This window comes from Mesoplodon densirostris, unplaced genomic scaffold (genome assembly GCF_025265405.1).
Source record: "Mesoplodon densirostris isolate mMesDen1 unplaced genomic scaffold, mMesDen1 primary haplotype scaffold_46, whole genome shotgun sequence".
Lineage (NCBI taxonomy): Eukaryota > Metazoa > Chordata > Mammalia > Artiodactyla > Ziphiidae > Mesoplodon > Mesoplodon densirostris.
The window spans coordinates 617855-689943 of record NW_026778200.1 but is presented as its reverse complement, the minus strand read 5'-3'; positions in this window follow the sequence as shown (position 1 = coordinate 689943).

Sequence of the window (72089 nt, the reverse complement as noted above, 5' to 3'; positions counted from 1 at the left end):
TTTCAAAAGCAAAACGAAAAAACAGGGAAATTCTTTACAATTCCTTCAGGGTGTCTGAGGAAACCTGGAAAGACCCTATCTACAATGACAGCTGGATGTGGCATAAGGCTGGACACTTGGGACTGAGAGGATTGGTGAGATTGGGTGAGCAAATGCAGACCCTTTCAAGCAATAATGCATGGCCCCCATTCCATGGGTCCCAACTCTCCAGGTTCAAGGGAATATTACTACAGCTATAACATGTACAGGAAACCTAGAGAATGGACACACTGTGAATACGAAAGGTTTCTAAAACTCAACGAATAGTCCCTCTCCTGGTGCTCCAGTTTGACTTTCCAACTGCCTTACTATCAATCTCCCAACTTGGAGAGACAGGCCCTTTAACCTCCTGGTTTGCACAGGTTCCCAATTTGGCAGAGGATGGAAGGGACGAGGGAGAACCCATGAGAGAGTAGCTGTTAGGCATTTGGACGGGCACATGTCACTCTAATTTCCCGGCAGGAAGAAGAATTAACCAAAGTCTCAGGACCCAACGGGAACCAGTATAGGACATGATCCAAAATTTTGGACTTGCGTTCAGCTCACAAAAAACGAGTTGAGAAATGGAGCTCAGGGGCACAGCAATTCACAAACTGGCAGAGTGATAAAGGACAACTATCGTCCAAAAATCTGTTGAGGGAAGTCAACGAGGCGGACTTGAAAGTGAGGCAAAATAGCAGGAAACAGATTTCAAGAGGTACCTTGGAATCGCCTGTAAAGCACAGGAAAAGGGGCACAACTTGGACAATGGTGCACTTGGCCAAAAAGGGCGTATGCGTTTTCTCCTGAATATATTCAGGAGAAAACGCATACGCCCTTTTTGGCCAAGCAAGCAAGCGGGCAATGCAAATCTGCACTACAAAGAAGTATCACTTCCCACCGGTCAAAAGGGACATCCACAAAATGTGTAAAAACCAGAAAGGCAAGACAGGCCCTGGAGAACAGGGAGCCTTGTTATGCTGATGGGCGGGATGTAAATTGCCAACTGCCTCACTGGAGGAGTGCATTGTGTTCCCTAAAACAAGTAAACAACAGAGCTACAGAGCCAAGGCCACTTCCAGTCTAGGGAATATACCTGGGGAAAACTGAAAATCAATAAGAAAGAGCCACCTCCAAATTTAGGGCTGCACTGGCTACAAGAACCTCAACTTGGGTACACCTTAAATATCCCAGGAAATATAAAAATGGTTCAAAACATTGTGGTACTTACGTACGATGGAATATCCCTCAGCCATGAAATCAATGTCATAAGACCAGTAGCAGCAAAGTGAGTGGATTCAGGTACGATGATTCTAAGTGAAATAAGTCACACAGAAAAAGAAACTTATCATAAGATATCACTTAGGAAGATCCTGTAAACATGGCTACACATGAACTGAGTTAGGAAAGAGAACAGAGTCTCACATTTAGAAAACACTCTTATGCCTGCATAAAGGGGAAGGAGAGGTGGGGTGATGCATAAAACCAGAGTTTGATATAAGCACAGGGACCGTTCCAAAAACCAACTTTGGAATAGACAAGACCTACACCTTCCTCAGTGAAAGAGACTCAAAACCCCATATTTCCCGCAGAGGAATATATCTGACTAGTAAGAATCTTAAAACCTATGTATTGATATGACTCCATAAGGGAATCAAGTGTGTCTAGAGTGGCATAAACATGGCAGCGAGAATCAGCTCAAACCCACTATAAAAAGGAATTTCAAAAGTAAAACCAAAAAACAGGGAAATTCTTTACAATTCCTTCAGGGTGTCTGAGGAAACCAGGAAAGACCCTATCTACAATGACAGCTGGATGTGGCATAAGGCTGGACACTTGGGACTGAGAGGATTGGTGAGATTGGGTGAGCAAATGCAGACCCTTTCAAGCAATAATGCATGGCCCCCATTCCATGGGTCCCAACTCTCCAGGTTCAAGGGAATATTACTACAGCTATAACATGTACAGGAAACCTAGAGAATGGACACACTGTGAATACGAAAGGTTTCTAAAACTCAACGAATAGTCCCTCTCCTGGTGCTCCAGTTTGACTTTCCAACTGCCTTACTATCAATCTCCCAACTTGGAGAGACAGGCCCTTTAACCTCCTGGTTTGCACAGGTTCCCAATTTGGCAGAGGATGGAAGGGACGAGGGAGAACCCATGAGAGAGTAGCTGTTAGGCATTTGGACGGGCACATGTCACTCTAATTTCCCGGCAGGAAGAAGAATTAACCAAAGTCTCAGCCACCCACCGGGAACCAGTATAGGACATGATCCAAAATTTTGGACTTGCGTTCAGCTCACAAAAAACGAGTTGAGAAATGGAGCTCAGGGGCACAGCAATTCACAAACTGGCAGAGTGATAAAGGACAACTATCGTCCAAAAATCTGTTGAGGGAAGTCAACGAGGCGGACTTGAAAGCGAGGCAAAATAGCAGGAAACAGATTTCAAGAGGTACCTTGGAATCGCCTGTAAAGCACAGGAAGAGGGGCACAACTTGGACAATGGTGGACTTGGCCAAAAAGGGCGTATGCGTTTTCTCCTGAATATATTCAGGAGAAAACGCATACGCCCTTTTTGGCCAAGCAAGCAAGCGGGCAATGCAAATCTGCACTACAAAGAAGTATCACTTCCCACCGGTCAAAAGGGACATCCACAAAATGTGTAAAAACCAGAAAGGCAAGACAGGCCCTGGAGAACAGGGAGCCTTGTTATGCTGATGGGCGGGATGTAAATTGCCAACTGCCTCACTGGAGGAGTGCATTGTGTTCCCTAAAACAAGGAAACAACAGAGCTACAGAGCCAAGGCCACTTCCAGTCTAGGGAATATACCTGGGGAAAACTGAAAATCAATAAGAAAGAGCCACCTCCAAATTTAGGGCTGCACTGGCTACAAGAACCTCAACTTGGGTACACCTTAAATATCCCAGGAAATATAAAAATGGTTCAAAACATTGTGGTACTTACGTACGATGGAATATCCCTCAGCCATGAAATCAATGTCATAAGACCAGTAGCAGCAAAGTGAGTGGATTCAGGTACGATGATTCTAAGTGAAATAAGTCACACAGAAAAAGAAACTTATCATAAGATATCACTTATGAAGATCCTGTAAACATGGCTACACGTGAACTGAGTTAGGAAAGAGAACAGAGTCTCACATTTAGAAAACACTCTTATGCCTGCATAAAGGGGAAGGAGAGGTGGGGTGATGCATAAAACCAGAGTTTGATATAAGCACAGGGACCGTTCCAAAAACCAACTTTGGAATAGACAAGACCGACACCTTCCTCAGTGAAAGAGACTCAAAACCCCATATTTCCCGCAGAGGAATATATCTGACTAGTAAGAATCTTAAAACCTATGTATTGATATGACTCCATAAGGGAATCAAGTGTGTCTAGAGTGGCATAAACATGGCAGCGAGAATCAGCTCAAACACACTATAAAAAGGAATTTCAAAAGCAAAACAAAAAAACAGGGAAGTTCTTTACAATTCCTTCAGGGTGTCTGAGGAAACCAGGAAAGACCCTATCTACAATGACAGCTGGATGTGGCATAAGGCTGGACACTTGGGACTGAGAGGATTGGTGAGATTGGGTGAGCAAATGCAGACCCTTTCAAGCAATAATGCATGGCCCCCATTCCATGGGTCCCAACTCTCCAGGTTCAAGGGAATATTACTACAGCTATAACATGTACAGGAAACCTAGAGAATGGACACACTGTGAATACGAAAGGTTTCTAAAACTCAACGAATAGTCCCTCTCCTGGTGCTCCAGTTTGACTTTCCAACTGCCTTACTATCAATCTCCCAACTTGGAGAGACAGGCCCTTTAACCTCCTGGTTTGCACAGGTTCCCAATTTGCCAGAGGATGGAAGGGACGAGGGAGAACCCATGAGAGAGTAGCTGGTAGGCATTTGGACGGGCACATGTCACTCTAATTTCCCGGCAGGAAGAAGAATTAACCAAAGTCTCAGCCACCCACTGGGAACCAGTATAGGACAGGATCCAAAATTTTGGACTTGCGTTCAGCTCACAAAAAACGAGTTGAGAAATGGAGCTCAGGGGCACAGCAATTCACAAACTGGCAGAGTGATAAAGGACAACTATCGTCCAAAAATCTGTTGAGGGAAGTCAACGAGGCGGACTTGAAAGTGAGGCAAAATAGCAGGAAACAGATTTCAAGAGGTACGTTGGAATCGCCTGTAAAGCACAGGAAGAGGGACACAACTTGGACAATGGTGCACTTGGCCAAAAAGGGCGTATGCGTTTTCTCCTGAATATATTCAGGAGAAAACGCATACGCCCTTTTTGGCCAAGCAAGCAAGCGGGCAATGCAAATCTGCACTACAAAGAAGTATCACTTCCCACCGGTCAAAAGGGACATCCACAAAATGTGTAAAAACCAGAAAGGCAAGACAGGCCCTGGAGAACAGGGAGCCTTGTTATGCTGATGGGCGGGATGTAAATTGCCAACTGCCTCACTGGAGGAGTGCATTGTGTTCCCTAAAACAAGTAAACAACAGAGCTACAGAGCCAAGGCCACTTCCAGTCTAGGGAATATACCTGGGGAAAACTGAAAATCAATAAGAAAGAGCCACCTCCAAATTTAGGGCTGCATTGGCTACAAGAACCTCAACTTGGGTACACCTTAAATATCCCAGGAAATATAAAAATGGTTCAAAACATTGTGGTACTTACGTACGATGGAATATCCCTCAGCCATGAAATCAATGTCATAAGACCAGTAGCAGCAAAGTGAGTGGATTCAGGTACGATGATTCTAAGTGAAATAAGTCACACAGAAAAAGAAACTTCTCATAAGATATCACTTATGAAGATCCTGTAAACATGGCTACACGTGAACTGAGTTAGGAAAGAGAACAGAGTCTCACATTTAGAAAACACTCTTATGCCTGCATAAAGGGGAAGGAGAGGTGGGGTGATGCATAAAACAAGAGTTTGATATAAGCACAGGGACCGTTCCAAAAACCAACTTTGGAATAGACAAGACCTACACCTTCCTCAGTGAAAGAGACTCAAAACCCCATATTTCCCGCAGAGGAATATATCTGACTAGTAAGAATCTTAAAACCTATGTATTGATATGACTCCATAAGGGAATCAAGTGTGTCTAGAGTGGCATAAACATGGCAGCGAGTATCAGCTCAAACCCACTATAAAAAGGAATTTCAAAAGCAAAACCAAAAAACAGGGAAATTCTTTACAATTCCTTCAGGGTGTCTGAGGAAACCAGGAAAGACCCTATCTACAATTACAGCTGGATGTGGCATAAGGCTGGACACTTGGGACTGAGAGGATTGGTGAGATTGGGTGAGCAAATGCAGACCCTTTCAAGCAATAATGCATGGCCCCCATTCCATGGGTCCCAACTCTCCAGGTTCAAGGGAATATTACTACAGCTATAACATGTACAGGAAACCGAGAGAATGGACACACTGTGAATACGAAAGGTTTCTAAAACTCAATGAATAGTCCCTCTCCTGGTGCTCCAGTTTGACTTTCCAACTGCCTTACTATCAATCTCCCAACTTGGAGAGACAGGCCCTTTAACCTCCTGGTTTGCACAGGTTCCCAATTTGGCAGAGGATGGAAGGGACGAGGGAGAACCCATGAGAGAGTAGCTGTTAGGCATTTGGACGGGCACATGTCACTCTAATTTCCCGGCAGGAAGAAGAATTAACCAAAGTCTCAGCCACCCACCGGGAACCAGTATAGGACATGATCCAAAATTTTGGACTTGCGTTCAGCTCACAAAAAACGAGTTGAGAAATGGAGCTCAGGGGCACAGCAATTCACAAACTGGCAGAGTGATAAAGGACAACTATCGTCCAAAAATCTGTTGAGGGAAGTCAACGAGGCGGACTTGAAAGCGAGGCAAAATAGCAGGAAACAGATTTCAAGAGGTACCTTGGAATCGCCTGTAAAGCACAGGAAGAGGGGCACAACTTGGACAATGGTGCACTTGGCCAAAAAGGGCGTATGCGTTTTCTCCTGAATATATTCAGGAGAAAACGCATACGCCCTTTTTGGCCAAGTAAGCAAGCGGGCAATGCAAATCTGCACTACAAAGAAGTATCACTTCCCACTGGTCAAAAGGGACATCCACAAAATGTGTAAAAACCAGAAAGGCAAGACAGGCCCTGGAGGACAGGGAGCCTTGTTATGCTGATGGGCGGGATGTAAATTGCCAACTGCCTCACTGGAGGAGTGCATTGTGTTCCCTAAAACAAGTAAACAACAGAGCTACAGAGCCAAGGCCACTTCCAGTCTAGGGAATATACCTGGGGAAAACTGAAAATCAATAAGAAAGAGCCACCTCCAAATTTAGGGCTGCACTGGCTACAAGAACCTCAACTTGGGTACACCTTAAATATCCCAGGAAATATAAAAATGGTTCAAAACATTGTGGTACTTACGTACGATGGAATATCCCTCAGCCATGAAATCAATGTCATAAGACCAGTAGCAGCAAAGTGAGTGGATTCAGGTACGATGATTCTAAGTGAAATAAGTCACACAGAAAAAGAAACTTATCATAAGATATCACTTAGGAAGATCCTGTAAACATGGCTACACGTGAACTGAGTTAGGAAAGAGAACAGAGTCTCACATTTAGAAAACACACTTATGCCTGCATAAAGGGGAAGGAGAGGTGGGGTGATGCATAAAACCAGAGTTTGATATAAGCACAGGGACCGTTCCAAAAACCAACTATGGAATTGACAAGACCGACACCTTCCTCAGTGAAAGAGACTCAAAACCCCATATTTCCGGCAGAGGAATATATCTGACTAGTAAGAATCTTAAAACTTATGTATTGATATGTCTCCATAAGGGAATCAAGTGTGTCTAGAGTGGCATAAACATGGCAGCGAGAATCAGCTCAAACCCACTATAAAAAGGAATTTCAAAAGCAAAACCAAAAAACAGGGAAATTCTTTACAATTCCTTCAGGGTGTCTGAGGAAACCTGGAAAGACCCTATCTACAATGACAGCTGGATGTGGCATAAGGCTGGACACTTGGGACGGAGAGGATTGGTGAGATTGGGTGAGCAAATGCAGACCCTTTCAAGCAGTAATGCATGGCCCCCATTCCATGGGTCCCAACTCTCCAGGTTCAAGGGAATATTACTACAGCTATAACATGTAGAGGAAACCTAGAGAATGGACACACTGTGAATACGAAAGGTTTCTAAAACTCAACGAATAGTCCCTCTCCTGGTGCTCCAGTTTGACTTTCCAACTGCCTTACTATCAATCTCCCAACTTGGAGAGACAGGCCCTTTAACCTCCTGGTTTGCACAGGTTCCCAATTTGCCAGAGGATGGAAGGGACGAGGGAGAACCCATGAGAGAGTAGCTGTTAGGCATTTGGACGGGCACATGTCACTCTAATTTCCCGGCAGGAAGAAGAATTAACCAAAGTCTCAGCCACCCACCGGGAACCAGTATAGGACATGATCCAAAATTTTGGACTTGCGTTCAGCTCACAAAAAACGAGTTGAGAAATGGAGCTCAGGGGCACAGCAATTCACAAACTGGCAGAGTGATAAAGGACAACTATCGTCCAAAAATCTGTTGAGGGAAGTCAACGAGGCGGACTTGAAAGTGAGGCAAAATAGCAGGAAACAGATTTCAAGAGGTACGTTGGAATCGCCTGTAAAGCACAGGAAGAGGGGCACAACTTGGACAATGGTGCACTTGGCCAAAAAGGGCGTATGCGTTTTCTCCTGAATATATTCAGGAGAAAACGCATACGCCCTTTTTGGCCAAGCAAGCAAGCGGGCAATGCAAATCTGCACTACAAAGAAGTATCACTTCCCACCGTTCAAAAGGGACATCCACAAAATGTGTAAAAACCAGAAAGGCAAGACAGGCCCTGGAGAACAGGGAGCCTTGTTATGCTGATGGGCGGGATGTAAATTGCCAACTGCCTCACTGGAGGAGTGCATTGTGTTCCCTAAAACAAGGAAACAACAGAGCTACAGAGCCAAGGCCACTTCCAGTCTAGGGAATATACCTGGGGAAAACTGAAAATCAATAAGAAAGAGCCACCTCCAAATTTAGGGCTGCACTCGCTACAAGAACCTCAACTTGGGTACACCTTAAATATCCCAGGAAATATAAAAATGGTTCAAAACATTGTGGTACTTACGTACGATGGAATATCCCTCAGCCATGAAATCAATGTCATAAGACCAGTAGCAGCAAAGTGAGTGGATTCAGGTACGATGATTCTAAGTGAAATAAGTCACACAGAAAAAGAAACTTATCATAAGATATCACTTATGAAGATCCTGTAAACATGGCTACACGTGAACTGAGTTAGGAAAGAGAACAGAGTCTCACATTTAGAAAACACTCTTATGCCTGCATAAAGGGGAAGGAGAGGTGGGGTGATGCATAAAACCAGAGTTTGATATAAGCACAGGGACCGTTCCAAAAACCAACTTTGGAATAGACAAGACCGACACCTTCCTCAGTGAAAGAGACTCAAAACCCCATATTTCCCGCAGAGGAATATATCTGACTAGTAAGAATCTTAAAACCTATGTATTGATATGACTCCATAAGGGAATCAAGTGTGTCTAGAGTGGCATAAACATGGCAGCGAGAATCAGCTCAAACACACTATAAAAAGGAATTTCAAAAGCAAAACAAAAAAACAGGGAAGTTCTTTACAATTCCTTCAGGGTGTCTGAGGAAACCAGGAAAGACCCTATCTACAATGACAGCTGGATGTGGCATAAGGCTGGACACTTGGGACTGAGAGGATTGGTGAGATTGGGTGAGCAAATGCAGACCCTTTCAAGCAGTAATGCATGGCCCCCATTCCATGGGTCCCAACTCTCCAGGTTCAAGGGAATATTACTACAGCTATAACATGTACAGGAAACCTAGAGAATGGACACACTGTGAATACGAAAGGTTTCTAAAACTCAACGAATAGTCCCTCTCCTGGTGCTCCAGTTTGACTTTCCAACTGCCTTACTATCAATCTCCCAACTTGGAGAGACAGGCCCTTTAACCTCCTGGTTTGCACAGGTTCCCAATTTGCCAGAGGATGGAAGGGACGAGGGAGAACCCATGAGAGAGTAGCTGTTAGGCATTTGGACGGGCACATGTCACTCTAATTTCCCGGCAGGAAGAAGAATTAACCAAAGTCTCAGCCACCCACCGGGAACCAGTATAGGACATGATCCAAAATTTTGGACTTGCGTTCAGCTCACAAAAAACGAGTTGAGAAATGGAGCTCAGGGGCACAGCAATTCACAAACTGGCAGAGTGATAAAGGACAACTATCGTCCAAAAATCTGTTGAGGGAAGTCAACGAGGCGGACTTGAAAGTGAGGCAAAATAGCAGGAAACAGATTTCAAGAGGTACGTTGGAATCGCCTGTAAAGCACAGGAAGAGGGGCACAACTTGGACAATGGTGCACTTGGCCAAAAAGGGCGTATGTGTTTTCTCCTGAATATATTCAGGAGAAAACGCATACGCCCTTTTTGGCCAAGCAAGCAAGCGGGCAATGCAAATCTGCACTACAAAGAAGTATCACTTCCCACCGGTCAAAAGGGACATCCACAAAATGTGTAAAAACCAGAAAGGCAAGACAGGCCCTGGAGAACAGGGAGCCTTGTTATGCTGATGGGCGGGATGTAAATTGCCAACTGCCTCACTGGAGGAGTGCATTGTGTTCCCTAAAACAAGGAAACAACAGAGCTACAGAGCCAAGGCCACTTCCAGTCTAGGGAATATACCTGGGGAAAACTGAAAATCAATAAGAAAGAGCCACCTCCAAATTTAGGGCTGCACTCGCTACAAGAACCTCAACTTGGGTACACCTTAAATATCCCAGGAAATATAAAAATGGTTCAAAACATTGTGGTACTTACGTACGATGGAATATCCCTCAGCCATGAAATCAATGTCATAAGACCAGTAGCAGCAAAGTGAGTGGATTCAGGTACGATGATTCTAAGTGAAATAAGTCACACAGAAAAAGAAACTTATCATAAGATATCACTTATGAAGATCCTGTAAACATGGCTACACGTGAACTGAGTTAGGAAAGAGAACAGAGTCTCACATTTAGAAAACACTCTTATGCCTGCATAAAGGGGAAGGAGAGGTGGGGTGATGCATAAAACCAGAGTTTGATATAAGCACAGGGACCGTTCCAAAAACCAACTTTGGAATAGACAAGACCGACACCTTCCTCAGTGAAAGAGACTCAAAACCCCATATTTCCCGCAGAGGAATATATCTGACTAGTAAGAATCTTAAAACCTATGTATTGATATGACTCCATAAGGGAATCAAGTGTGTCTAGAGTGGCATAAACATGGCAGCGAGAATCAGCTCAAACACACTATAAAAAGGAATTTCAAAAGCAAAACAAAAAAACAGGGAAGTTCTTTACAATTCCTTCAGGGTGTCTGAGGAAACCAGGAAAGACCCTATCTACAATGACAGCTGGATGTGGCATAAGGCTGGACACTTGGGACTGAGAGGATTGGTGAGATTGGGTGAGCAAATGCAGACCCTTTCAAGCAATAATGCATGGCCCCCATTCCATGGGTCCCAACTCTCCAGGTTCAAGGGAATATTACTACAGCTATAACATGTACAGGAAACCTAGAGAATGGACACACTGTGAATACGAAAGGTTTCTAAAACTCAACGAATAGTCCCTCTCCTGGTGCTCCAGTTTGACTTTCCAACTGCCTTACTATCAATCTCCCAACTTGGAGAGACAGGCCCTTTAACCTCCTGGTTTGCACAGGTTCCCAATTTGCCAGAGGATGGAAGGGACGAGGGAGAACCCATGAGAGAGTAGCTGGTAGGCATTTGGACGGGCACATGTCACTCTAATTTCCCGGCAGGAAGAAGAATTAACCAAAGTCTCAGCCACCCACCGGGAACCAGTATAGGACAGGATCCAAAATTTTGGACTTGCGTTCAGCTCACAAAAAACGAGTTGAGAAATGGAGCTCAGGGGCACAGCAATTCACAAACTGGCAGAGTGATAAAGGACAACTATCGTCCAAAAATCTGTTGAGGGAAGTCAACGAGGCGGACTTGAAAGTGAGGCAAAATAGCAGGAAACAGATTTCAAGAGGTACGTTGGAATCGCCTGTAAAGCACAGGAAGAGGGACACAACTTGGACAATGGTGCACTTGGCCAAAAAGGGCGTATGCGTTTTCTCCTGAATATATTCAGGAGAAAACGCATACGCCCTTTTTGGCCAAGCAAGCAAGCGGGCAATGCAAATCTGCACTACAAAGAAGTATCACTTCCCACCGGTCAAAAGGGACATCCACAAAATGTGTAAAAACCAGAAAGGCAAGACAGGCCCTGGAGAACAGGGAGCCTTGTTATGCTGATGGGCGGGATGTAAATTGCCAACTGCCTCACTGGAGGAGTGCATTGTGTTCCCTAAAACAAGTAAACAACAGAGCTACAGAGCCAAGGCCACTTCCAGTCTAGGGAATATACCTGGGGAAAACTGAAAATCAATAAGAAAGAGCCACCTCCAAATTTAGGGCTGCACTGGCTACAAGAACCTCAACTTGGGTACACCTTAAATATCCCAGGAAATATAAAAATGGTTCAAAACATTGTGGTACTTACGTACGATGGAATATCCCTCAGCCATGAAATCAATGTCATAAGACCAGTAGCAGCAAAGTGAGTGGATTCAGGTACGATGATTCTAAGTGAAATAAGTCACACAGAAAAAGAAACTTCTCATAAGATATCACTTATGAAGATCCTGTAAACATGGCTACACGTGAACTGAGTTAGGAAAGAGAACAGAGTCTCACATTTAGAAAACACTCTTATGCCTGCATAAAGGGGAAGGAGAGGTGGGGTGATGCATAAAACAAGAGTTTGATATAAGCACAGGGACCGTTCCAAAAACCAACTTTGGAATAGACAAGACCTACACCTTCCTCAGTGAAAGAGACTCAAAACCCCATATTTCCCGCAGAGGAATATATCTGACTAGTAAGAATCTTAAAACCTATGTATTGATATGACTCCATAAGGGAATCAAGTGTGTCTAGAGTGGCATAAACATGGCAGCGAGTATCAGCTCAAACCCACTATAAAAAGGAATTTCAAAAGCAAAACCAAAAAACAGGGAAATTCTTTACAATTCCTTCAGGGTGTCTGAGGAAACCAGGAAAGACCCTATCTACAATTACAGCTGGATGTGGCATAAGGCTGGACACTTGGGACTGAGAGGATTGGTGAGATTGGGTGAGCAAATGCAGACCCTTTCAAGCAATAATGCATGGCCCCCATTCCATGGGTCCCAACTCTCCAGGTTCAAGGGAATATTACTACAGCTATAACATGTACAGGAAACCGAGAGAATGGACACACTGTGAATACGAAAGGTTTCTAAAACTCAATGAATAGTCCCTCTCCTGGTGCTCCAGTTTGACTTTCCAACTGCCTTACTATCAATCTCCCAACTTGGAGAGACAGGCCCTTTAACCTCCTGGTTTGCACAGGTTCCCAATTTGGCAGAGGATGGAAGGGACGAGGGAGAACCCATGAGAGAGTAGCTGTTAGGCATTTGGACGGGCACATGTCACTCTAATTTCCCGGCAGGAAGAAGAATTAACCAAAGTCTCAGCCACCCACCGGGAACCAGTATAGGACATGATCCAAAATTTTGGACTTGCGTTCAGCTCACAAAAAACGAGTTGAGAAATGGAGCTCAGGGGCACAGCAATTCACAAACTGGCAGAGTGATAAAGGACAACTATCGTCCAAAAATCTGTTGAGGGAAGTCAACGAGGCGGACTTGAAAGCGAGGCAAAATAGCAGGAAACAGATTTCAAGAGGTACCTTGGAATCGCCTGTAAAGCACAGGAAGAGGGGCACAACTTGGACAATGGTGCACTTGGCCAAAAAGGGCGTATGCGTTTTCTCCTGAATATATTCAGGAGAAAACGCATACGCCCTTTTTGGCCAAGTAAGCAAGCGGGCAATGCAAATCTGCACTACAAAGAAGTATCACTTCCCACTGGTCAAAAGGGACATCCACAAAATGTGTAAAAACCAGAAAGGCAAGACAGGCCCTGGAGGACAGGGAGCCTTGTTATGCTGATGGGCGGGATGTAAATTGCCAACTGCCTCACTGGAGGAGTGCATTGTGTTCCCTAAAACAAGTAAACAACAGAGCTACAGAGCCAAGGCCACTTCCAGTCTAGGGAATATACCTGGGGAAAACTGAAAATCAATAAGAAAGAGCCACCTCCAAATTTAGGGCTGCACTGGCTACAAGAACCTCAACTTGGGTACACCTTAAATATCCCAGGAAATATAAAAATGGTTCAAAACATTGTGGTACTTACGTACGATGGAATATCCCTCAGCCATGAAATCAATGTCATAAGACCAGTAGCAGCAAAGTGAGTGGATTCAGGTACGATGATTCTAAGTGAAATAAGTCACACAGAAAAAGAAACTTATCATAAGATATCACTTAGGAAAATCCTGTAAACATGGCTACACGTGAACTGAGTTAGGAAAGAGAACAGAGTCTCACATTTAGAAAACACACTTATGCCTGCATAAAGGGGAAGGAGAGGTGGGGTGATGCATAAAACCAGAGTTTGATATAAGCACAGGGACCGTTCCAAAAACCAACTATGGAATTGACAAGACCGACACCTTCCTCAGTGAAAGAGACTCAAAACCCCATATTTCCGGCAGAGGAATATATCTGACTAGTAAGAATCTTAAAACTTATGTATTGATATGTCTCCATAAGGGAATCAAGTGTGTCTAGAGTGGCATAAACATGGCAGCGAGAATCAGCTCAAACCCACTATAAAAAGGAATTTCAAAAGCAAAACCAAAAAACAGGGAAATTCTTTACAATTCCTTCAGGGTGTCTGAGGAAACCTGGAAAGACCCTATCTACAATGACAGCTGGATGTGGCATAAGGCTGGACACTTGGGACTGAGAGGATTGGTGAGATTGGGTGAGCAAATGCAGACCCTTTCAAGCAGTAATGCATGGCCCCCATTCCATGGGTCCCAACTCTCCAGGTTCAAGGGAATATTACTACAGCTATAACATGTACAGGAAACCTAGAGAATGGACACACTGTGAATACGAAAGGTTTCTAAAACTCAACGAATAGTCCCTCTCCTGGTGCTCCAGTTTGACTTTCCAACTGCCTTACTATCAATCTCCCAACTTGGAGAGACAGGCCCTTTAACCTCCTGGTTTGCACAGGTTCCCAATTTGCCAGAGGATGGAAGGGACGAGGGAGAACCCATGAGAGAGTAGCTGTTAGGCATTTGGACGGGCACATGTCACTCTAATTTCCCGGCAGGAAGAAGAATTAACCAAAGTCTCAGCCACCCACCGGGAACCAGTATAGGACATGATCCAAAATTTTGGACTTGCGTTCAGCTCACAAAAAACGAGTTGAGAAATGGAGCTCAGGGGCACAGCAATTCACAAACTGGCAGAGTGATAAAGGACAACTATCGTCCAAAAATCTGTTGAGGGAAGTCAACGAGGCGGACTTGAAAGTGAGGCAAAATAGCAGGAAACAGATTTCAAGAGGTACGTTGGAATCGCCTGTAAAGCACAGGAAGAGGGGCACAACTTGGACAATGGTGCACTTGGCCAAAAAGGGCGTATGCGTTTTCTCCTGAATATATTCAGGAGAAAACGCATACGCCCTTTTTGGCCAAGCAAGCAAGCGGGCAATGCAAATCTGCACTACAAAGAAGTATCACTTCCCACCGGTCAAAAGGGACATCCACAAAATGTGTAAAAACCAGAAAGGCAAGACAGGCCCTGGAGAACAGGGAGCCTTGTTATGCTGATGGGTGGGATGTAAATTGCCAACTGCCTCACTGGAGGAGTGCATTGTGTTCCCTAAAACAAGTAAACAACAGAGCTACAGAGCCAAGGCCACTTCCAGTCTAGGCAATATACCAGGGGAAAACTGATAATCAATAAGAAAGAACCACCTCCAAATTTAGGGATGCACTGGCTACAAGAACCTCAACTTGGGTACACCTTAAATATCCCAGGAAATATAAAAATGGTTCAAAACATTGTGGTACTTACGTACGATGGAATATCCCTCAGCCCTGAGATCAATGTCATAAGACCAGTAGCAGCAAAGTGAGTGGATTCAGGTACGATGATTCTAAGTGAAATAAGTCACACAGAAAAAGAAACTTATCATAAGATATCACTTATGAAGATCCTGTAAACATGGCTACACGTGAACTGAGTTAGGAAAGAGAACAGAGTCTCACATTTAGAAAACACTCTTATGCCTGCATAAAGGGGAAGGAGAGGTGGGGTGATGCATAAAACCAGAGTTTGATATAAGCACAGGGACCGTTCCAAAAACCAACTATGGAATAGACAAGACCTACACCTTCCTCAGTGAAAGAGACTCAAAACCCCATATTTCCCGCAGAGGAATATATCTGACTAGTAAGAATCTTAAAACCTATGTATTGATATGACTCCATAAGGGAATCAAGTGTGTCTAGAGTGGCATAAACATGGCAGCGAGAATCAGCTCAAACCCACTATAAAAAGGAATTTCAAAAGCAAAACCAAAAAACAGGGAAATTCTTTACAATTCCTTCAGGGTGTCTGAGGAAACCTGGAAAGACCCTATCTACAATGACAGCTGGATGTAGCATAAGGCTGGACACTTGGGACTGAGAGGATTGGTGAGATTGGGTGAGCAAATGCAGACCGTTTCAAGCAATAATGCATGGCCCCCATTCCATGGGTCCCAACTCTCCAGGTTCAAGGGAATATTACTACAGCTATAACATGTACAGGAAACCTAGAGAATGGACACACTGTGAATACGAAAGGTTTCTAAAACTCAACGAATAGTCCCTCTCCTGGTGCTCCAGTTTGACTTTCCAACTGCCTTACTATCAATCTCCCAACTTGGAGAGACAGGCCCTTTAACCTCCTGGTTTGCACAGGTTCCCAATTTGGCAGAGGATGGAAGGGACGAGGGAGAACCCATGAGAGAGTAGCTGTTAGGCATTTGGACGGGCACATGTCACTCTAATTTCCTGGCAGGAAGAAGAATTAACCAAAGTCTCAGCCACCCACCGGGAACCAGTATAGGACATGATCCAAAATTTTGGACTTGCGTTCAGCTCACAAAAAACGAGTTGAGAAATGGAGCTCAGGGGCACAGCAATTCACAAACTGGCAGAGTGATAAAGGACAACTATCGTCCAAAAATCTGTTGAGGGAAGTCAACGAGGCGGACTTGAAAGCGAGGCAAAATAGCAGGAAACAGATTTCAAGAGGTACCTTGGAATCACCTGTAAAGCACAGGAAGAGGGGCACAACTTGGACAATGGTGCACTTGGCCAAAAAGGGCGTATGCGTTTTCTCCTGAATATATTCAGGAGAAAACGCATACGCCCTTTTTGGCCAAGCAAGCAAGCGGGCAATGCAAATCTGCACTACAAAGAAGTATCACTTCCCACCGGTCAAAAGGGACATCCACAAAATGTGTAAAAACCAGAAAGGCAAGACAGGCCCTGGAGAACTGGGAGCCTTGTTATGCTGATGGGCGGGATGTAAATTGCCAACTGCCTCACTGGAGGAGTGAATTTTGTTCCCTAAAACAAGTAAACAACAGAGCTACAGAGCCAAGGCCACTTCCAGTCTAGGGAATATACCTTGGGAAAACTGAAAATCAATAAGAAAGAGCCACCTCCAAATTTAGGGCTGCACTGACTACAAGAACCTCAACTTGGGTACACCTTAAATATCCCAGGAAATATAAAAATGGTTCAAAACATTGTGGTAATAACGTACGATGGAATATCCCTCAGCCATGAAATCAATGTCATAAGACCAGTAGCAGCAAAGTGAGTGGATTCAGGTACGATGATTCTAAGTGAAATAAGTCACACAGAAAAAGAAACTTATCATAAGATATCACTTAAGAAGATCCTGTAAACATGGCTACACGTGAACTGAGTTGGGAAAGAGAACAGAGTCTCACATTTAGAAAACACTCTTATGCCTGCATAAAGGGGAAGGAGAGGTGGGGTGATGCATAAAACCAGAGTTTGATATAAGCACAGGGACCGTTTCAAAAACCAACTTTGGAATTGACAAAACCGACACCTTCCTCAGTGAAAGAGACTCAAAACCCCATATTTCCCACAGAGGAATATATCTGACTAGTAAGAATCTTAAAACCTATGTATTGATATGTCTCCATAAGGGAATCAAGTGTGTCTAGAGTGGCATAAACATGGCAGCGAGAATCAGCTCAAACCCACTATAAAAAGGAATTTCAAAAGCAACACCAAAAAACAGGGAAATTCTTTACAATTCCTTCAGGGTGTCTGAGGAAACCTGGAAAGACCCTATCTACAATGACAGCTGGATGTGGCATAAGGCTGGACACTTGGGACTGAGAGGATTGGTGAGATTGGGTGAGCAAATGCAGACCCTTTCAAGCAATAATGCATGGCCCCCATTCCATGGGTCCCAACTCTCCAGGTTCAAGGGAATATTACTACAGCTATAACATGTACAGGAAACCTAGAGAATGGACACACTGTGAATACGAAAGGTTTCTAAAACTCAACGAATAGTCCCTCTCCTGGTGCTCCAGTTTGACTTTCCAACTGCCTTACTATCAATCTCCCAACTTGGAGAGACAGGCCCTTTAACCTCCTGGTTTGCACAGGTTCCCAATTTGGCAGAGGATGGAAGGGACGAGGGAGAACCCATGAGAGAGTAGCTGTTAGGCATTTGGACGGGCACATGTCACTCTAATTTCCCGGCAGGAAGAAGAATTAACCAAAGTCTCAGCCACCCACCGGGAACCAGTATAGGACATGATCCAAAATTTTGGACTTGCGTTCAGCTCACAAAAAACGAGTTGAGAAATGGAGCTCAGGGGCACAGCAATTCACAAACTGGCAGAGTGATAAAGGACAACTATCGTCCAAAAATCTGTTGAGGGAAGTCAACGAGGCAGACTTGAAAGTGAGGCAAAATAGCAGGAAACTGATTTCAAGAGGTACCTTGGAATCGCCTGTAAAGCACAGGAAGAGGGGCACAACTTGGACAATGGTGCACTTGGCCAAAAAGGGCGTATGCGTTTTCTCCTGAATATATTCAGGAGAAAACGCATACGCCCTTTTTGGCCAAGCAAGCAAGCGGGCAATGCAAATCTGCACTACAAAGAAGTATCACTTCCCACCGGTCAAAAGGGACATCCACAAAATGTGTAAAAACCAGAAAGGCAAGACAGGCCCTGGAGAACTGGGAGCCTTGTTATGCTGATGGGTGGGATGTAAATTGCCAACTGCCTCACTGGAGGAGTGCATTGTGTTCCCTAAAACAAGTAAACAACAGAGCTACAGAGCCAAGGCCACTTCCAGTCTAGGGAATATACCTGGGGAAAACTGAAAATCAATAAGAAAGAGCCACCTCCAAATTTAGGGCTGCACTGACTACAAGAACCTCAACTTGGGTACACCTTAAATATCCCAGGAAATATAAAAATGGTTCAAAACATTGTGGTACTTACGTACGATGGAATATCCCTCAGCCATGAAATCAATGTCATAAGACCAGTAGCAGCAAAGTGAGTGGATTCAGGTACGATGATTCTAAGTGAAATAAGTCACACAGAAAAAGAAACTTATCATAAGATATCACTTAGGAAGATCCTGTAAACATGGCTACACGTGAACTGAGTTAGGAAAGAGAACAGAGTCTCACATTTAGAAAACACTCTTATGCCTGCATAAAGGGGAAGGAGAGGTGGGGTGATGCATAAAACCAGAGTTTGATATAAGCACAGGGACCGTTCCAAAAACCAACTTTGGAATAGACAAGACCTACACCTTCCTCAGTGAAAGAGACTCAAAACCCCATATTTCCCGCAGAGGAATATATCTGACTAGTAAGAATCTTAAAACCTATGTATTGATATGACTCCATAACGGAATCAAGTGTGTCTAGAGTGGCATAAACATGGCAGCGAGAATCAGCTCAAACCCACTATAAAAAGGAATTTCAAAAGCAAAACCAAAAAACAGGGAAATTCTTTACAATTCCTTCAGGGTGTCTGAGGAAACCTGGAAAGACCCTATCTACAATGACAGCTGGATGTAGCATAAGGCTGGACACTTGGGACTGAGAGGATTGGTGAGATTGGGTGAGCAAATGCAGACCCTTTCAAGCAATAATGCATGGCCCCCATTCCATGGGTCCCAACTCTCCAGGTTCAAGGGAATATTACTACAGCTATAACATGTACAGGAAACCTAGAGAATGGACACACTGTGAATACGAAAGGTTTCTAAAACTCAACGAATAGTCCCTCTCCTGGTGCTCCAGTTTGACTTTCCAACTGCCTTACTATCAATCTCCCAACTTGGAGAGACAGGCCCTTTAACCTCCTGGTTTGCACAGGTTCCCAATTTGGCAGAGGATGGAAGGGACGAGGGAGAACCCATGAGAGAGTAGCTGTTAGGCATTTGGACGGGCACATGTCACTCTAATTTCCTGGCAGGAAGAAGAATTAACCAAAGTCTCAGCCACCCACCGGGAACCAGTATAGGACATGATCCAAAATTTTGGACTTGCGTTCAGCTCACAAAAAACGAGTTGAGAAATGGAGCTCAGGGGCACAGCAATTCACAAACTGGCAGAGTGATAAAGGACAACTATCGTCCAAAAATCTGTTGAGGGAAGTCAACGAGGCGGACTTGAAAGCGAGGCAAAATAGCAGGAAACAGATTTCAAGAGGTACCTTGGAATCACCTGTAAAGCACAGGAAGAGGGGCACAACTTGGACAATGGTGCACTTGGCCAAAAAGGGCGTATGCGTTTTCTCCTGAATATATTCAGGAGAAAACGCATACGCCCTTTTTGGCCAAGCAAGCAAGCGGGCAATGCAAATCTGCACTACAAAGAAGTATCACTTCCCACCGGTCAAAAGGGACATCCACAAAATGTGTAAAAACCAGAAAGGCAAGACAGGCCCTGGAGAACTGGGAGCCTTGTTATGCTGATGGGCGGGATGTAAATTGCCAACTGCCTCACTGGAGGAGTGCATTGTGTTCCCTAAAACAAGTAAACAACAGAGCTACAGAGCCAAGGCCACTTCCAGTCTAGGGAATATACCTTGGGAAAACTGAAAATCAATAAGAAAGAGCCACCTCCAAATTTAGGGCTGCACTGACTACAAGAACCTCAACTTGGGTACACCTTAAATATCCCAGGAAATATAAAAATGGTTCAAAACATTGTGGTACTTACGTACGATGGAATATCCCTCAGCCATGAAATCAATGTCATAAGACCAGTAGCAGCAAAGTGAGTGGATTCAGGTACGATGATTCTAAGTGAAATAAGTCACACAGAAAAAGGAACTTATCATAAGATATCACTTATGAAGATCCTGTAAACATGGCTACACGTGAACTGAGTTAGGAAAGAGAACAGAGTCTCACATTTAGAAAACACTCTTATGCCTGCATAAAGGGGATGGAGAGGTGGGGTGATGCATAAAACCAGAGTTTGATATAAGCACAGGGACCGTTCCAAAAACCAACTTTGGAATAGACAAGACCGACACCTTCCTCAGTGAAAGAGACTCAAAACCCCATATTTCCTGCAGAGGAATATATCTGACTAGTAAGAATCTTAAAACCTATGTATTGATATGACTCCAAAAGGGAATCAAGTGTGTCTAGAGTGGCATAAACATGGCAGCCTGAATCAGCTCAAACCCACTATAAAAAGGAATTTCAAAAGCAACACCAAAAAACAGGGAAATTCTTTACAATTCCTTCAGGGTGTCTGAGGAAACCTGGAAAGACCCTATCTACAATGACAGCTGGATGTGGCATAAGGCTGGACACTTGGGACTGAGAGGATTGGTGAGATTGGGTGAGCAAATGCAGACCCTTTCAAGCAATAATGCATGGCCCCCATTCCATGGGTCCCAACTCTCCAGGTTCAAGGGAATATTACTACAGCTATAACATGTACAGGAAACCTAGAGAATGGACACACTGTGAATACGAAAGGTTTCTAAAACTCAACGAATAGTCCCTCTCCTGGTGCTCCAGTTTGACTTTCCAACTGCCTTACTATCAATCTCCCAACTTGGAGAGACAGGCCCTTTAACCTCCTGGTTTGCACAGGTTCCCAATTTGGCAGAGGATGGAAGGGACGAGGGAGAACCCATGAGAGAGTAGCTGTTAGGCATTTGGACGGGCACATGTCACTCTAATTTCCTGGCAGGAAGAAGAATTAACCAAAGTCTCAGCCACCCACCGGGAACCAGTATAGGACATGATCCAAAATTTTGGACTTGCGTTCAGCTCACAAAAAACGAGTTGAGAAATGGAGCTCAGGGGCACAGCAATTCACAAACTGGCAGAGTGATAAAGGACAACTATCGTCCAAAAATCTGTTGAGGGAAGTCAACGAGGCGGACTTGAAAGCGAGGCAAAATAGCAGGAAACAGATTTCAAGAGGTACCTTGGAATCACCTGTAAAGCACAGGAAGAGGGGCACAACTTGGACAATGGTGCACTTGGCCAAAAAGGGCGTATGCGTTTTCTCCTGAATATATTCAGGAGAAAACGCATACGCCCTTTTTGGCCAAGCAAGCAAGCGGGCAATGCAAATCTGCACTACAAAGAAGTATCACTTCCCACCGGTCAAAAGGGACATCCACAAAATGTGTAAAAACCAGAAAGGCAAGACAGGCCCTGGAGAACTGGGAGCCTTGTTATGCTGATGGGCGGGATGTAAATTGCCAACTGCCTCACTGGAGGAGTGCATTGTGTTCCCTAAAACAAGTAAACAACAGAGCTACAGAGCCAAGGCCACTTCCAGTCTAGGGAATATACCTTGGGAAAACTGAAAATCAATAAGAAAGAGCCACCTCCAAATTTAGGGCTGCACTGACTACAAGAACCTCAACTTGGGTACACCTTAAATATCCCAGGAAATATAAAAATGGTTCAAAACATTGTGGTACTTACGTACGATGGAATATCCCTCAGCCATGAAATCAATGTCATAAGACCAGTAGCAGCAAAGTGAGTGGATTCAGGTACGATGATTCTAAGTGAAATAAGTCACACAGAAAAAGGAACTTATCATAAGATATCACTTATGAAGATCCTGTAAACATGGCTACACGTGAACTGAGTTAGGAAAGAGAACAGAGTCTCACATTTAGAAAACACTCTTATGCCTGCATAAAGGGGATGGAGAGGTGGGGTGATGCATAAAACCAGAGTTTGATATAAGCACAGGGACCGTTCCAAAAACCAACTTTGGAATAGACAAGACCGACACCTTCCTCAGTGAAAGAGACTCAAAACCCCATATTTCCTGCAGAGGAATATATCTGACTAGTAAGAATCTTAAAACCTATGTATTGATATGACTCCAAAAGGGAATCAAGTGTGTCTAGAGTGGCATAAACATGGCAGCCTGAATCAGCTCAAACCCACTATAAAAAGGAATTTCAAAAGCAACACCAAAAAACAGGGAAATTCTTTACAATTCCTTCAGGGTGTCTGAGGAAACCTGGAAAGACCCTATCTACAATGACAGCTGGATGTGGCATAAGGCTGGACACTTGGGACTGAGAGGATTGGTGAGATTGGGTGAGCAAATGCAGACCCTTTCAAGCAATAATGCATGGCCCCCATTCCATGGGTCCCAACTCTCCAGGTTCAAGGGAATATTACTACAGCTATAACATGTACAGGAAACCTAGAGAATGGACACACTGTGAATACGAAAGGTTTCTAAAACTCAACGAATAGTCCCTCTCCTGGTGCTCCAGTTTGACTTTCCAACTGCCTTACTATCAATCTCCCAACTTGGAGAGACAGGCCCTTTAACCTCCTGGTTTGCACAGGTTCCCAATTTGGCAGAGGATGGAAGGGACGAGGGAGAACCCATGAGAGAGTAGCTGTTAGGCATTTGGACGGGCACATGTCACTCTAATTTCCCGGCAGGAAGAAGAATTAACCAAAGTCTCAGCCACCCACCGGGAACCAGTATAGGACAGGATCCAAAATTTTGGACTTGCGTTCAGCTCACAAAAAACGAGTTGAGAAATGGAGCTCAGGGGCACAGCAATTCACAAACTGGCAGAGTGATAAAGGACAACTATCGTCCAAAAATCTGTTGAGGGAAGTCAACGAGGCGGACTTGAAAGCGAGGCAAAATAGCAGGAAACAGATTTCAAGAGGTACGTTGGAATCGCCTGTAAAGCACAGGAAGAGGGGCACAACTTGGACAATGCTGCACTTGGCCAAAAAGGGCGTATGCGTTTTCTCCTGAATATATTCAGGAGAAAACGCATACGCCCATTTTGGCCAAGCAAGCAAGCGGGCAATGCAAATCTGCACTACAAAGAAGTATCACTTCCCACCGGTCAAAAGGGACATCCACAAAATGTGTAAAAACCAGAAAGGCAAGACAGGCCCTGGAGAACTGGGAGCCTTGTTATGCTGATGGGCGGGATGTAAATTGCCAACTGCCTCACTGGAGGAGTGCATTGTGTTCCCTAAAACAAGTAAACAACAGAGCTACAGAGCCAAGGCCACTTCCAGTCTAGGGAATATACCTTGGGAAAACTGAAAATCAATAAGAAAGAGCCACCTCCAAATTTAGGGCTGCACTGACTACAAGAACCTCAACTTGGGTACACCTTAAATATCCCAGGAAATATAAAAATGGTTCAAAACATTGTGGTACTTACGTACGATGGAATATCCCTCAGCCATGAAATCAATGTCATAAGACCAGTAGCAGCAAAGTGAGTGGATTCAGGTACGATGATTCTAAGTGAAATAAGTCACACAGAAAAAGGAACTTATCATAAGATATCACTTATGAAGATCCTGTAAACATGGCTACACGTGAACTGAGTTAGGAAAGAGAACAGAGTCTCACATTTAGAAAACACTCTTATGCCTGCATAAAGGGGATGGAGAGGTGGGGTGATGCATAAAACCAGAGTTTGATATAAGCACAGGGACCGTTCCAAAAACCAACTTTGGAATAGACAAGACCGACACCTTCCTCAGTGAAAGAGACTCAAAACCCCATATTTCCTGCAGAGGAATATATCTGACTAGTAAGAATCTTAAAACCTATGTATTGATATGACTCCAAAAGGGAATCAAGTGTGTCTAGAGTGGCATAAACATGGCAGCCTGAATCAGCTCAAACCCACTATAAAAAGGAATTTCAAAAGCAACACCAAAAAACAGGGAAATTCTTTACAATTCCTTCAGGGTGTCTGAGGAAACCTGGAAAGACCCTATCTACAATGACAGCTGGATGTGGCATAAGGCTGGACACTTGGGACTGAGAGGATTGGTGAGATTGGGTGAGCAAATGCAGACCCTTTCAAGCAATAATGCATGGCCCCCATTCCATGGGTCCCAACTCTCCAGGTTCAAGGGAATATTACTACAGCTATAACATGTACAGGAAACCTAGAGAATGGACACACTGTGAATACGAAAGGTTTCTAAAACTCAACGAATAGTCCCTCTCCTGGTGCTCCAGTTTGACTTTCCAACTGCCTTACTATCAATCTCCCAACTTGGAGAGACAGGCCCTTTAACCTCCTGGTTTGCACAGGTTCCCAATTTGGCAGAGGATGGAAGGGACGAGGGAGAACCCATGAGAGAGTAGCTGTTAGGCATTTGGACGGGCACATGTCACTCTAATTTCCCGGCAGGAAGAAGAATTAACCAAAGTCTCAGCCACCCACCGGGAACCAGTATAGGACAGGATCCAAAATTTTGGACTTGCGTTCAGCTCACAAAAAACGAGTTGAGAAATGGAGCTCAGGGGCACAGCAATTCACAAACTGGCAGAGTGATAAAGGACAACTATCGTCCAAAAATCTGTTGAGGGAAGTCAACGAGGCGGACTTGAAAGCGAGGCAAAATAGCAGGAAACAGATTTCAAGAGGTACGTTGGAATCGCCTGTAAAGCACAGGAAGAGGGGCACAACTTGGACAATGCTGCACTTGGCCAAAAAGGGCGTATGCGTTTTCTCCTGAATATATTCAGGAGAAAACGCATACGCCCTTTTTGGCCAAGCAAGCAAGCGGGCAATGCAAATCTGCACTACAAAGAAGTATCACTTCCCACCGGTCAAAAGGGACATCCACAAAATGTGTAAAAACCAGAAAGGCAAGACAGGCCCTGGAGAACTGGGAGCCTTGTTATGCTGATGGGCGGGATGTAAATTGCCAACTGCCTCACTGGAGGAGTGCATTGTGTTCCCTAAAACAAGTAAACAACAGAGCTACAGAGCCAAGGCCACTTCCAGTCTAGGGAATATACCTTGGGAAAACTGAAAATCAATAAGAAAGAGCCACCTCCAAATTTAGGGCTGCACTGACTACAAGAACCTCAACTTGGGTACACCTTAAATATCCCAGGAAATATAAAAATGGTTCAAAACATTGTGGTACTTACGTACGATGGAATATCCCTCAGCCATGAAATCAATGTCATAAGACCAGTAGCAGCAAAGTGAGTGGATTCAGGTACGATGATTCTAAGTGAAATAAGTCACACAGAAAAAGGAACTTATCATAAGATATCACTTATGAAGATCCTGTAAACATGGCTACACGTGAACTGAGTTAGGAAAGAGAACAGAGTCTCACATTTAGAAAACACTCTTATGCCTGCATAAAGGGGATGGAGAGGTGGGGTGATGCATAAAACCAGAGTTTGATATAAGCACAGGGACCATTCCAAAAACCAACTTTGGAATAGACAAGACCTACACCTTCCTCAGTGAAAGAGACTCAAAACCACATATTTCCCACAGAGGAATATATCTGACTAGTAAGAATCTTAAAACCTATGTATTGATATGACTCCATGAGGGAATCAAGTGTGTCTAGAGTGGCATAAACATGGCAGCGAGAATCAGCTCAAACCCACTATAAAAAGGAATTTCAAAAGCAAAACCAAAAAACAGGGAAATTCTTAACAATTCCTTCAGGGTGTCTGAGGAACCCTGGAAAGACCCTATCTACAATGACAGCTGGATGTGGCATAAGGCTGGACACTTGGGACTGAGAGGATTGGTGAGATTGGGTGAGCAAATGCAGACCCTTTCAAGCAATAATGCATGGCCCCCATTCCATGGGTCCCAACTCTCCATGTTCAAGGGAATATTACTACAGCTATAACATGTACAGGAAACCTAGAGAATGGACACACTGTGAATACGAAAGGTTTCTAAAACTCAACGAATAGTCCCTCTCCTGGTGCTCCAGTTTGACTTTCCAACTGCCTTACTATCAATCTCCCAACTTGGAGAGACAGGCCCTTTAACCTCCTGGTTTGCACAGGTTCCCAATTTGGCAGAGGATGGAAGGGACGAGGGAGAACCCATGAGAGAGTAGCTGTTAGGCATTTGGACGGGCACATGTCACTCTAATTTCCCGGCAGGAAGAAGAATTAACCAAAGTCTCAGCCACCCACCGGGAACCAGTATAGGACAGGATCCAAAATTTTGGACTTGCGTTCAGCTCACAAAAAACGAGTTGAGAAATGGAGCTCAGGGGCACAGCAATTCACAAACTGGCAGAGTGATAAAGGACAACTATCGTCCAAAAATCTGTTGAGGGAAGTCAACGAGGCGGACTTGAAAGTGAGGCAAAATAGCAGGAAACAGATTTCAAGAGGTACCTTGGAATCGCCTGTAAAGCACAGGAAGAGGGGCACAACTTGGACAATGGTGCACTTGGCCAAAAAGGACGTATGCGTTTTCTCCTGAATATATTCAGGAGAAAACGCATACGCCCTTTTTGGCCAAGCAAGCAAGCGGGCAATGCAAATCTGCACTACAAAGAAGTATCACTTCCCACCGGTTAAAAGGGATATCCACAAAATGTGTAAAAACCAGAAAGGCAAGACAGGCCCTGGAGAACAGGGAGCCTTGTCATGCTGATGATCGGGATGTAAATTGCCAACTGCCTCCCTGGAGGAGTGCATTGTGTTCCCTAAAACAAGTAAACAACAGAGCTACAGAGCCAAGGCCACTTCCAGTCTAGGGAATATACCTTGGGAAAACTGAAAATCAATAAGAAAGAGCCACCTCCAAATTTAGGGCTGCACTGACTACAAGAACCTCAACTTGGGTACACCTTAAATATCCCAGGAAATATAAAAATGGTTCAAAACATTGTGGTACTTACGTACGATGGAATATCCCTCAGCCATGAAATCAATGTCATAAGACCAGTAGCAGCAAAGTGAGTGGATTCAGGTACGATGATTCTAAGTGAAATAAGTCACACAGAAAAAGAAACTTATCATAAGATATCACTTATGAAGATCCTGTAAACATGGCTACACGTGAACTGAGTTAGGAAAGAGAACAGAGTCTCACATTTAGAAAACACTCTTATGCCTGCATAAAGGGGATGGAGAGGTGGGGTGATGCATAAAACCAGAGTTTGATATAAGCACAGGGACCGTTTCAAAAACCAACTTTGGAATTGACAAAACCGACACCTTCCTCAGTGAAAGAGACTCAAAACCCCATATTTCCCACAGAGGAATATATCTGACTAGTAAGAATCTTAAAACCTATGTATTGATATATCTCCATAAGTGAATCAAGGGTGTCTAGAGTGGCATAAACATGGCAGCGAGAATCAGCTCAAACCCACTATAAAAAGGAATTTCAAAAGGAAAACCAAAAAACAGGGAAATTCTTTACAATTCCTTCAGGGTGTCTGAGGAAACCTGGAAAGACCCTATCTACAATGACAGCTGGATGTGGCATAAGGCTGGACACTTGGGACTGAGAGGATTGGTGAGATTGGGTGAGCAAATGCAGACCCTTTCAAGCAATAATGCATGGCCCCCATTCCATGGGTCCCAACTCTCCATGTTCAAGGGAATATTACTACAGCTATAACATGTACAGGAAACCTAGAGAATGGACACACTGTGAATACGAAAGGTTTCTAAAACTCAACGAATAGTCCCTCTCCTGGTGCTCCAGTTTGACTTTCCAACTGCCTTACTATCAATCTCCCAACTTGGAGAGACAGGCCCTTTAACCTCCTGGTTTGCACAGGTTCCCAATTTGGCAGAGGATAGAAGGGACGAGGGAGAATCCATGAGAGAGTAGCTGTTAGGCATTTGGACGGGCACATGTCACTCTAATTTCCCGGCAGGAAGAAGAATTAACCAAAGTCTCAGCCACCCACCGGGAACCAGTATAGGACAGGATCCAAAATTTTGGACTTGCGTTCAGCTCACAAAAAACGAGTTGAGAAATGGAGCTCAGGGGCACAGCAATTCACAAACTGGCAGAGTGATAAAGGACAACTATCGTCCAAAAATCTGTTGAGGGAAGTCAACGAGGCGGACTTGAAAGCGAGGCAAAATAGCAGGAAACAGATTTCAAGAGGTACGTTGGAATCGCCTGTAAAGCACAGGAAGAGGGGCACAACTTGGACAATGCTGCACTTGGCCAAAAAGGGCGTATGTGTTTTCTCGTGAATATATTCAGGAGAAAACGCATATGCCCTTTTTGGCCAAGCAAGCAAGCGGGCAATGCAAATCTGCACTACAAAGAAGTATCACTTCCCACCGGTCAAAAGGGACATCCACAAAATGTGTAAAAACCAGAAAGGCAAGACAGGCCCTGGAGAACAGGGAGCCTTGTTATGCTGATGGGCGGGATGTAAATTGCCAACTGCCTCACTGGAGGAGTGCATTGTGTTCCCTAAAACAAGTAAACAACAGAGCTACAGAGCCAAGGCCACTTCCAGTCTAGGGAATATACCTTGGGAAAACTGAAAATCAATAAGAAAGAGCCACCTCCAAATTTAGGGCTGCACTGGCTACAAGAACCTCAACTTGGGTACACCTTAAATATCCCAGGAAATATAAAAATGGTTCAAAACATTGTGGTACTTACGTACGATGGAATATCCCTCAGCCATGAAATCAATGTCATAAGACCAGTAGCAGCAAAGTGAGTGGATTCAGGTACGATGATTCTAAGTGAAATAAGTCACACAGAAAAAGGAACTTATCATAAGATATCACTTATGAAGATCCTGTAAACTTGGCTACACGTGAACTGAGTTAGGAAAGAGAACAGAGTCTCACATTTAGAAAACACTCTTATGCCTGCATAAAGGGGATGGAGAGGTGGGGTGATGCATAAAACCAGAGTTTGATATAAGCACAGGGACCGTTTCAAAAACCAACTTTGGAATTGACAAAACCGACACCTTCCTCAGTGAAAGAGTCTCAAAACCCCATATTTCCCACAGAGGAATATATCTGACTAGTAAGAATCTTAAAACCTATGTATTGATATGTCTCCATAAGGGAATCAAGTGTGTCTAGAGTGGCATAAACATGGCAGCGAGAATCAGCTCAAACCCACTATAAAAAGGAATTTCAAAAACAAAACCAAAAAACAGGGAAATTCTTTACAATTCCTTCAGGGTGTCTGAGGAAACCTGGAAAGACCCTATCTACAATGACAGCTGGATGTGGCATAAGGCTGGACACTTGGGACTGAGAGGATTGGTGAGATTGGGTGAGCAAATGCAGACCCTTTCAAGCAATAATGCATGGCCCCCATTCCATGGGTCCCAACTCTCCATGTTCAAGGGAATATTACTACAGCTATAACATGTACAGGAAACCTAGAGAATGGACACACTGTGAATACGAAAGGTTTCTAAACCTCAACGAATAGTCCCTCTCCTGGTGCTCCAGTTTGACTTTCCAACTGCCTTACTATCAATCTCCCAACTTGGAGAGACAGGCCCTTTAACCTCCTGCTTTGCACAGGTTCCCAATTTGGCAGAGGATGGAAGGGACGAGGGAGAATCCATGAGAGAGTAGCTGTTAGGCATTTGGACGGGCACATGTCACTCTAATTTCCCGGCAGGAAGAAGAATTAACCAAAGTCTCAGCCACCCACCGGGAACCAGTATAGGACATGATCCAAAATTTTGGACTTGCGTTCAGCTCACAAAAAACGAGTTGAGAAATGGAGCTCAGGGGCACAGCAATTCACAAACTGGCAGAGTGATAAAGGACAACTATCGTCCAAAAAATCTGTTGAGGGAAGTCAAAGAGGTGGACTTGAAAGCGAGGCAAAATAGCAGGAAACAGATTTCAAGAGGTAAGTTGGAATCGCCTGTAAAGCACAGGAAGAGGGGCACAACTTGGACAATGGTGCACTTGGCCAAAAAGGGCGTATGCGTTTTCTCCTGAATATATTCAGGAGAAAACGCATACGCCCTTTTTGGCCAAGCAAGCAAGCCGGCAATGCAAATCTGCACTACAAAGAAGTATCACTTCCCACCGGTCAAAAGGGACATCCACAAAATGTGTAAAAAGAAGAAAGGCAAGACAGGCCCTGGAGAACAGGGAGCCTTGTTATGCTGATGGGCGGGATGTAAATTGCCAACTGCCTCACTGGAGGAGTGCATTGTGTTCCCTAAAACAAGTAAACAACAGAGCTACAGAGCCAAGGCCACTTCCAGTCTAGGGAATATACCTTGGGAAAACTGAAAATCAATAAGAAACAGCCACCTCCAAATTTAGGGCTGCACTGGCTACAAGAACCTCAACTTGGGTACACCTTAAATATCCCAGGAAATATAAAAATGGTTCAAAACATTGTGGTACTTACGTACGATGGAATATCCCTCAGCCATGAAATCAATGTCATAAGACCAGTAGCAGCAAAGTGAGTGGATTCAGGTACGATGATTCTAAGTGAAATAAGTCACACAGAAAAAGAAACTTATCATAAGATATCACTTATGAAGATCCTGTAAACATGGCTACACGTGAACTGAGTTAGGAAAGAGAACAGAGTCTCACATTTAGAAAACACTCTTATGCCTGCATAAAGGGGATGGAGAGGTGGGGTGATGCATAAAACCAGAGTTTGATATAAGCACAGGGACCGTTCCAAAAACCAACTTTGGAATAGACAAGACCTACACCTTCCTCAGTGAAAGAGACTCAAAACCCCATATTTCCCACAGAGGAATATATCTGACTAGTAAGAATCTTAAAACCTATGTATTGATATGTCTCCATAAGGGAATCAAGTGTGTCTAGAGTGGCATAAACATGGCAGCGAGAATCAGCTCAAACCCACTATAAAAAGGAATTTCAAAAGCAAAACCAAAAAACAGGGAAATTCTTTACAATTCCTTCAGGGTGTCTGAGGAAACCTGGAAAGACCCTATCTACAATGACAGCTGGATGTGGCATAAGGCTGGACACTTGGGACTGAGAGGATTGGTGAGATTGGGTGAGCAAATGCAGACCCTTTCAAGCAATAATGCATGGCCCCCATTCCATGGGTCCCAACTCTCCAGGTTCAAGGGAATATTACTACAGCTATAACATGTACAGGAAACCTAGAGAATGGACACACTGTGAATACGAAAGGTTTCTAAACCTCAACGAATAGTCCCTCTCCTGGTGCTCCAGTTTGACTTTCCAACTGCCTTACTATCAATCTCCCAACTTGGAGAGACAGGCCCTTTAACCTCCTGGTTTGCACAGGTTCCCAATTTGGCAGAGGATGGAAGGGACGAGGGAGAATCCATGAGAGAGTAGCTGTTAGGCATTTGGACGGGCACATGTCACTCTAATTTCCCGGCAGGAAGAAGAATTAACCAAAGTCTCAGCCACCCACCGGGAACCAGTATAGGACAGGATCCAAAATTTTGGACTTGCGTTCAGCTCACAAAAAACGAGTTGAGAAATGGAGCTCAGGGGCACAGCAATTCACAAACTGGCAGAGTGATAAAGGACAACTATCGTCCAAAAATCTGTTGAGGGAAGTCATCGAGGCGGACTTGAAAGCGAGGCAAAATAGCAGGAAACAGATTTCAAGAGGTACCTTGGAATCGCCTGTAAAGCACAGGAAGAGGGGCACAACTTGGACAATGGTGCACTTGGCCAAAAAGGGCGTATGCGTTTTCTCCTGAATATATTCAGGAGAAAACGCATACGCCCTTTTTGGCCAAGCAAGCAAGCGGGCAATGCAAATCTGCACTACAAAGAAGTATCACTTCCCACCGGTCAAAAGGGACATCCACAAAATGTGTAAAACCCAGAAAGGCAAGACAGGCCCTGGAGAACTGGGAGCCTTGTTATGCTGATGGGCGGGATGTAAATTGCCAACTGCCTCACTGGAGGAGTGCATTGTGTTCCCTAAAACAAGTAAACAACAGAGCTACAGAGCCAAGGCCACTTCCAGTCTAGGGAATATACCTTGGGAAAACTGAAAATCAATAAGAAAGAGCCACCTCCAAATTTAGGGCTGCACTGACTACAAGAACCTCAACTTGGGTACACCTTAAATATCCCAGGAAATATAAAAATGGTTCAAAACATTGTGGTACTTACGTACGATGGAATATCCCTCAGCGATGAAATCAATGTCATAAGACCAGAAGCAGCAAAGTGAGTGGATTCAGGTACGATGATTCTAAATGAAATAAGTCACACAGAAAAAAGAACTTATCATAAGATATCACTTATGAAGATCCTGTAAACATGGCTACACGTGAACTGAGTTAGGAAAGAGAACAGAGTCTCACATTTAGAAAACACTCTTATGCCTGCATAAAGGGGATGGAGAGGTGGGGTGATGCATAAAACCATAGTTTGATATAAGCACAGGGACCGTTCCAAAAACCAACTTTGGAATAGGCAAGACCTACACCTTCCTCAGTGAAAGAGACTCAAAACCCCATTTTTCCCGCAGAGGAATATATCTGACTAGTAAGAATCTTAAAACCTATGTATTGATATGACTCCATGAGGGAATCAAGTGTGTCTAGAGTGGCATAAACATGGCAGCGAGAATCAGCTCAAACCCACTATAAAAAGGAATTTCAAAAGCAAAACCAAAAAACAGGGAAATTCTTTACAATTCCTTCAGGGTGTCTGAGGAAACCTGGAAAGACCCTATCTACAATGACAGCTGGATGTGGCATAAGGCTGGACACTTGGGACTGAGAGGATTGGTGAGATTGGGTGAGCAAATGCAGACCCTTTCAAGCAATAATGCATGGCCCCCATTCCATGGGTCCCAACTCTCCATGTTCAAGGGAATATTACTACAGCTATAACATGTACAGGAAACCTAGAGAATGGACACACTGTGAATACGAAAGGTTTCTAAACCTCAACGAATAGTCCCTCTCCTGGTGCTCCAGTTTGACTTTCCAACTGCCTTACTATCAATCTCCCAACTTGGAGAGACAGGCCCTTTAACCTCCTGGTTTGCACAGGTTCCCAATTTGGCAGAGGATGGAAGGGACGAGGGAGAACCCATGAGAGAGTAGCTGTTAGGCATTTGGACGGGCACATGTCACTCTAATTTCCCGGCAGGAAGAAGAATTAACCAAAGTCTCAGCCACCCACCGGGAACCAGTATAGGACATGATCCAAAATTTTGGACTTGCGTTCAGCTCACAAAAAACGAGTTGAGAAATGGAGCTCAGGGGCACAGCAATTCACCAACTGGCAGAGTGATAAAGGACAACTATCGTCCAAAAATCTGTTGAGGGAAGTCAACGAGGCGGACTTGAAAGCGAGGCAAAATAGCAGGAAACAGATTTCAAGAGGTACGTTGGAATCGCCTGTAAAGCACAGGAAGAGGGGCACAACTTGGACAATGGTGCACTTGGCCAAAAAGGGCGTATGTGTTTTCTCCTGAATATATTCAGGAGAAAACGCATACGCCCTTTTTGGCCAAGCAAGCAAGCGGGCAATGCAAATCTGCACTACAAAGAAGTATCACTTCCCACCGGTCAAAAGGGACATCCACAAAATGTGTAAAAACCAGAAAGGCAAGACAGGCTCTGGAGAACTGGGAGCCTTGTTATGCTGATGGGCGGGATGTAAATTGCCAACTGCCTCACTGGAGGAGTGCATTGTGTTCCCTAAAACAAGTAAACAACAGAGCTACAGAGCCAAGGCCACTTCCAGTCTAGGGAATATACCTTGGCAAAACTGAAAATCAATAAGAAAGAGCCACCTCCAAATTTAGGGCTGCACTGGCTACAGGAACCTCAACTTGGGTACACCTTAAATATCCCAGGAAATATAAAAATGGTTCAAAACATTGTGGTACTTACGTACGATGGAATATCCCTCAGCCATGAAATCAATGTCATAAGACCAGAAGCAGCAAAGTGAGTGGATTCAGGTACAATGATTCTAAGTGAAATAAGTCACACAGAAAAAGAAACTTATCATAAGATATCACTTATGAAGATCCTGTAAACATGGCTACACGTGAACTGAGTTAGGAAAGGGAACAGAGTCTCACATTTAGAAAACACTCTTATGCCTGCATAAAGGGGATGGAGAGGTGGGGTGATGCATAAAACCAGAGTTTGATATAAGCACAGGGACCGTTCCAAAAACCAACTTTGGAATAGGCAAGACCTACACCTTCCTCAGTGAAAGAGACTCAAAACCCCATTTTTCCCACAGAGGAATATATCTGACTAGTAAGAATCTTAAAACCTATGTATTGATATGACTCCATGAGGGAATCAAGTGTGTCTAGAGTGGCATAAACATGGCAGCGAGAATCAGCTCAAACCCACTATAAAAAGGAATTTCAAAAGCAAAACCAAAAAACAGGGAAATTCTTTACAATTCCTTCAGGGTGTCTGAGGAAACCTGGAAAGACCCTATCTACAATGACAGCTGGATGTGGCATAAGGCTGGACACTTGGGACTGAGAGGATTGGTGAGATTGGGTGAGCAAATGCAGACCCTTTCAAGCAATAATGCATGGCCCCCATTCCATGGGTCCCAACTCTCCATGTTCAAGGGAATATTACTACAGCTATAACATGTACAGGAAACCTAGAGAATGGACACACTGTGAATACGAAAGGTTTCTAAACCTCAACGAATAGTCCCTCTCCTGGTGCTCCAGTTTGACTTTCCAACTGCCTTACTATCAATCTCCCAACTTGGAGAGACAGGCCCTTTAACCTCCTGGTTTGCACAGGTTCCCAATTTGGCAGAGGATGGAAGGGACGAGGGAGAACCCATGAGAGAGTAGCTGTTAGGCATTTGGACGGGCACATGTCACTCTAATTTCCCGGCAGGAAGAAGAATTAACCAAAGTCTCAGCCACCCACCGGGAACCAGTAGAGGACATGATCCAAAATTTTGGACTTGCGTTCAGCTCACAAAAAACGAGTTGAGAAATGGAGCTCAGGGGCACAGCAATTCACAAACTGGCAGAGTGATAAAGGACAACTATCGTCCAAAAATCTGTTGAGGGAAGTCAACGAGGCGGACTTGAAAGCGAGGCAAAATAGCAGGAAACAGATTTCAAGAGGTACGTTGGAATCGCCTGTAAAGCACAGGAAAGGGGCACAACTTGGACAATGGTGCACTTGGCCAAAAAGGGCGTATGCGTTTTCTCCTGAATATATTCAGGAGAAAACGCATACGCCCTTTTTGGCCAAGCAAGCAAGCGGGCAATGCAAATCTGCACTACAAAGAAGTATCACTTCCCACCGGTCAAAAGGGACATCCACAAAATGTGTAAAAACCAGAAAGGCAAGACAGGCCCTGGAGAACTGGGAGCCTTGTTATGCTGATGGGCGGGATGTAAATTGCCAACTGCCTCACTGGAGGAGTGCATTGTGTTCCCTAAAACAAGTAAACAACAGAGCTACAGAGCCAAGGCCACTTCCAGTCTAGGGAATATACCTTGGCAAAACTGAAAATCAATAAGAAAGAGCCACCTCCAAATTTAGGGCTGCACTGACTACAAGAACCTCAACTTGGGTACACCTTAAATATCCCAGGAAATATAAAAATGGTTCAAAACATTGTGGTACTTACGTACGATGGAATATCCCTCAGCGATGAAATCAATGTCATAAGACCAGAAGCAGCAAAGTGAGTGGATTCAGGTACGATGATTCTAAGTGAAATAAGTCACACAGAAAAAGGAACTTATCATAAGATATCACTTATGAAGATCCTGTAAACATGGCTACACGAGAACTGAGTTAGGAAAGAGAACAGAGGCTCACATTTAGAAAACACTCTTATGCCTGCATAAAGGGGATGGAGAGGTGGGGTGATGCATAAAATCAGAGTTTGATATAAGCACAGGGACCGTTCCAAAAACCAACTTTGGAATAGACAAGACCTACACCTTCCTCAGTGAAAGAGACTCAAAACCCCATTTTTCCCGCAGAGGAATATATCTGACTAGTAAGAATCTTAAAACCTATGTATTGATATGACTCCATGAGGGAATCAAGTGTGTCTAGAGTGGCATAAACATGGCAGCGAGAATCAGCTCAAACCCACTATAAAAAGGAATTTCAAAAGCAAAACCAAAAAACAGGGAAATTCTTTACAATTCCTTCAGGGTGTCTGAGGAAACCTGGAAAGACCCTATCTACAATGACAGCTGGATGTGGCATAAGGCTGGACACTTGGGACTGAGAGGATTGGTGAGATTGGGTGAGCAAATGCAGACCCTTTCAAGCAATAATGCATGGCCCCCATTCCATGGATCCCAACTCTCCATGTTCAAGGGAATATTACTACAGCTATAACATGTACAGGAAACCTAGAGAATGGACACACTGTGAATACGAAAGGTTTCTAAACCTCAACGAATAGTCCCTCTCCTGGTGCTCCAGTTTGACTTTCCAACTGCCTTACTATCAATCTCCCAACTTGGAGAGACAGGCCCTTTAACCTCCTGGTTTGCACAGGTTCCCAATTTGGCAGAGGATGGAAGGGACGAGGGAGAACCCATGAGAGAGTAGCTGTTAGGCATTTGGACGGGCACATGTCACTCTAATTTCCCGGCAGGAAGAAGAATTAACCAAAGTCTCAGCCACACACCGGGAACCAGTAGAGGACATGATCCAAAATTTTGGACTTGCGTTCAGCTCACAAAAAACGAGTTGAGAAATGGAGCTCAGGGGCACAGCAATTCACAAACTGGCAGAGTGATAAAGGACAACTATCGTCCAAAAATCTGTTGAGGGAAGTCAACGAGGCGGACTTGAAAGCGAGGCAAAATAGCAGGAAACAGATTTCAAGAGGTACGTTGGAATCGCCTGTAAAGCACAGGAAAGGGGCACAACTTGGACAATGGTGCACTTGGCCAAAAAGGGCGTATGCGTTTTCTCCTGAATATATTCAGGAGAAAACGCATACGCCCTTTTTGGCCAAGCAAGCAAGCGGGCAATGCAAATCTGCACTACAAAGAAGTATCACTTCCCACCGGTCAAAAGGGACATCCACAAAATGTGTAAAAACCAGAAAGGCAAGACAGGCCCTGGAGAACTGGGAGCCTTGTTATGCTGATGGGCGGGATGTAAATTGCCAACTGCCTCACTGGAGGAGTGCATTGTGTTCCCTAAAACAAGTAAACAACAGAGCTACAGAGCCAAGGCCACTTCCAGTCTAGGGAATATACCTTGGCAAAACTGAAAATCAATAAGAAAGAGCCACCTCCAAATTTAGGGCTGCACTGACTACAAGAACCTCAACTTGGGTACACCTTAAATATCCCAGGAAATATAAAAATGGTTCAAAACATTGTGGTACTTACGTACGATGGAATATCCCTCAGCGATGAAATCAATGTCATAAGACCAGAAGCAGCAAAGTGAGTGGATTCAGGTACGATGATTCTAAGTGAAATAAGTCACACAGAAAAAGGAACTTATCATAAGATATCACTTATGAAGATCCTGTAAACATGGCTACACGAGAACTGAGTTAGGAAAGAGAACAGAGGCTCACATTTAGAAAACACTCTTATGCCTGCATAAAGGGGATGGAGAGGTGGGGTGATGCATAAAATCAGAGTTTGATATAAGCACAGGGACCGTTCCAAAAACCAACTTTGGAATAGACAAGACCTACACCTTCCTCAGTGAAAGAGACTCAAAACCCCATTTTTCCCGCAGAGGAATATATCTGACTAGTAAGAATCTTAAAACCTATGTATTTATATGACTCCATGAGGGAATCAAGTGTGTCTAGAGTGGCATAAACATGGCAGCGAGAATCAGCTCAAACCCACTATAAAAAGGAATTTCAAAAGCAAAACCAAAAAACAGGGAAATTCTTTACAATTCCTTCAGGGTGTCTGAGGAAACCTGGAAAGACCCTATCTACAATGACAGCTGGATGTGGCATAAGGCTGGACACTTGGGACTGAGAGGATTGGTGAGATTGGGTGAGCAAATGCAGACCCTTTCAAGCAATAATGCATGGCCCCCATTCCATGGGTCGCAACTCTCCAGGTTCAAGGGAATATTACTACAGCTATAACATGTACAGGAAACCTAGAGAATGGACACACTGTGAATACGAAAGGTTTCTAAAACTCAACGAATAGTCCCTCTCCTGGTGCTCCAGTTTGACTTTCCAACTGCCTTACTATCAATCTCCCAACTTGGAGAGACAGGCCCTTTAACCTCCTGGTTTGCACAGGTTCCCAATTTGGCAGAGGATGGAAGGGACGAGGGAGAACCCATGAGAGAGTAGCTGTTAGGCATTTGGACGGGCACATGTCACTCTAATTTCCCGGCAGGAAGAAGAATTAACCAAAGTCTCAGCCACCCACCGGGAACCAGTATAGGACATGATCCAAAATTTTGGACTTGCGTTCAGCTCACAAAAAACGAGTTGAGAAATGGAGCTCAGGGGCACAGCAATTCACAAACTGGCAGAGTGATAAAGGACAACTATCGTCCAAAAATCTGTTGAGGGAAGTCAACGAGGCGGACTTGAAAGCGAGGCAAAATAGCAGGAAACAGATTTCAAGAGGTACCTTGGAATCGCCTGTAAAGCACAGGAAGAGGGGCACAACTTGGACAATGGTGCACTTGGCCAAAAAGGGCGTATGCGTTTTCTCCTGAATATATTCAGGAGAAAACGCATACGCCCTTTTTGGCCAAGCAAGCAAGCGGGCAATGCAAATCTGCACTACAAAGAAGTATCACTTCCCACCGGTCAAAAGGGACATCCACAAAATGTGTAAAAACCAGAAAGGCAAGACAGGCCCTGGAGAACTGGGAGCCTTGTTATGCTGATGGGCGGGACATAAATTGCCAACTGCCTCACTGGAGGAGTGCATTGTGTTCCCTAAAACAAGTAAACAACAGAGCTACAGAGCCAAGGCCACTTCCAGTCTAGGGAATATACCTTGGCAAAACTGAAAATCAATAAGAAAGAGCCACCTCCAAATTTAGGGCTGCACTGACTACAAGAACCTCAACTTGGGTACACCTTAAATATCCCAGGAAATATAAAAATGGTTCAAAACATTGTGGTACTTACGTACGATGGAATATCCCTCAGCGATGAAATCAATGTCATAAGACCAGAAGCAGCAAAGTGAGTGGATTCAGGTACGATGATTCTAAGTGAAATAAGTCACACAGAAAAAGGAACTTATCATAAGATATCACTTATGAAGATCCTGTAAACATGGCTACACGAGAACTGAGTTAGGAAAGAGAACAGAGGCTCACATTTAGAAAACACTCTTATGCCTGCATAAAGGGGATGGAGAGGTGGGGTGATGCATAAAATCAGAGTTTGATATAAGCACAGGGACCGTTCCAAAAACCAACTTTGGAATAGACAAGACCTACACCTTCCTCAGTGAAAGAGACTCAAAACCCCATTTTTCCCGCAGAGGAATATATCTGACTAGTAAGAATCTTAAAACCTATGTATTGATATGACTCCATGAGGGAATCAAGTGTGTCTAGAGTGGCATAAACATGGCAGCGAGAATCAGCTCAAACCCACTATAAAAAGGAATTTCAAAAGCAAAACCAAAAAACAGGGAAATTCTTTACAATTCCTTCAGGGTGTCTGAGGAAACCTGGAAAGACCCTATCTACAATGACAGCTGGATGTGGCATAAGGCTGGACACTTGGGACTGAGAGGATTGGTGAGATTGGGTGAGCAAATGCAGACCCTTTCAAGCAATAATGCATGGCCCCCATTCCATGGGTCGCAACTCTCCAGGTTCAAGGGAATATTACTACAGCTATAACATGTACAGGAAACCTAGAGAATGGACACACTGTGAATACGAAAGGTTTCTAAAACTCAACGAATAGTCCCTCTCCTGGTGCTCCAGTTTGACTTTCCAACTGCCTTACTATCAATCTCCCAACTTGGAGAGACAGGCCCTTTAACCTCCTGGTTTGCACAGGTTCCCAATTTGGCAGAGGATGGAAGGGACGAGGGAGAACCCATGAGAGAGTAGCTGTTAGGCATTTGGACGGGCACATGTCACTCTAATTTCCCGGCAGGAAGAAGAATTAACCAAAGTCTCAGCCACCCACCGGGAACCAGTATAGGACAGGATCCAAAATTTTGGACTTGCGTTCAGCTCACAAAAAACGAGTTGAGAAATGGAGCTCAGGGGCACAGCAATTCACAAACTGGCAGAGTGATAAAGGACAACTATCGTCCAAAAATCTGTTGAGGGAAGTCAACGAGGCGGACTTGAAAGTGAGGCAAAATAGCAGGAAACAGATTTCAAGAGGTACCTTGGAATCGCCTGTAAAGCACAGGAAGAGGGGCACAACTTGGACAATGGTGCACTTGGCCAAAAAGGGCGTATGCGTTTTCTCCTGAATATATTCAGGAGAAAACGCATACGCCCTTTTTGGCCAAGCAAGCAAGCGGGCAATGCAAATCTGCACTACAAAGAAGTATCACTTCCCACCGGTTAAAAGGGATATCCACAAAATGTGTAAAAACCAGAAAGGCAAGACAGGCCCTGGAGAACAGGGAGCCTTGTCATGCTGATGATCGGGATGTAAATTGCCAACTGCCTCCCTGGAGGAGTGCATTGTGTTCCCTAAAACAAGTAAACAACAGAGATACAGGGCAAAGGCCACTTCCAGTCTAGGGAATATACCTTGGGAAAACTGAAAATCAATAAGAAAGAGCCACCTCCAAATTTAGGGCTGCACTGACTACAAGAACCTCAACTTGGGTACACCTTAAATATCCCAGGAAATATAAAAATGGTTCAAAACATTGTGGTACTTACGTACGATGGAATATCCCTCAGCCATGAAATCAATGTCATAAGACCAGTAGCAGCAAAGTGAGTGGATTCAGGTACGATGATTCTAAGTGAAATAAGTCACACAGAAAAAGAAACTTATCATAAGATATCACTTATGAAGATCCTGTAAACATGGCTACACGTGAACTGAGTTAGGAAAGAGAACAGAGTCTCACATTTAGAAAACACTCTTATGCCTGCATAAAGGGGATGGAGAGGTGGGGTGATGCATAAAACCAGAGTTTGATATAAGCACAGGGACCGTTTCAAAAACCAACTTTGGAATTGACAAAACCGACACCTTCCTCAGTGAAAGAGACTCAAAACCCCATATTTCCCACAGAGGAATATATCTGACTAGTAAGAATCTTAAAACCTATGTATTGATATATCTCCATAAGTGAATCAAGGGTGTCTAGAGTGGCATAAACATGGCAGCGAGAATCAGCTCAAACCCACTATAAAAAGGAATTTCAAAAGGAAAACCAAAAAACAGGGAAATTCTTTACAATTCCTTCAGGGTGTCTGAGGAAACCTGGAAAGACCCTATCTACAATGACAGCTGGATGTGGCATAAGGCTGGACACTTGGGACTGAGAGGATTGGTGAGATTGGGTGAGCAAATGCAGACCCTTTCAAGCAATAATGCATGGCCCCCATTCCATGGGTCCCAACTCTCCATGTTCAAGGGAATATTACTACAGCTATAACATGTACAGGAAACCTAGAGAATGGACACACTGTGAATACGAAAGGTTTCTAAAACTCAACGAATAGTCCCTCTCCTGGTGCTCCAGTTTGACTTTCCAACTGCCTTACTATCAATCTCCCAACTTGGAGAGACAGGCCCTTTAACCTCCTGCTTTGCACAGGTTCCCAATTTGGCAGAGGATGGAAGGGACGAGGGAGAATCCATGAGAGAGTAGCTGTTAGGCATTTGGACGGGCACATGTCACTCTAATTTCCCGGCAGGAAGAAGAATTAACCAAAGTCTCAGCCACCCACCGGGAACCAGTATAGGACAGGATCCAAAATTTTGGACTTGCGTTCAGCTCACAAAAAACGAGTTGAGAAATGGAGCTCAGGGGCACAGCAATTCACAAACTGGCAGAGTGATAAAGGACAACTATCGTCCAAAAAATCTGTTGAGGGAAGTCAAAGAGGCGGACTTGAAAGCGAGGCAAAATAGCAGGAAACAGATTTCAAGAGGTAAGTTGGAATCGCCTGTAAAGCACAGGAAGAGGGGCACAACTTGGACAATGGTGCACTTGGCCAAAAAGGGCGTATGCGTTTTCTCCTGAATATATTCAGGAGAAAACGCATACGCCCTTTTTGGCCAAGCAAGCAAGCCGGCAATGCAAATCTGCACTACAAAGAAGTATCACTTCCCACCGGTCAAAAGGGACATCCACAAAATGTGTAAAAAGAAGAAAGGCAAGACAGGCCCTGGAGAACAGGGAGCCTTGTTATGCTGATGGGCGGGATGTAAATTGCCAACTGCCTCACTGGAGGAGTGCATTGTGTTCCCTAAAACAAGTAAACAACAGAGCTACAGAGCCAAGGCCACTTCCAGTCTAGGGAATATACCTTGGGAAAACTGAAAATCAATAAGAAACAGCCACCTCCAAATTTAGGGCTGCACTGGCTACAAGAACCTCAACTTGGGTACACCTTAAATATCCCAGGAAATATAAAAATGGTTCAAAACATTGTGGTACTTACGTACGATGGAATATCCCTCAGCCATGAAATCAATGTCATAAGACCAGTAGCAGCAAAGTGAGTGGATTCAGGTACGATGATTCTAAGTGAAATAAGTCACACAGAAAAAGAAACTTATCATAAGATATCACTTATGAAGATCCTGTAAACATGGCTACACGTGAACTGAGTTAGGAAAGAGAACAGAGTCTCACATTTAGAAAACACTCTTATGCCTGCATAAAGGGGATGGAGAGGTGGGGTGATGCATAAAACCAGAGTTTGATATAAGCACAGGGACCGTTCCAAAAACCAACTTTGGAATAGACAAGACCTACACCTTCCTCAGTGAAAGAGACTCAAAACCCCATATTTCCCACAGAGGAATATATCTGACTAGTAAGAATCTTAAAACCTATGTATTGATATGTCTCCATAAGGGAATCAAGTGTGTCTAGAGTGGCATAAACATGGCAGCGAGAATCAGCTCAAACCCACTATAAAAAGGAATTTCAAAAGCAAAACCAAAAAACAGGGAAATTCTTTACAATTCCTTCAGGGTGTCTGAGGAAACCTGGAAAGACCCTATCTACAATGACAGCTGGATGTGGCATAAGGCTGGACACTTGGGACTGAGAGGATTGGTGAGATTGGGTGAGCAAATGCAGACCCTTTCAAGCAATAATGCATGGCCCCCATTCCATGGGTCCCAACTCTCCAGGTTCAAGGGAATATTACTACAGCTATAACATGTACAGGAAACCTAGAGAATGGACACACTGTGAATACGAAAGGTTTCTAAACCTCAACGAATAGTCCCTCTCCTGGTGCTCCAGTTTGACTTTCCAACTGCCTTACTATCAATCTCCCAACTTGGAGAGACAGGCCCTTTAACCTCCTGGTTTGCACAGGTTCCCAATTTGGCAGAGGATGGAAGGGACGAGGGAGAATCCATGAGAGAGTAGCTGTTAGGCATTTGGACGGGCACATGTCACTCTAATTTCCCGGCAGGAAGAAGAATTAACCAAAGTCTCAGCCACCCACCGGGAACCAGTATAGGACAGGATCCAAAATTTTGGACTTGCGTTCAGCTCACAAAAAACGAGTTGAGAAATGGAGCTCAGGGGCACAGCAATTCACAAACTGGCAGAGTGATAAAGGACAACTATCGTCCAAAAATCTGTTGAGGGAAGTCATCGAGGCGGACTTGAAAGCGAGGCAAAATAGCAGGAAACAGATTTCAAGAGGTACCTTGGAATCGCCTGTAAAGCACAGGAAGAGGGGCACAACTTGGACAATGGTGCACTTGGCCAAAAAGGGCGTATGCGTTTTCTCCTGAATATATTCAGGAGAAAACGCATACGCCCTTTTTGGCCAAGCAAGCAAGCGGGCAATGCAAATCTGCACTACAAAGAAGTATCACTTCCCACCGGTCAAAAGGGACATCCACAAAATGTGTAAAACCCAGAAAGGCAAGACAGGACCTGGAGAACTGGGAGCCTTGTTATGCTGATGGGCGGGATGTAAATTGCCAACTGCCTCACTGGAGGAGTGCATTGTGTTCCCTAAAACAAGTAAACAACAGAGCTACAGAGCCAAGGCCACTTCCAGTCTAGGGAATATACCTTGGGAAAACTGAAAATCAATAAGAAAGAGCCACCTCCAAATTTAGGGCTGCACTGACTACAAGAACCTCAACTTGGGTACACCTTAAATATCCCAGGAAATATAAAAATGGTTCAAAACATTGTGGTACTTACGTACGATGGAATATCCCTCAGCGATGAAATCAATGTCATAAGACCAGAAGCAGCAAAGTGAGTGGATTCAGGTACGATGATTCTAAATGAAATAAGTCACACAGAAAAAAGAACTTATCATAAGATATCACTTATGAAGATCCTGTAAACATGGCTACACGTGAACTGAGTTAGGAAAGAGAACAGAGTCTCACATTTAGAAAACACTCTTATGCCTGCATAAAGGGGATGGAGAGGTGGGGTGATGCATAAAACCAGAGTTTGATATAAGCACAGGGACCGTTCCAAAAACCAACTTTGGAATAGGCAAGACCTACACCTTCCTCAGTGAAAGAGACTCAAAACCCCATTTTTCCCGCAGAGGAATATATCTGACTAGTAAGAATCTTAAAACCTATGTATTGATATGACTCCATGAGGGAATCAAGTGTGTCTAGAGTGGCATAAACATGGCAGCGAGAATCAGCTCAAACCCACTATAAAAAGGAATTTCAAAAGCAAAACCAAAAAGCAGGGAAATTCTTTACAATTCCTTCAGGGTGTCTGAGGAAACCTGGAAAGACCCTATCTACAATGACAGCTGGATGTGGCATAAGGCTGGACACTTGGGACTGAGAGGATTGGTGAGATTGGGTGAGCAAATGCAGACCCTTTCAAGCAATAATGCATGGCCCCCATTCCATGGGTCCCAACTCTCCATGTTCAAGGGAATATTACTACAGCTATAACATGTACAGGAAACCTAGAGAATGGACACACTGTGAATACGAAAGGTTTCTAAACCTCAACGAATAGTCCCTCTCCTGGTGCTCCAGTTTGACTTTCCAACTGCCTTACTATCAATCTCCCAACTTGGAGAGACAGGCCCTTTAACCTCCTGGTTTGCACAGGTTCCCAATTTGGCAGAGGATGGAAGGGACGAGGGAGAACCCATGAGAGAGTAGCTGTTAGGCATTTGGACGGGCACATGTCACTCTAATTTCCCGGCAGGAAGAAGAATTAACCAAAGTCTCAGCCACCCACCGGGAACCAGTATAGGACATGATCCAAAATTTTGGACTTGCGTTCAGCTCACAAAAAACGAGTTGAGAAATGGAGCTCAGGGGCACAGCAATTCACAAACTGGCAGAGTGATAAAGGACAACTATCGTCCAAAAATCTGTTGAGGGAAGTCAACGAGGCGGACTTGAAAGCGAGGCAAAATAGCAGGAAACAGATTTCAAGAGGTACGTTGGAATCGCCTGTAAAGCACAGGAAGAGGGGCACAACTTGGACAATGGTGCACTTGGCCAAAAAGGGCGTATGTGTTTTCTCCTGAATATATTCAGGAGAAAACGCATACGCCCTTTTTGGCCAAGCAAGCAAGCGGGCAATGCAAATCTGCACTACAAAGAAGTATCACTTCCCACCGGTCAAAAGGGACATCCACAAAATGTGTAAAAACCAGAAAGGCAAGACAGGCTCTGGAGAACTGGGAGCCTTGTTATGCTGATGGGCGGGATGTAAATTGCCAACTGCCTCACTGGAGGAGTGCATTGTGTTCCCTAAAACAAGTAAACAACAGAGCTACAGAGCCAAGGCCACTTCCAGTCTAGGGAATATACCTTGGCAAAACTGAAAATCAATAAGAAAGAGCCACCTCCAAATTTAGGGCTGCACTGGCTACAGGAACCTCAACTTGGGTACACCTTAAATATCCCAGGAAATATAAAAATGGTTCAAAACATTGTGGTACTTACGTACGATGGAATATCCCTCAGCCATGAAATCAATGTCATAAGACCAGAAGCAGCAAAGTGAGTGGATTCAGGTACAATGATTCTAAGTGAAATAAGTCACACAGAAAAAGAAACTTATCATAAGATATCACTTATGAAGATCCTGTAAACATGGCTACACGTGAACTGAGTTAGGAAAGGGAACAGAGTCTCACATTTAGAAAACACTCTTATGCCTGCATAAAGGGGATGGAGAGGTGGGGTGATGCATAAAACCAGAGTTTGATATAAGCACAGGGACCGTTCCAAAAACCAACTTTGGAATAGGCAAGACCTACACCTTCCTCAGTGAAAGAGACTCAAAACCCCATTTTTCCCACAGAGGAATATATCTGACTAGTAAGAATCTTAAAACCTATGTATTGATATGATTCCATGAGGGAATCAAGTGTGTCTAGAGTGGCATAAACATGGCAGCGAGAATCAGCTCAAACCCACTATAAAAAGGAATTTCAAAAGCAAAACCAAAAAACAGGGAAATTCTTTACAATTCCTTCAGGGTGTCTGAGGAAACCTGGAAAGACCCTATCTACAATGACAGCTGGATGTGGCATAAGGCTGGACACTTGGGACTGAGAGGATTGGTGAGATTGGGTGAGCAAATGCAGACCCTTTCAAGCAATAATGCATGGCCCCCATTCCATGGGTCCCAACTCTCCATGTTCAAGGGAATATTACTACAGCTATAACATGTACAGGAAACCTAGAGAATGGACACACTGTGAATACGAAAGGTTTCTAAACCTCAACGAATAGTCCCTCTCCTGGTGCTCCAGTTTGACTTTCCAACTGCCTTACTATCAATCTCCCAACTTGGAGAGACAGGCCCTTTAACCTCCTGGTTTGCACAGGTTCCCAATTTGGCAGAGGATGGAAGGGACGAGGGAGAACCCATGAGAGAGTAGCTGTTAGGCATTTGGACGGGCACATGTCACTCTAATTTCCCGGCAGGAAGAAGAATTAACCAAAGTCTCAGCCACCCACCGGGAACCAGTATAGGACATGATCCAAAATTTTGGACTTGCGTTCAGCTCACAAAAAACGAGTTGAGAAATGGAGCTCAGGGGCACAGCAATTCACAAACTGGCAGAGTGATAAAGGACAACTATCGTCCAAAAATCTGTTGAGGGAAGTCAACGAGGCGGACTTGAAAGCGAGGCAAAATAGCAGGAAACAGATTTCAAGAGGTACGTTGGAATCGCCTGTAAAGCACAGGAAAGGGGCACAACTTGGACAATGGTGCACTTGGCCAAAAAGGGCGTATGCGTTTTCTCCTGAATATATTCAGGAGAAAACGCATACGCCCTTTTTGGCCAAGCAAGCAAGCGGGCAATGCAAATCTGCACTACAAAGAAGTATCACTTCCCACCGGTCAAAAGGGACATCCACAAAATGTGTAAAAACCAGAAAGGCAAGACAGGCCCTGGAGAACTGGGAGCCTTGTTATGCTGATGGGCGGGATGTAAATTGCCAACTGCCTCACTGGAGGAGTGCATTGTGTTCCCTAAAACAAGTAAACAACAGAGCTACAGAGCCAAGGCCACTTCCAGTCTAGGGAATATACCTTGGCAAAACTGAAAATCAATAAGAAAGAGCCACCTCCAAATTTAGGGCTGCACTGACTACAAGAACCTCAACTTGGGTACACCTTAAATATCCCAGGAAATATAAAAATGGTTCAAAACATTGTGGTACTTACGTACGATGGAATATCCCTCAGCGATGAAATCAATGTCATAAGACCAGAAGCAGCAAAGTGAGTGGATTCAGGTACGATGATTCTAAGTGAAATAAGTCACACAGAAAAAGGAACTTATCATAAGATATCACTTATGAAGATCCTGTAAACATGGCTACACGAGAACTGAGTTAGGAAAGAGAACAGAGGCTCACATTTAGAAAACACTCTTATGCCTGCATAAAGGGGATGGAGAGGTGGGGTGATGCATAAAATCAGAGTTTGATATAAGCACAGGGACCGTTCCAAAAACCAACTTTGGAATAGACAAGACCTACACCTTCCTCAGTGAAAGAGACTCAAAACCCCATTTTTCCCGCAGAGGAATATATCTGACTAGTAAGAATCTTAAAACCTATGTATTGATATGACTCCATGAGGGAATCAAGTGTGTCTAGAGTGGCATAAACATGGCAGCGAGAATCAGCTCAAACCCACTATAAAAAGGAATTTCAAAAGCAAAACCAAAAAACAGGGAAATTCTTTACAATTCCTTCAGGGTGTCTGAGGAAACCTGGAAAGACCCTATCTACAATGACAGCTGGATGTGGCATAAGGCTGGACACTTGGGACTGAGAGGATTGGTGAGATTGGGTGAGCAAATGCAGACCCTTTCAAGCAATAATGCATGGCCCCCATTCCATGGGTCCCAACTCTCCATGTTCAAGGGAATATTACTACAGCTATAACATGTACAGGAAACCTAGAGAATGGACACACTGTGAATACGAAAGGTTTCTAAACCTCAACGAATAGTCCCTCTCCTGGTGCTCCAGTTTGACTTTCCAACTGCCTTACTATCAATCTCCCAACTTGGAGAGACAGGCCCTTTAACCTCCTGGTTTGCACAGGTTCCCAATTTGGCAGAGGATGGAAGGGACGAGGGAGAACCCATGAGAGAGTAGCTGTTAGGCATTTGGACGGGCACATGTCACTCTAATTTCCCGGCAGGAAGAAGAATTAACCAAAGTCTCAGCCACACACCGGGAACCAGTAGAGGACATGATCCAAAATTTTGGACTTGCGTTCAGCTCACAAAAAACGAGTTGAGAAATGGAGCTCAGGGGCACAGCAATTCACAAACTGGCAGAGTGATAAAGGACAACTATCGTCCAAAAATCTGTTGAGGGAAGTCAACGAGGCGGACTTGAAAGCGAGGCAAAATAGCAGGAAACAGATTTCAAGAGGTACGTTGGAATCGCCTGTAAAGCACAGGAAAGGGGCACAACTTGGACAATGGTGCACTTGGCCAAAAAGGGCGTATGCGTTTTCTCCTGAATATATTCAGGAGAAAACGCATACGCCCTTTTTGGCCAAGCAAGCAAGCGGGCAATGCAAATCTGCACTACGAAGAAGTATCACTTCCCACCGGTCAAAAGGGACATCCACAAAATGTGTAAAAACCAGAAAGGCAAGACAGGCCCTGGAGAACTGGGAGCCTTGTTATGCTGATGGGCGGGATGTAAATTGCCAACTGCCTCACTGGAGGAGTGCATTGTGTTCCCTAAAACAAGTAAACAACAGAGCTACAGAGCCAAGGCCACTTCCAGTCTAGGGAATATACCTTGGCAAAACTGAAAATCAATAAGAAAGAGCCACCTCCAAATTTAGGGCTGCACTGACTACAAGAACCTCAACTTGGGTACACCTTAAATATCCCAGGAAATATAAAAATGGTTCAAAACATTGTGGTACTTACGTACGATGGAATATCCCTCAGCGATGAAATCAATGTCATAAGACCAGAAGCAGCAAAGTGAGTGGATTCAGGTACGATGATTCTAAGTGAAATAAGTCACACAGAAAAAGGAACTTATCATAAGATATCACTTATGAAGATCCTGTAAACATGGCTACACGAGAACTGAGTTAGGAAAGAGAACAGAGGCTCACATTTAGAAAACACTCTTATGCCTGCATAAAGGGGATGGAGAGGTGGGGTGATGCATAAAATCAGAGTTTGATATAAGCACAGGGACCGTTCCAAAAACCAACTTTGGAATAGACAAGACCTACACCTTCCTCAGTGAAAGAGACTCAAAACCCCATTTTTCCCGCAGAGGAATATATCTGACTAGTAAGAATCTTAAAACCTATGTATTGATATGACTCCATGAGGGAATCAAGTGTGTCTAGAGTGGCATAAACATGGCAGCGAGAATCAGCTCAAACCCACTATAAAAAGGAATTTCAAAAGCAAAACCAAAAAACAGGGAAATTCTTTACAATTCCTTCAGGGTGTCTTAGGAAACCTGGAAAGACCCTATCTACAATGACAGCTGGATGTGGCATAAGGCTGGACACTTGGGACTGAGAGGATTGGTGAGATTGGGTGAGCAAATGCAGACCCTTTCAAGCAATAATGCATGGCCCCCATTCCATGGGTCGCAACTCTCCAGGTTCAAGGGAATATTACTACAGCTATAACATGTACAGGAAACCTAGAGAATGGACACACTGTGAATACGAAAGGTTTCTAAAACTCAACGAATAGTCCCTCTCCTGGTGCTCCAGTTTGACTTTCCAACTGCCTTACTATCAATCTCCCAACTTGGAGAGACAGGCCCTTTAACCTCCTGGTTTGCACAGGTTCCCAATTTGGCAGAGGATGGAAGGGACGAGGGAGAACCCATGAGAGAGTAGCTGTTAGGCATTTGGACGGGCACATGTCACTCTAATTTCCCGGCAGGAAGAAGAATTAACCAAAGTCTCAGCCACCCACCGGGAACCAGTATAGGACATGATCCAAAATTTTGGACTTGCGTTCAGCTCACAAAAAACGAGTTGAGAAATGGAGCTCAGGGGCACAGCAATTCACAAACTGGCAGAGTGATAAAGGACAACTATCGTCCAAAAATCTGTTGAGGGAAGTCAACGAGGCGGACTTGAAAGCGAGGCAAAATAGCAGGAAACAGATTTCAAGAGGTACCTTGGAATCGCCTGTAAAGCACAGGAAGAGGGGCACAACTTGGACAATGGTGCACTTGGCCAAAAAGGGTGTATGCGTTTTCTCCTGAATATATTCAGGAGAAAACGCATACGCCCTTTTTGGCCAAGCAAGCAAGCGGGCAATGCAAATCTGCACTACAAAGAAGTATCACTTCCCACCGGTCAAAAGGGACATCCACAAAATGTGTAAAAACCAGAAAGGCAAGACAGGCCCTGGAGAACTGGGAGCCTTGTTATGCTGATGGGCGGGACATAAATTGCCAACTGCCTCACTGGAGGAGTGCATTGTGTTCCCTAAAACAAGTAAACAACAGAGCTACAGAGCCAAGGCCACTTCCAGTCTAGGGAATATACCTTGGCAAAACTGAAAATCAATAAGAAAGAGCCACCTCCAAATTTAGGGCTGCACTGACTACAAGAACCTCAACTTGGGTACACCTTAAATATCCCAGGAAATATAAAAATGGTTCAAAACATTGTGGTACTTACGTACGATGGAATATCCCTCAGCGATGAAATCAATGTCATAAGACCAGAAGCAGCAAAGTGAGTGGGTTCAGGTACGATGATTCTAAGTGAAATAAGTCACACAGAAAAAGGAACTTATCATAAGATATCACTTATGAAGATCCTGTAAACATGGCTACACGAGAACTGAGTTAGGAAAGAGAACAGAGGCTCACATTTAGAAAACACTCTTATGCCTGCATAAAGGGGATGGAGAGGTGGGGTGATGCATAAAATCAGAGTTTGATATAAGCACAGGGACCGTTCCAAAAACCAACTTTGGAATAGACAAGACCTACACCTTCCTCAGTGAAAGAGACTCAAAACCCCATTTTTCCCGCAGAGGAATATATCTGACTAGTAAGAATCTTAAAACCTATGTATTGATATGACTCCATGAGGGAATCAAGTGTGTCTAGAGTGGCATAAACATGGCAGCGAGAATCAGCTCAAACCCACTATAAAAAGGAATTTCAAAAGCAAAACCAAAAAACAGGGAAATTCTTTACAATTCCTTCAGGGTGTCTGAGGAAACCTGGAAAGACCCTATCTACAATGACAGCTGGATGTGGCATAAGGCTGGACACTTGGGACTGAGAGGATTGGTGAGATTGGGTGAGCAAATGCAGACCCTTTCAAGCAATAATGCATGGCCCCCATTCCATGGGTCGCAACTCTCCAGGTTCAAGGGAATATTACTACAGCTATAACATGTACAGGAAACCTAGAGAATGGACACACTGTGAATACGAAAGGTTTCTAAAACTCAACGAATAGTCCCTCTCCTGGTGCTCCAGTTTGACTTTCCAACTGCCTTACTATCAATCTCCCAACTTGGAGAGACAGGCCCTTTAACCTCCTGGTTTGCACAGGTTCCCAATTTGGCAGAGGATGGAAGGGACGAGGGAGAACCCATGAGAGAGTAGCTGTTAGGCATTTGGACGGGCACATGTCACTCTAATTTCCCGGCAGGAAGAAGAATTAACCAAAGTCTCAGCCACCCACCGGGAACCAGTAGAGGACATGATCCAAAATTTTGGACTTGCGTTCAGCTCACAAAAAACGAGTTGAGAAATGGAGCTCAGGGGCACAGCAATTCACAAACTGGCAGAGTGATAAAGGACAACTATCGTCCAAAAATCTGTTGAGGGAAGTCAACGAGGCGGACTTGAAAGCGAGGCAAAATAGCAGGAAACAGATTTCAAGAGGTACCTTGGAATCGCCTGTAAAGCACAGGAAGAGGGGCACAACTTGGACAATGGTGCACTTGGCCAAAAAGGGCGTATGCGTTTTCTCCTGAATATATTCAGGAGAAAACGCATACACCCTTTTTGGCCAAGCAAGCAAGCGGGCAATGCAAATCTGCACTACAAAGAAGTATCACTTCCCACCGGTCAAAAGGGACATCCACAAAATGTGTAAAAACCAGAAAGGCAAGACAGGCCCTGGAGAACTGGGAGCCTTGTTATGCTGATGGGCGGGACATAAATTGCCAACTGCCTCACTGGAGGAGTGCATTGTGTTCCCTAAAACAAGTAAACAACAGAGCTACAGAGCCAAGGCCACTTCCAGTCTAGGGAATATACCTTGGGAAAACTGAAAATCAATAAGAAAGAGCCACCTCCAAATTTAGGGCTGCACTGACTACAAGAACCTCAACTTGGGTACACCTTAAATATCCCAGGAAATATAAAAATGGTTCAAAACATTGTGGTACTTACGTACGATGGAATATCCCTCAGCGATGAAATCAATGTCATAAGACCAGAAGCAGCAAAGTGAGTGGATTCAGGTACGATGATTCTAAGTGAAATAAGTCACACAGAAAAAGGAACTTATCATAAGATATCACTTATGAAGATCCTGTAAACATGGCTACACGTGAACTGAGTTAGGAAAGAGAACAGAGTCTCACATTTAGAAAACACTCTTATGCCTGCATAAAGGGGATGGAGAGGTGGGGTGATGCATAAAACCATAGTTTGATATAAGCACAGGGACCGTTCCAAAAACCAACTTTGGAATAGGCAAGACCTACACCTTCCTCAGTGAAAGAGACTCAAAACCCCATTTTTCCCGCAGAGGAATATATCTGACTAGTAAGAATCTTAAAACCTATGTATTGATATGACTCCATGAGGGAATCAAGTGTGTCTAGAGTGGCATAAACATGGCAGCGAGAATCAGCTCAAACCCACTATAAAAAGGAATTTCAAAAGCAAAACCAAAAAACAGGGAAATTCTTTACAATTCCTTCAGGGTGTCTGAGGAAACCTGGAAAGACCCTATCTACAATGACAGCTGGATGTGGCATAAGGCTGGACACTTGGGACTGAGAGGATTGGTGAGATTGGGTGAGCAAATGCAGACCCTTTCAAGCAATAATGCATGGCCCCCATTCCATGGGTCCCAACTCTCCATGTTCAAGGGAATATTACTACAGCTATAACATGTACAGGAAACCTAGAGAATGGACACACTGTGAATACGAAAGGTTTCTAAAACTCAACGAATAGTCCCTCTCCTGGTGCTCCAGTTTGACTTTCCAACTGCCTTACTATCAATCTCCCAACTTGGAGAGACAGGCCCTTTAACCTCCTGGTTTGCACAGGTTCCCAATTTGGCAGAGGATGGAAGGGACGAGGGAGAACCCATGAGAGAGTAGCTGTTAGGCATTTGGACGGGCACATGTCACTCTAATTTCCCGGCAGGAAGAAGAATTAACCAAAGTCTCAGCCACCCACCGGGAACCAGTATAGGACATGATCCAAAATTTTGGACTTGCGTTCAGCTCACAAAAAACGAGTTGAGAAATGGAGCTCAGGGGCACAGCAATTCACAAACTGGCAGAGTGATAAAGGACAACTATCGTCCAAAAATCTGTTGAGGGAAGTCAACGAGGCGGACTTGAAAGCGAGGCAAAATAGCAGGAAACAGATTTCAAGAGGTACGTTGGAATCGCCTGTAAAGCACAGGAAGAGGGGCACAACTTGGACAATGGTGCACTTGGCCAAAAAGGGCGTATGCGTTTTCTCCTGAATATATTCAGGAGAAAACGCATACGCCCTTTTTGGCCAAGCAAGCAAGTGGGCAATGCAAATCTGCACTACAAAGAAGTATCACTTCCCACCGGTCAAAAGGGACATCCACAAAATGTGTAAAAACCAGAAAGGCAAGACAGGCCCTGGAGAACTGGGAGCCTTGTTATGCTGATGGGCGGGATGTAAATTGCCAACTGCCTCACTGGAGGAGTGCATTGTGTTCCCTAAAACAAGTAAACAACAGAGCTACAGAGCCAAGGCCACTTCCAGTCTAGGGAATATACCTTGGCAAAACTGAAAATCAATAAGAAAGAGCCACCTCCAAATTTAGGGCTGCACTGACTACAAGAACCTCAACTTGGGTACACCTTAAATATCCCAGGAAATATAAAAATGGTTCAAAACATTGTGGTACTTACGTACGATGGAATATCCCTCAGCCATGAAATCAATGTCATAAGACCAGAAGCAGCAAAGTGAGTGGATTCAGGTACGATGATTCTAAGTGAAATAAGTCACACAGAAAAAGGAACTTATCATAAGATATCACTTATGAAGATCCTGTAAACATGGCTACACGTGAACTGAGTTAGGAAAGGGAACAGAGTCTCACATTTAGAAAACACTCTTATGCCTGCATAAAGGGGATGGAGAGGTGGGGTGATGCATAAAACCAGAGTTTGATATAAGCACAGGGACCGTTCCAAAAACCAACTTTGGAATAGGCAAGACCTACACCTTCCTCAGTGAAAGAGACTCAAAACCCCATTTTTCCCGCAGAGGAATATATCTGACTAGTAAGAATCTTAAAACCTATGTATTGATATGACTCCATGAGGGAATCAAGTGTGTCTACAGTGGCATAAACATGGCAGCGAGAATCAGCTCAAACCCACTATAAAAAGGAATTTCAAAAGCAAAACCAAAAAACAGGGAAATTCTTTACAATTCCTTCAGGGTGTCTGAGGAAACCTGGAAAGACCCTATCTACAATGACAGCTGGATGTGGCATAAGGCTGGACACTTGGGACTGAGAGGATTGGTGAGATTGGGTGAGCAAATGCAGACCCTTTCAAGCAATAATGCATGGCCCCCATTCCATGGGTCGCAACTCTCCAGGTTCAAGGGAATATTACTACAGCTATAACATGTACAGGAAACCTAGAGAATGGACACACTGTGAATACGAAAGGTTTCTAAACCTCAACGAATAGTCCCTCTCCTGGTGCTCCAGTTTGACTTTCCAACTGCCTTACTATCAATCTCCCAACTTGGAGAGACAGGCCCTTTAACCTCCTGGTTTGCACAGGTTCCCAATTTGGCAGAGGATGGAAGGGACGAGGGAGAACCCATGAGAGAGTAGCTGTTAGGCATTTGGACGGGCACATGTCACTCTAATTTCCCGGCAGGAAGAAGAATTAACCAAAGTCTCAGCCACCCACCGGGAACCAGTAGAGGACATGATCCAAAATTTTGGACTTGCGTTCAGCTCACAAAAAACGAGTTGAGAAATGGAGCTCAGGGGCACAGCAATTCACAAACTGGCAGAGTGATAAAGGACAACTATCGTCCAAAAATCTGTTGAGGGAAGTCAACGAGGCGGACTTGAAAGCGAGGCAAAATAGCAGGAAACAGATTTCAAGAGGTACGTTGGAATCGCCTGTAAAGCACAGGAAAGGGGCACAACTTGGACAATGGTGCACTTGGCCAAAAAGGGCGTATGCGTTTTCTCCTGAATATATTCAGGAGAAAACGCATACGCCCTTTTTGGCCAAGCAAGCAAGCGGGCAATGCAAATCTGCACTACAAAGAAGTATCACTTCCCACCGGTCAAAAGGGACATCCACAAAATGTGTAAAAACCAGAAAGGCAAGACAGGCCCTGGAGAACTGGGAGCCTTGTTATGCTGATGGGCGGGATGTAAATTGCCAACTGCCTCACTGGAGGAGTGCATTGTGTTCCCTAAAACAAGTAAACAACAGAGCTACAGAGCCAAGGCCACTTCCAGTCTAGGGAATATACCTTGGCAAAACTGAAAATCAATAAGAAAGAGCCACCTCCAAATTTAGGGCTGCACTGACTACAAGAACCTCAACTTGGGTACACCTTAAATATCCCAGGAAATATAAAAATGGTTCAAAACATTGTGGTACTTACGTACGATGGAATATCCCTCAGCGATGAAATCAATGTCATAAGACCAGAAGCAGCAAAGTGAGTGGATTCAGGTACGATGATTCTAAGTGAAATAAGTCACACAGAAAAAGGAACTTATCATAAGATATCACTTATGAAGATCCTGTAAACATGGCTACACGAGAACTGAGTTAGGAAAGAGAACAGAGGCTCACATTTAGAAAACACTCTTATGCCTGCATAAAGGGGATGGAGAGGTGGGGTGATGCATAAAATCAGAGTTTGATATAAGCACAGGGACCGTTCCAAAAACCAACTTTGGAATAGACAAGACCTACACCTTCCTCAGTGAAAGAGACTCAAAACCCCATTTTTCCCGCAGAGGAATATATCTGACTAGTAAGAATCTTAAAACCTATGTATTGATATGACTCCATGAGGGAATCAAGTGTGTCTAGAGTGGCATAAACATGGCAGCGAGAATCAGCTCAAACCCACTATAAAAAGGAATTTCAAAAGCAAAACCAAAAAACAGGGAAATTCTTTACAATTCCTTCAGGGTGTCTGAGGAAACCTGGAAAGACCCTATCTACAATGACAGCTGGATGTGGCATAAGGCTGGACACTTGGGACTGAGAGGATTGGTGAGATTGGGTGAGCAAATGCAGACCCTTTCAAGCAATAATGCATGGCCCCCATTCCATGGGTCCCAACTCTCCAGGTTCAAGGGAATATTACTACAGCTATAACATGTACAGGAAACCTAGAGAATGGACACACTGTGAATACGAAAGGTTTCTAAACCTCAACGAATAGTCCCTCTCCTGGTGCTCCAGTTTGACTTTCCAACTGCCTTACTATCAATCTCCCAACTTGGAGAGACAGGCCCTTTAACCTCCTGGTTTGCACAGGTTCCCAATTTGGCAGAGGATGGAAGGGACGAGGGAGAACCCATGAGAGAGTAGCTGTTAGGCATTTGGACGGGCACATGTCACTCTAATTTCCCGGCAGGAAGAAGAATTAACCAAAGTCTCAGCCACACACCGGGAACCAGTAGAGGACATGATCCAAAATTTTGGACTTGCGTTCAGCTCACAAAAAACGAGTTGAGAAATGGAGCTCAGGGGCACAGCAATTCACAAACTGGCAGAGTGATAAAGGACAACTATCGTCCAAAAATCTGTTGAGGGAAGTCAACGAGGCGGACTTGAAAGCGAGGCAAAATAGCAGGAAACAGATTTCAAGAGGTACGTTGGAATCGCCTGTAAAGCACAGGAAAGGGGCACAACTTGGACAATGGTGCACTTGGCCAAAAAGGGCGTATGCGTTTTCTCCTGAATATATTCAGGAGAAAACGCATACGCCCTTTTTGGCCAAGCAAGCAAGCGGGCAATGCAAATCTGCACTACGAAGAAGTATCACTTCCCACCGGTCAAAAGGGACATCCACAAAATGTGTAAAAACCAGAAAGGCAAGACAGGCCCTGGAGAACTGGGAGCCTTGTTATGCTGATGGGCGGGATGTAAATTGCCAACTGCCTCACTGGAGGAGTGCATTGTGTTCCCTAAAACAAGTAAACAACAGAGCTACAGAGCCAAGGCCACTTCCAGTCTAGGGAATATACCTTGGCAAAACTGAAAATCAATAAGAAAGAGCCACCTCCAAATTTAGGGCTGCACTGACTACAAGAACCTCAACTTGGGTACACCTTAAATATCCCAGGAAATATAAAAATGGTTCAAAACATTGTGGTACTTACGTACGATGGAATATCCCTCAGCGATGAAATCAATGTCATAAGACCAGAAGCAGCAAAGTGAGTGGATTCAGGTACGATGATTCTAAGTGAAATAAGTCACACAGAAAAAGGAACTTATCATAAGATATCACTTATGAAGATCCTGTAAACATGGCTACACGAGAACTGAGTTAGGAAAGAGAACAGAGGCTCACATTTAGAAAACACTCTTATGCCTGCATAAAGGGGATGGAGAGGTGGGGTGATGCATAAAATCAGAGTTTGATATAAGCACAGGGACCGTTCCAAAAACCAACTTTGGAATAGACAAGACCTACACCTTCCTCAGTGAAAGAGACTCAAAACCCCATTTTTCCCGCAGAGGAATATATCTGACTAGTAAGAATCTTAAAACCTATGTATTGATATGACTCCATGAGGGAATCAAGTGTGTCTAGAGTGGCATAAACATGGCAGCGAGAATCAGCTCAAACCCACTATAAAAAGGAATTTCAAAAGCAAAACCAAAAAACAGGGAAATTCTTTACAATTCCTTCAGGGTGTCTTAGGAAACCTGGAAAGACCCTATCTACAATGACAGCTGGATGTGGCATAAGGCTGGACACTTGGGACTGAGAGGATTGGTGAGATTGGGTGAGCAAATGCAGACCCTTTCAAGCAATAATGCATGGCCCCCATTCCATGGGTCGCAACTCTCCAGGTTCAAGGGAATATTACTACAGCTATAACATGTACAGGAAACCTAGAGAATGGACACACTGTGAATACGAAAGGTTTCTAAAACTCAACGAATAGTCCCTCTCCTGGTGCTCCAGTTTGACTTTCCAACTGCCTTACTATCAATCTCCCAACTTGGAGAGACAGGCCCTTTAACCTCCTGGTTTGCACAGGTTCCCAATTTGGCAGAGGATGGAAGGGACGAGGGAGAACCCATGAGAGAGTAGCTGTTAGGCATTTGGACGGGCACATGTCACTCTAATTTCCCGGCAGGAAGAAGAATTAACCAAAGTCTCAGCCACCCACCGGGAACCAGTATAGGACATGATCCAAAATTTTGGACTTGCGTTCAGCTCACAAAAAACGAGTTGAGAAATGGAGCTCAGGGGCACAGCAATTCACAAACTGGCAGAGTGATAAAGGACAACTATCGTCCAAAAATCTGTTGAGGGAAGTCAACGAGGCGGACTTGAAAGCGAGGCAAAATAGCAGGAAACAGATTTCAAGAGGTACCTTGGAATCGCCTGTAAAGCACAGGAAGAGGGGCACAACTTGGACAATGGTGCACTTGGCCAAAAAGGGTGTATGCGTTTTCTCCTGAATATATTCAGGAGAAAACGCATACGCCCTTTTTGGCCAAGCAAGCAAGCGGGCAATGCAAATCTGCACTACAAAGAAGTATCACTTCCCACCGGTCAAAAGGGACATCCACAAAATGTGTAAAAACCAGAAAGGCAAGACAGGCCCTGGAGAACTGGGAGCCTTGTTATGCTGATGGGCGGGACATAAATTGCCAACTGCCTCACTGGAGGAGTGCATTGTGTTCCCTAAAACAAGTAAACAACAGAGCTACAGAGCCAAGGCCACTTCCAGTCTAGGGAATATACCTTGGCAAAACTGAAAATCAATAAGAAAGAGCCACCTCCAAATTTAGGGCTGCACTGACTACAAGAACCTCAACTTGGGTACACCTTAAATATCCCAGGAAATATAAAAATGGTTCAAAACATTGTGGTACTTACGTACGATGGAATATCCCTCAGCGATGAAATCAATGTCATAAGACCAGAAGCAGCAAAGTGAGTGGGTTCAGGTACGATGATTCTAAGTGAAATAAGTCACACAGAAAAAGGAACTTATCATAAGATATCACTTATGAAGATCCTGTAAACATGGCTACACGAGAACTGAGTTAGGAAAGAGAACAGAGGCTCACATTTAGAAAACACTCTTATGCCTGCATAAAGGGGATGGAGAGGTGGGGTGATGCATAAAATCAGAGTTTGATATAAGCACAGGGACCGTTCCAAAAACCAACTTTGGAATAGACAAGACCTACACCTTCCTCAGTGAAAGAGACTCAAAACCCCATTTTTCCCGCAGAGGAATATATCTGACTAGTAAGAATCTTAAAACCTATGTATTGATATGACTCCATGAGGGAATCAAGTGTGTCTAGAGTGGCATAAACATGGCAGCGAGAATCAGCTCAAACCCACTATAAAAAGGAATTTCAAAAGCAAAACCAAAAAACAGGGAAATTCTTTACAATTCCTTCAGGGTGTCTGAGGAAACCTGGAAAGACCCTATCTACAATGACAGCTGGATGTGGCATAAGGCTGGACACTTGGGACTGAGAGGATTGGTGAGATTGGGTGAGCAAATGCAGACCCTTTCAAGCAATAATGCATGGCCCCCATTCCATGGGTCGCAACTCTCCAGGTTCAAGGGAATATTACTACAGCTATAACATGTACAGGAAACCTAGAGAATGGACACACTGTGAATACGAAAGGTTTCTAAAACTCAACGAATAGTCCCTCTCCTGGTGCTCCAGTTTGACTTTCCAACTGCCTTACTATCAATCTCCCAACTTGGAGAGACAGGCCCTTTAACCTCCTGGTTTGCACAGGTTCCCAATTTGGCAGAGGATGGAAGGGACGAGGGAGAACCCATGAGAGAGTAGCTGTTAGGCATTTGGACGGGCACATGTCACTCTAATTTCCCGGCAGGAAGAAGAATTAACCAAAGTCTCAGCCACCCACCGGGAACCAGTATAGGACATGATCCAAAATTTTGGACTTGCGTTCAGCTCACAAAAAACGAGTTGAGAAATGGAGCTCAGGGGCACAGCAATTCACAAACTGGCAGAGTGATAAAGGACAACTATCGTCCAAAAATCTGTTGAGGGAAGTCAACGAGGCGGACTTGAAAGCGAGGCAAAATAGCAGGAAACAGATTTCAAGAGGTACCTTGGAATCGCCTGTAAAGCACAGGAAGAGGGGCACAACTTGGACAATGGTGCACTTGGCCAAAAAGGGCGTATGCGTTTTCTCCTGAATATATTCAGGAGAAAACGCATACACCCTTTTTGGCCAAGCAAGCAAGCGGGCAATGCAAATCTGCACTACAAAGAAGTATCACTTCCCACCGGTCAAAAGGGACATCCACAAAATGTGTAAAAACCAGAAAGGCAAGACAGGCCCTGGAGAACTGGGAGCCTTGTTATGCTGATGGGCGGGACATAAATTGCCAACTGCCTCACTGGAGGAGTGCATTGTGTTCCCTAAAACAAGTAAACAACAGAGCTACAGAGCCAAGGCCACTTCCAGTCTAGGGAATATACCTTGGGAAAACTGAAAATCAATAAGAAAGAGCCACCTCCAAATTTAGGGCTGCACTGACTACAAGAACCTCAACTTGGGTACACCTTAAATATCCCAGGAAATATAAAAATGGTTCAAAACATTGTGGTACTTACGTACGATGGAATATCCCTCAGCGATGAAATCAATGTCATAAGACCAGAAGCAGCAAAGTGAGTGGATTCAGGTACGATGATTCTAAGTGAAATAAGTCACACAGAAAAAGGAACTTATCATAAGATATCACTTATGAAGATCCTGTAAACATGGCTACACGTGAACTGAGTTAGGAAAGAGAACAGAGTCTCACATTTAGAAAACACTCTTATGCCTGCATAAAGGGGATGGAGAGGTGGGGTGATGCATAAAACCATAGTTTGATATAAGCACAGGGACCGTTCCAAAAACCAACTTTGGAATAGGCAAGACCTACACCTTCCTCAGTGAAAGAGACTCAAAACCCCATTTTTCCCGCAGAGGAATATATCTGACTAGTAAGAATCTTAAAACCTATGTATTGATATGACTCCATGAGGGAATCAAGTGTGTCTAGAGTGGCATAAACATGGCAGCGAGAATCAGCTCAAACCCACTATAAAAAGGAATTTCAAAAGCAAAACCAAAAAACAGGGAAATTCTTTACAATTCCTTCAGGGTGTCTGAGGAAACCTGGAAAGACCCTATCTACAATGACAGCTGGATGTGGCATAAGGCTGGACACTTGGGACTGAGAGGATTGGTGAGATTGGGTGAGCAAATGCAGACCCTTTCAAGCAATAATGCATGGCCCCCATTCCATGGGTCCCAACTCTCCATGTTCAAGGGAATATTACTACAGCTATAACATGTACAGGAAACCTAGAGAATGGACACACTGTGAATACGAAAGGTTTCTAAAACTCAACGAATAGTCCCTCTCCTGGTGCTCCAGTTTGACTTTCCAACTGCCTTACTATCAATCTCCCAACTTGGAGAGACAGGCCCTTTAACCTCCTGGTTTGCACAGGTTCCCAATTTGGCAGAGGATGGAAGGGACGAGGGAGAACCCATGAGAGAGTAGCTGTTAGGCATTTGGACGGGCACATGTCACTCTAATTTCCCGGCAGGAAGAAGAATTAACCAAAGTCTCAGCCACCCACCGGGAACCAGTATAGGACATGATCCAAAATTTTGGACTTGCGTTCAGCTCACAAAAAACGAGTTGAGAAATGGAGCTCAGGGGCACAGCAATTCACAAACTGGCAGAGTGATAAAGGACAACTATCGTCCAAAAATCTGTTGAGGGAAGTCAACGAGGCGGACTTGAAAGCGAGGCAAAATAGCAGGAAACAGATTTCAAGAGGTACGTTGGAATCGCCTGTAAAGCACAGGAAGAGGGGCACAACTTGGACAATGGTGCACTTGGCCAAAAAGGGCGTATGCGTTTTCTCCTGAATATATTCAGGAGAAAACGCATACGCCCTTTTTGGCCAAGCAAGCAAGTGGGCAATGCAAATCTGCACTACAAAGAAGTATCACTTCCCACCGGTCAAAAGGGACATCCACAAAATGTGTAAAAACCAGAAAGGCAAGACAGGCCCTGGAGAACTGGGAGCCTTGTTATGCTGATGGGCGGGATGTAAATTGCCAACTGCCTCACTGGAGGAGTGCATTGTGTTCCCTAAAACAAGTAAACAACAGAGCTACAGAGCCAAGGCCACTTCCAGTCTAGGGAATATACCTTGGCAAAACTGAAAATCAATAAGAAAGAGCCACCTCCAAATTTAGGGCTGCACTGACTACAAGAACCTCAACTTGGGTACACCTTAAATATCCCAGGAAATATAAAAATGGTTCAAAACATTGTGGTACTTACGTACGATGGAATATCCCTCAGCCATGAAATCAATGTCATAAGACCAGAAGCAGCAAAGTGAGTGGATTCAGGTACGATGATTCTAAGTGAAATAAGTCACACAGAAAAAGGAACTTATCATAAGATATCACTTATGAAGATCCTGTAAACATGGCTACACGTGAACTGAGTTAGGAAAGGGAACAGAGTCTCACATTTAGAAAACACTCTTATGCCTGCATAAAGGGGATGGAGAGGTGGGGTGATGCATAAAACCAGAGTTTGATATAAGCACAGGGACCGTTCCAAAAACCAACTTTGGAATAGGCAAGACCTACACCTTCCTCAGTGAAAGAGACTCAAAACCCCATTTTTCCCGCAGAGGAATATATCTGACTAGTAAGAATCTTAAAACCTATGTATTGATATGACTCCATGAGGGAATCAAGTGTGTCTACAGTGGCATAAACATGGCAGCGAGAATCAGCTCAAACCCACTATAAAAAGGAATTTCAAAAGCAAAACCAAAAAACAGGGAAATTCTTTACAATTCCTTCAGGGTGTCTGAGGAAACCTGGAAAGACCCTATCTACAATGACAGCTGGATGTGGCATAAGGCTGGACACTTGGGACTGAGAGGATTGGTGAGATTGGGTGAGCAAATGCAGACCCTTTCAAGCAATAATGCATGGCCCCCATTCCATGGGTCGCAACTCTCCAGGTTCAAGGGAATATTACTACAGCTATAACATGTACAGGAAACCTAGAGAATGGACACACTGTGAATACGAAAGGTTTCTAAAACTCAACGAATAGTCCCTCTCCTGGTGCTCCAGTTTGACTTTCCAACTGCCTTACTATCAATCTCCCAACTTGGAGAGACAGGCCCTTTAACCTCCTGGTTTGCACAGGTTCCCAATTTGGCAGAGGATGGAAGGGACGAGGGAGAACCCATGAGAGAGTAGCTGTTAGGCATTTGGACGGGCACATGTCACTCTAATTTCCCGGCAGGAAGAAGAATTAACCAAAGTCTCAGCCACCCACCGGGAACCAGTATAGGACATGATCCAAAATTTTGGACTTGCGTTCAGCTCACAAAAAACGAGTTGAGAAATGGAGCTCAGGGGCACAGCAATTCACAAACTGGCAGAGTGATAAAGGACAACTATCGTCCAAAAATCTGTTGAGGGAAGTCAACGAGGCGGACTTGAAAGCGAGGCAAAATAGCAGGAAACAGATTTCAAGAGGTACGTTGGAATCGCCTGTAAAGCACAGGAAGAGGGGCACAACTTGGACAATGGTGCACTTGGCCAAAAAGGGCGTATGCGTTTTCTCCTGAATATATTCAGGAGAAAACGCATACGCCCTTTTTGGCCAAGCAAGCAAGCGGGCAATGCAAATCTGCACTACAAAGAAGTATCACTTCCCACCGGTCAAAAGGGACATCCACAAAATGTGTAAAAACCAGAAAGGCAAGACAGGCCCTGGAGAACTGGGAGCCTTGTTATGCTGATGGGCGGGATGTAAATTGCCAACTGCCTCACTGGAGGAGTGCATTGTGTTCCCTAAAACAAGTAAACAACAGAGCTACAGAGCCAAGGCCACTTCCAGTCTAGGGAATATACCTTGGCAAAACTGAAAATCAATAAGAAAGAGCCACCTCCAAATTTAGGGCTGCACTGACTACAAGAACCTCAACTTGGGTACACCTTAAATATCCCAGGAAATATAAAAATGGTTCAAAACATTGTGGTACTTACGTACGATGGAATATCCCTCAGCGATGAAATCAATGTCATAAGACCAGAAGCAGCAAAGTGAGTGGATTCAGGTACGATGATTCTAAGTGAAATAAGTCACACAGAAAAAGGAACTTATCATAAGATATCACTTATGAAGATCCTGTAAACATGGCTACACGAGAACTGAGTTAGGAAAGAGAACAGAGGCTCACATTTAGAAAACACTCTTATGCCTGCATAAAGGGGATGGAGAGGTGGGGTGATGCATAAAATCAGAGTTTGATATAAGCACAGGGACCGTTCCAAAAACCAACTTTGGAATAGACAAGACCTACACCTTCCTCAGTGAAAGAGACTCAAAACCCCATTTTTCCCGCAGAGGAATATATCTGACTAGTAAGAATCTTAAAACCTATGTATTGATATGACTCCATGAGGGAATCAAGTGTGTCTAGAGTGGCATAAACATGGCAGCGAGAATCAGCTCAAACCCACTATAAAAAGGAATTTCAAAAGCAAAACCAAAAAACAGGGAAATTCTTTACAATTCCTTCAGGGTGTCTGAGGAAGCCTGGAAAGACCCTATCTACAATGACAGCTGGATGTGGCATAAGGCTGGACACTTGGGACTGAGAGGATTGGTGAGATTGGGTGAGCAAATGCAGACCCTTTCAAGCAATAATGCATGGCCCCCATTCCATGGGTCGCAACTCTCCAGGTTCAAGGGAATATTACTACAGCTATAACATGTACAGGAAACCTAGAGAATGGACACACTGTGAATACGAAAGGTTTCTAAAACTCAACGAATAGTCCCTCTCCTGGTGCTCCAGTTTGACTTTCCAACTGCCTTACTATCAATCTCCCAACTTGGAGAGACAGGCCCTTTAACCTCCTGGTTTGCACAGGTTCCCAATTTGGCAGAGGATGGAAGGGACGAGGGAGAACCCATGAGAGAGTAGCTGTTAGGCATTTGGACGGGCACATGTCACTCTAATTTCCCGGCAGGAAGAAGAATTAACCAAAGTCTCAGCCACCCACCGGGAACCAGTATAGGACATGATCCAAAATTTTGGACTTGCGTTCAGCTCACAAAAAACGAGTTGAGAAATGGAGCTCAGGGGCACAGCAATTCACAAACTGGCAGAGTGATAAAGGACAACTATCGTCCAAAAATCTGTTGAGGGAAGTCAACGAGGCGGACTTGAAAGCGAGGCAAAATAGCAGGAAACAGATTTCAAGAGGTACCTTGGAATCGCCTGTAAAGCACAGGAAGAGGGGCACAACTTGGACAATGGTGCACTTGGCCAAAAAGGGCGTATGCGTTTTCTCCTGAATATATTCAGGAGAAAACGCATACGCCCTTTTTGGCCAAGCAAGCAAGCGGGCAATGCAAATCTGCACTACAAAGAAGTATCACTTCCCACCGGTCAAAAGGGACATCCACAAAATGTGTAAAAACCAGAAAGGCAAGACAGGCCCTGGAGAACTGGGAGCCTTGTTATGCTGATGGGCGGGACATAAATTGCCAACTGCCTCACTGGAGGAGTGCATTGTGTTCCCTAAAACAAGTAAACAACAGAGCTACAGAGCCAAGGCCACTTCCAGTCTAGGGAATATACCTTGGGAAAACTGAAAATCAATAAGAAAGAGCCACCTCCAAATTTAGGGCTGCACTGACTACAAGAACCTCAACTTGGGTACACCTTAAATATCCCAGGAAATATAAAAATGGTTCAAAACATTGTGGTACTTACGTACGATGGAATATCCCTCAGCGATGAAATCAATGTCATAAGACCAGAAGCAGCAAAGTGAGTGGATTCAGGTACGATGATTCTAAGTGAAATAAGTCACACAGAAAAAGGAACTTATCATAAGATATCACTTATGAAGATCCTGTAAACATGGCTACACGTGAACTGAGTTAGGAAAGAGAACAGAGTCTCACATTTAGAAAACACTCTTATGCCTGCATAAAGGGGATGGAGAGGTGGGGTGATGCATAAAACCATAGTTTGATATAAGCACAGGGACCGTTCCAAAAACCAACTTTGGAATAGGCAAGACCTACACCTTCCTCAGTGAAAGAGACTCAAAACCCCATTTTTCCCGCAGAGGAATATATCTGACTAGTAAGAATCTTAAAACCTATGTATTGATATGACTCCATGAGGGAATCAAGTGTGTCTAGAGTGGCATAAACATGGCAGCGAGAATCAGCTCAAACCCACTATAAAAAGGAATTTCAAAAGCAAAACCAAAAAACAGGGAAATTCTTTACAATTCCTTCAGGGTGTCTGAGGAAACCTGGAAAGACCCTATCTACAATGACAGCTGGATGTGGCATAAGGCTGGACACTTGGGACTGAGAGGATTGGTGAGATTGGGTGAGCAAATGCAGACCCTTTCAAGCAATAATGCATGGCCCCCATTCCATGGGTCCCAACTCTCCATGTTCAAGGGAATATTACTACAGCTATAACATGTACAGGAAACCTAGAGAATGGACACACTGTGAATACGAAAGGTTTCTAAAACTCAACGAATAGTCCCTCTCCTGGTGCTCCAGTTTGACTTTCCAACTGCCTTACTATCAATCTCCCAACTTGGAGAGACAGGCCCTTTAACCTCCTGGTTTGCACAGGTTCCCAATTTGGCAGAGGATGGAAGGGACGAGGGAGAACCCATGAGAGAGTAGCTGTTAGGCATTTGGACGGGCACATGTCACTCTAATTTCCCGGCAGGAAGAAGAATTAACCAAAGTCTCAGCCACCCACCGGGAACCAGTATAGGACAGGATCCAAAATTTTGGACTTGCGTTCAGCTCACAAAAAACGAGTTGAGAAATGGAGCTCAGGGGCACAGCAATTCACAAACTGGCAGAGTGATAAAGGACAACTATCGTCCAAAAATCTGTTGAGGGAAGTCAACGAGGCGGACTTGAAAGCGAGGCAAAATAGCAGGAAACAGATTTCAAGAGGTACGTTGGAATCGCCTGTAAAGCACAGGAAGAGGGGCACAACTTGGACAATGGTGCACTTGGCCAAAAAGGGCGTATTCGTTTTCTCCTGAATATATTCAGGAGAAAACGCATACGCCCTTTTTGGCCAAGCAAGCAAGTGGGCAATGCAAATCTGCACTACAAAGAAGTATCACTTCCCACCGGTCAAAAGGGACATCCACAAAATGTGTAAAAACCAGAAAGGCAAGACAGGCCCTGGAGAACTGGGAGCCTTGTTATGCTGATGGGCGGGATGTAAATTGCCAACTGCCTCACTGGAGGAGTGCATTGTGTTCCCTAAAACAAGTAAACAACAGAGCTACAGAGCCAAGGCCACTTCCAGTCTAGGGAATATACCTTGGCAAAACTGAAAATCAATAAGAAAGAGCCACCTCCAAATTTAGGGCTGCACTGACTACAAGAACCTCAACTTGGGTACACCTTAAATATCCCAGGAAATATAAAAATGGTTCAAAACATTGTGGTACTTACGTACGATGGAATATCCCTCAGCCATGAAATCAATGTCATAAGACCAGAAGCAGCAAAGTGAGTGGATTCAGGTACGATGATTCTAAGTGAAATAAGTCACACAGAAAAAGGAACTTATCATAAGATATCACTTATGAAGATCCTGTAAACATGGCTACACGTGAACTGAGTTAGGAAAGGGAACAGAGTCTCACATTTAGAAAACACTCTTATGCCTGCATAAAGGGGATGGAGAGGTGGGGTGATGCATAAAACCAGAGTTTGATATAAGCACAGGGACCGTTCCAAAAACCAACTTTGGAATAGGCAAGACCTACACCTTCCTCAGTGAAAGAGACTCAAAACCACATTTTTCCCGCAGAGGAATATATCTGACTAGTAAGAATCTTAAAACCTATGTATTGATATGACTCCATGAGGGAATCAAGTGTGTCTAGAGTGGCATAAACATGGCAGCGAGAATCAGCTCAAACCCACTATAAAAAGGAATTTCAAAAGCAAAACCAAAAAACAGGGAAATTCTTTACAATTCCTTCAGGGTGTCTGAGGAAACCTGGAAAGACCCTATCTACAATGACAGCTGGATGTGGCATAAGGCTGGACACTTGGGACTGAGAGGATTGGTGAGATTGGGTGAGCAAATGCAGACCCTTTCAAGCAATAATGCATGGCCCCCATTCCATGGGTCGCAACTCTCCAGGTTCAAGGGAATATTACTACAGCTATAACATGTACAGGAAACCTAGAGAATGGACACACTGTGAATACGAAAGGTTTCTAAAACTCAACGAATAGTCCCTCTCCTGGTGCTCCAGTTTGACTTTCCAACTGCCTTACTATCAATCTCCCAACTTGGAGAGACAGGCCCTTTAACCTCCTGGTTTGCACAGGTTCCCAATTTGGCAGAGGATGGAAGGGACGAGGGAGAACCCATGAGAGAGTAGCTGTTAGGCATTTGGACGGGCACATGTCACTCTAATTTCCCGGCAGGAAGAAGAATTAACCAAAGTCTCAGCCACCCACCGGGAACCAGTATAGGACATGATCCAAAATTTTGGACTTGCGTTCAGCTCACAAAAAACGAGTTGAGAAATGGAGCTCAGGGGCACAGCAATTCACAAACTGGCAGAGTGATAAAGGACAACTATCGTCCAAAAATCTGTTGAGGGAAGTCAACGAGGCGGACTTGAAAGCGAGGCAAAATAGCAGGAAACAGATTTCAAGAGGTACCTTGGAATCGCCTGTAAAGCACAGGAAGAGGGGCACAACTTGGACAATGGTGCACTTGGCCAAAAAGGGCGTATGCGTTTTCTCCTGAATATATTCAGGAGAAAACGCATACGCCCTTTTTGGCCAAGCAAGCAAGCGGGCAATGCAAATCTGCACTACAAAGAAGTATCACTTCCCACCGGTCAAAAGGGACATCCACAAAATGTGTAAAAACCAGAAAGGCAAGACAGGCCCTGGAGAACTGGGAGCCTTGTTATGCTGATGGGCGGGACATAAATTGCCAACTGCCTCACTGGAGGAGTGCATTGTGTTCCCTAAAACAAGTAAACAACAAAGCTACAGAGCCAAGGCCACTTCCAGTCTAGGGAATATACCTTGGGAAAACTGAAAATCAATAAGAAAGAGCCACCTCCAAATTTAGGGCTGCACTGACTACAAGAACCTCAACTTGGGTACACCTTAAATATCCCAGGAAATATAAAAATGGTTCAAAACATTGTGGTACTTACGTACGATGGAATATCCCTCAGCGATGAAATCAATGTCATAAGACCAGAAGCAGCAAAGTGAGTGGATTCAGGTACGATGATTCTAAGTGAAATAAGTCACACAGAAAAAGGAACTTATCATAAGATATCACTTATGAAGATCCTGTAAACATGGCTACACGTGAACTGAGTTAGGAAAGAGAACAGAGTCTCACATTTAGAAAACACTCTTATGCCTGCATAAAGGGGATGGAGAGGTGGGGTGATGCATAAAACCATAGTTTGATATAAGCACAGGGACCGTTCCAAAAACCAACTTTGGAATAGGCAAGACCTACACCTTCCTCAGTGAAAGAGACTCAAAACCCCATTTTTCCCGCAGAGGAATATATCTGACTAGTAAGAATCTTAAAACCTATGTATTGATATGACTCCATGAGGGAATCAAGTGTGTCTAGAGTGGCATAAACATGGCAGCGAGAATCAGCTCAAACCCACTATAAAAAGGAATTTCAAAAGCAAAACCAAAAAACAGGGAAATTCTTTACAATTCCTTCAGGGTGTCTGAGGAAACCTGGAAAGACCCTATCTACAATGACAGCTGGATGTGGCATAAGGCTGGACACTTGGGACTGAGAGGATTGGTGAGATTGGGTGAGCAAATGCAGACCCTTTCAAGCAATAATGCATGGCCCCCATTCCATGGGTCCCAACTCTCCATGTTCAAGGGAATATTACTACAGCTATAACATGTACAGGAAACCTAGAGAATGGACACACTGTGAATACGAAAGGTTTCTAAAACTCAACGAATAGTCCCTCTCCTGGTGCTCCAGTTTGACTTTCCAACTGCCTTACTATCAATCTCCCAACTTGGAGAGACAGGCCCTTTAACCTCCTGGTTTGCACAGGTTCCCAATTTGGCAGAGGATGGAAGGGACGAGGGAGAACCCATGAGAGAGTAGCTGTTAGGCATTTGGACGGGCACATGTCACTCTAATTTCCCGGCAGGAAGAAGAATTAACCAAAGTCTCAGCCACCCACCGGGAACCAGTATAGGACAGGATCCAAAATTTTGGACTTGCGTTCAGCTCACAAAAAACGAGTTGAGAAATGGAGCTCAGGGGCACAGCAATTCACAAACTGGCAGAGTGATAAAGGACAACTATCGTCCAAAAATCTGTTGAGGGAAGTCAACGAGGCGGACTTGAAAGCGAGGCAAAATAGCAGGAAACAGATTTCAAGAGGTACGTTGGAATCGCCTGTAAAGCACAGGAAGAGGGGCACAACTTGGACAATGGTGCA